The sequence below is a fragment of the Mytilus californianus genome, unplaced genomic scaffold (assembly GCF_021869535.1).
Source record: "Mytilus californianus isolate M0D057914Y unplaced genomic scaffold, xbMytCali1.0.p SCAF_14, whole genome shotgun sequence".
Lineage (NCBI taxonomy): Eukaryota > Metazoa > Mollusca > Bivalvia > Mytilida > Mytilidae > Mytilus > Mytilus californianus.
This window is the reverse complement of record NW_026262626.1, coordinates 3,133,731-3,205,819: the sequence shown is the minus strand read 5'-3', so window position 1 is coordinate 3,205,819 and position 72,089 is coordinate 3,133,731. Positions and strand designations below refer to the sequence as shown.

Genomic DNA, 72,089 nt, shown 5'->3' with positions numbered 1-72,089 from the left:
CAAACAAAGGAACGAGTGAAAAAGTAATAACTATATTTTTTCTTTTCTGTAGAAAATGGTGGCTTAACCCTGGTTTTACAGCTAGCTAAACTAACCCGCTTGTATGACAGTTGTGGATAAGCAACCCAAACAGACTGATAGGTTAATGTTATAATAATTGGGATCAGCAGTCAAAACTGCGTAAACATAATCAAACATACAAATAAATCTAACAAAGACGCCAACAAAAAAGTTTTTGTTGTTGTAAGTAAATTGACAGAGACGCAGATAAAAAAGTTTTTGTAGTTGATAGTACATCGTTGGTTCGTTCTCTAGTGGTCAAGACCGATAACTTCAGTGGTCAAGGTCTCGAGTTCAATTCAGACTCGGAAAACAGGAATTTTCAGTAAATCAGAAGGGTGATTTTCACCCTCCCACACACATCTCTGGTACCCAGACCAGAGTTTAAACTAGAATAGGTACTCTGGGGGTCTCGCTGGTCAAAGTTGTCCTCTGCTTTGACCTGGAGATCAATCTTCTGATATCTCTTGTGATTGTCTTTTCCCGCCGAGCATCAAAGTGGTTCTCTCCGAGCACTTCGACTTCCTCCACCATAATAACAGACTGCCCGGTGTCCTAACACACTATTTATATAGGGATGGGGATTGTCCTTGTAAATACTGTTGTAATTTATCACGATTGGGAGTGTACACGGATTTCACTGTATCCTCGAATCTCTCGAGGAGTGCTCCGAATAACCGTGGGATCTACTTACATACATACATACATACATACATACATACATACATACATACATACCGTATGTAGTATACTATACACTTTCTCGATAAAGTACATAATTAGTAAAATATAAATACAAGGGTTAACAAAATAGAAACAACACTGTAAAAATACTTTTGCAACCGAATCGCACCTCAGGACTTACTTGAACCGCACCAGGAATGGCCGATATCGGGATGCATAAATAAAGAGTCACGTCAAAAGTCATACGACTTAATAAAACATAAAAGCACGAGGACAAATAAAGAGATTCACAACTTCAGCACATAGAATCTATAACTTAAGACCATCTTGTATTATGTTTTAAGTAGATACTGAATAATCATCTTTTAGGTCTTGATACTTTCCAATGAGATTTGCGAAAAAAAGTCGAAAGCTTGTGCATTGACCACAATATATTTTTATAAAACTAAAAGTGTTGTTTGGTTATTGTCCTTTTGACGTTCGCCTTTCCTCTATTTATGAAATAAATGTGCATGCGGTAATCCTATACATCTTAACTAGGGAAACGGGGTAGAACCAAAACCATTTGGTAAATATTGTCATTAAAGGACAATAATTCTTTTATGGAATAACCAGTCATGCTGACCGTTATTGTAGTTTAAAGGTTACACATAATACAACAGTTTTCGCCATAAACGCAAAAAATGAGAGAAAAAATCGTTTTTGAATGGCGACAACTATAAAAAATCAATCGACTAATATTTCGAGTCATGCGACTTATTTGTAGATCTTGTCAAGTTGACCTCTTATGCTGTGGTAAAGTTTCCATCTAGCTGTTTATAAACAGACAAAATGCGCTGAAAACTAATAATACAAAGTGGATTGAATAAAGATTATTATTACTAATGATACAACTAGTATATATACAAAATCATGTATGTGAGGATATCTTTTGCCATTTCCAGGGTCACAAAGAATCCTGTAGGCAATGTATTGAAAGGATCATATCGGGGACATTATTATAACATAAATGTAAAAATATCCCTTCTACGTGCAAGTATGAATAACCCACATATGTTCATTCAAATCTCTGCAAAAACAACACTCTATCTGATTTTGAATTTGCAAACAACCAAAATTAAAAATTACGTGTACTGCGAATAGACACTAGCCTTCAGTACCAGAAGTAAAGGCGATTCATCCCGATGGCAAGGGTAAACCATAGGAAACTATTCATACCCTCCACCAAAGAGCCGATAGGTGCAGAGATTTGTGACAGAGGGGAGAGTTTTGAGTCCATCTATGGTCTCCTTAAAACCGCCACTAAATGGTATAGAACAATTAATTCGGGCCCAGTCAGAAAAAAGTAAAATAACAAAAATACCGAACTCCAAGGAAAATTCAAAACGAAAAGTCCCTTAACAAATGGCAAAATCAAAAGCTCAAACACATCAAACGAATGGAAAACAACTGTCATTATCCTGACTTGGTACAGGCATTTACTTATGTAGAAAATGGTGGATAATGACAGTCGCATAAAATTCTAGAAAGAACATACAAGAAAGTACCTGTAGTACAAATGTCAAACCAAAAATTCCTATGCAAGAGTATCAAATGAAAGCCAAATGACAAGAATCACTGTGAAACCCCCCTGTTGAAAAATTCTTTTGAAAAATAAAAAGTATTTGATATTGAAATAGGAGGAAGCCGGAGTGCCCGGAGGGAACCGACAACCTGCAGTAGCAAAGCTGACAATCCTAGTTAAAGTAGATTGGAGTCGAACGCACCTGCCAAATGCAGAACTCGAACTCACAACCCCAGTGTTGACAAGCTAGTAATACAGTATTTGGAATACTGAGACCACTTACCACCGAGACCGCTTAGTTCCTGTATGAAGTCAGCCTCATAGGTATAAAGGACCAATGCAGCTAATAGGGGAGCACTTTTGATTCCCACGTAAATACCGATTGTTTTTTGAAACATATGTCCTCCAAACGTAACAGATATGTTGTCATTCAAGGAATCAAGTATCCCGATAATGTCTGTTTCTGAGAATTTTTTGCTTGAATCAGAGTGATTTAATACAAAATACGATTATCCCTCCCCAAGACCAGAAACTTGTTTCTACGTTTATCATTCTTTGTGATGAAACAAAGCAGCACCACTTATTTCAATTTTTCTTTTAGTTATGAATAGGGAGTACTAGTGTGAATGGTAGACACTGTATCCAATACATTGATAGAAGATCCAGTTCTCATCTTTGATTAAAGTTCCAAAGGAACATAGAACAGACACCTAGGTGTACAAGTATATAATTAGGGTTGGCCACTTTTATTTCATTTTCGAAGATCGAATCAAGATCTTTCCAATTCATTCCCGATTTGGTTGTCTAATGAACTAGCATTCTTAGTCTATTCAAGTTAAGATTATTCCCATCAGGTCAGGTAACAACTGTTACACCATCCCATACCAGCCAATGGGGAATGGAGGATCTCGATATCCACACAGTTGTCTAAAGGTCAAAACCCGAAAAAAAGAACCGTCTTAAGGGATTTGCTGTAATGTGTGTTGTTAATATCTTCGACATCTTATTTGTTTTTTGAAATGTTCTGATTCGAGCGTAACGAAAGAGTCTTTTAAATTTAAAGACAACACGCGATTGCTCGCCTCTGTGGCTGCCCTAATTCTAAACAAATACGATTTCAAGAGTTTAGAGTTAGGAATGTTAGAAAACTTTACTGATTTTCTCAACAAAACTGACAGCTGATAGCGGGTAAGCGATGACCCGTCAAATTGAATGAATAAATAATAACAACCACACCATAGGACGTGCAGATAAGTACTTATTCAAAGACAATGCTTGGCATTTGCTGTTATCCTTGTATTTGTTTATGACAATGCACGTTAACTGTTCTCTCTGATCAACTTTTTTTATTTTCAGCTAATTGTCTGATAAGACCACGTGCGACAATTGCAGTGCTACGGTACTAGAATCAGATTTATGCTTTGTTGTAAACTTACTCACACGTAACATTACGTTATCATTGATATGGTAATAATCATAAATTAACTGTTTACAAAACATTTAATTTAATTTTCCGAAAAACATAGGATATTCTACCCAAGGAATAGATTACATTAGCTGTATTTGGCAAAACATTTTGGATTTTTGGGTCCTCAATGTAACCTTTTCTGATTAGAGCGTCAGTGATGAGTCTTTTGTAGACAAAACCCGCGTCTGGTGTACAAAGTTTCAATCCTGGTATCTATGATGAGTTTATTCCGATTATATCCACCAGAATGTTTTTAGGATACAATAAGTATTAATTATTGAGCATATAAATATAATTGGTTATATGGCATAATTGAATAAATGATTTTGATAGAATGCATTCTGATTTTATTTTTGCAGTAGTCATTTTTGCTTCTGCAAGTCACTGTTTTTCTCTTAATTATGTGTACAAGTTTGTCATGTTTTTCAGCCTGTGAATTTGGGTTTGCTCAAATTAAATATACCTGATTGACCTTATTTCATTTTTGCTTTTATTATTTTTATTGTTCAAATAGTACAACAAATTAATTGCATATTTGAAATACAAAAGGGAATTGTGAATATTTTTTTCAGTGGGGTGAGATTTAAATGCAAACGAAAATGTCCCTGTAATTTGTGTGCCTGTCCACCTATATACATTCCTGTTTGTGGAGATTATGGTCAAACGTATAGCAATGCGTGTGAAGCTAAGTGCGCGTAAGTATTGAATGAATTTGACTTTTGAACTTTTATTGGGAGAAAGATTAATTCTTTGCTTCCTCAGTTGGAGATGCTGGTGATACGATGGTTGTATTATATTTGTAACTCTCATCAAACATGTTAATCTTAAAAGAAAAGTGTAAACAAAATTCCAGTATTTCAGCCAATTAAAACCAAAAAACCCAAATTCAAAACCAATAAAATCTTCTATATGGGAACTAAACATATTTATTTCCGTGTTTCGTTTCACCAGAACATTAATGGCATAATATAGCAACTGCTATCTTCATAATGACCGATGTCATAGCTAACAAGCATCATCTTGAAAAGATTACGTCATGAATTTGGAATATTTGTACAGCTTGCAGGTCTGTTACATTCACCTATCTTGTCTAACGCGTCTGTATCGTAATAACTGACAAAATGATTCGTTGAATTAAAATGCAGAGCAGCACGTTCTAGTTTCTTTCTATGGATCTGTACAAAATAGTATATGTAGGAGAAAAATAGTGTCGCCGGTCTACGCGAAGAGTAACATGTGCCTAAAAGTTTGCAGAATAATGCGTATATACAAGAATTTAGTTATGGTAATAAAACAAGTATTAGTGACATAGCTTAAAGATATACTGGATTATTTGACATGACCGATTGTATGATTTTAATAGTAAGTATAACATTTTTGTTTTGCTGTCAATTGACACTGTGTTTCTGCAAGTCACTGTTTTTTCTTAATTTTGTTCAAGGTTGGTCATCTTTGTCAGCCAGTGCTTTTGTCCTTTCTAGCATTCAAACAATAATATATCGACCTTTATTTCTTTTTTGCTTTATGTATATATTATTCAAATTGTGCATCGAAAATATCATACTCAATATAACCAAAGGTCACTGTAAATATTTTCTTTAGTGGGGTGACACCAAAGTGCAAAGGTAAATTTTATATGATGTAAATCTTTCAAGTAATCTATAGATAAATATAAGCGTAAACAAAACTAAACATAAATAATTCGGTAATAACACTTTTGTGGCAATACTGTAATTCTTTAACGAAACTTTATTAATGGCAAATTATAACAACTTTCAACTCCCTCGCGTTTTCAAAGTTCAAAATCAAAATCAGATTATTGGCACATCATGTTTTAAATCATTCAATTAAAGTTAAAAGTTAAAATGCGCAATATTATAAAGTTTTACCTGAGTCATAAAAAGTTATATAGGAATTAAATATATGTACATGAAGAGTAACTCATTGTTAGATTGCTTATTTATTGCAAGCAACTAAGATTAATAAAGCACAAAGTATTTTAATTTTAGAGAAACAAAAAAACATTACTATATGGGATTTGCATTTCGAAAAGTTTTTCACTGCAATTGTTTGAGAAGTCGTTAGTTTGTGGAATTTGTAATAAGAAAATTTCAAATGCTAAAAAATCGCCTTTTTGAACCAAGTTTGAATTCATATGTAGGCAAAATTACACAGAAAATGATGGATGATTATAATTAAATAACAACATGCGGAGAAGAGATAATTTAAAACATTTACAACGATAAAAACTGTCTGCCTCATATCTTCAATTACATCTAGAAATTGAGAATGAGGGTCGGTTGAAAACAAAACTTTACGACAAAAGAGATGATTTCAGCTTCCCAATTGTGAACTTTCCTTTTCTATGTAGCAACATTCCAGTAGCGCCTGCATACGGAGTATATATCTCCCAATTGATACGATATTCCCGGGCTTGTATTTCCTATAATGATTTCCTTGATAGTGGATTGCTGCTCACAAGGAAGCTATTAAACCAAGAGTTCCAAATGGTGAAGTTGAAATCATCCCTTCGTAAATTTTACAGACGCCATCACGAGTTGGTTGACCGTTATGGAATAACCGTTTCACAGATGATATCGGATATGTTCCTTATGTCGTAACTACAATACCCTTCCCTTTTCACGAATGTGACCCACCGAATTAGACTATTTACCGGATTTGTAATAACATAAGCAACACGATGGGTGCCACATGTGGAGCAGGATCTGCTTACCCTTCCGGAGCACCTGGGATCACCCCCAGTTTTTGTTGGGGTTCGTGTTGCTTAGTCTGTAGTTTTCTATGTTGTGTCATCTGTACTATTATTTGTCTGTTTGTCTTTTTATTTTTGGCCATGGCGTTGTCAGTTTGTTTTAGATCTATGAGTTTGACTGTCCCTCTGGTATCTTTCGTCCCTCGTTTTTTACACAGTTGTTTCATTGTCAATCAGACCTAATCTTATTATTCTATATAAAGAAACCGTAGTTTTATAAATTGAACAATACTTATACCACTTAAGCTTGACTCATATCATACAAGTTTAAATAAAATCTTCAATTTAGTTTCAAGATTACGTAGAATTGTCTATGAAATAAATATAATTTTCCTGTTATGAATAAATTTTGATGGTGGTCAATTTTAGAAGACATGAAAAACTGCAACTTTTATCTATTAGACAATGTTTAAATCGACGATGCTTGCAATTGAACAACAATAATGACATTGCATTGCACTGTAGTCGAGCCTATTGCACTTGCCTCCTTCCATCAAATAAAAATAGATCGTGTGCCTTGATTACTATTTAACAGAATACGAAACCATAACGGTGATGGTAAATTATTATAGTAATTAATCCAATAATTGTTAATCGTTTCAGGCGCAAAGCTGTAAAATGTAAAAGACCTTGTCCATGTTATCATGTTAGTATTAATAAAATTTACATATTATAAATTTAATGAGATAATTCACATCTTCCTCAATATTTGCAATACGTATACATAAGTATACTTACGGTGTGAGATCGGAACTATAGAGATAGTTTTTTTTATGCATTATTGACCAGATAACAAATTACTTGCCCATTTACAGTAAACAATTTAATGAGATAATTTACATCTTCCTCAATATTTGCGATACGTATACATAGTGGGCCTTTTTAAAAGAAAATGTCCATTTTTGACAATTGGAAAATAAAACAAAAATGTTGAGAAATAAGTGATTTAATTGTACATGTCAATACTTTAACATCAGTATAAACTATATACAAAATATGCAACCTTAAACTGAACGGTAAGCTTGAAAAAAAGTCTGTAAAAGTGAACATGGTTTATCAAGATGCCCCCTTCGCAACGATTTTTTAAGGCTCTACCATGCTAAAAAATAGACCCTAAAGGTATTTTTTCTTCAAAAATCTGACAAATAAATGATTTTATACGGTTTACCTATTTGATTTGCAATTTTAACTACTAGAAAATATTACAAGTCGTTTTTAAAATATTCACATATGTCCATTGCGTGACGAATATGTCCCCTTGAAACGATCTGTGCCCACTTTGCAACGGATTGTGTCCACTTCGCAATGAAATATTGCGTAGTGGACCGTTGAACAGTGGACGTATTTACATGTTAGCAGCTTTTGTTGTTACACGCGATTTCTTAGATACCTGTTTTTATGATTAATGTTTTAGATATACATTTATTTCATAAACTCAACGTTTTTTTATGATTTGAAGTCAACATTTCTTAAAAGAAAAGACGTTACAAAGTGGACAAGTAAAAAAGTACGCTATCAATAGGTGTTGCCAATTGATTCAATGCAGACGAACTATATCATCAGTATCCATAGGTGACCGCCATTGTAATAAATGAAGTTGTATTAGTGGCGAGTAAAAGTAAAGACTGCAATTTAAATAAAAGAATGATTATTATTTTGCCAATTGTTTATTGTCGTTGCGAAGTGGACATTTTTTCATGGACGCCACTTAAAAAGCCTCTAGCAGAAATCTATTTGAACTTATTTCAATATTTGAATACGTTTTGTAATGTTCAGATGTAGCTCTATGACAAAATATTGAAAATGACACAAAAAAGATTGGTAAATTGTATGAAATTGTGAAAATTTGAATAAACTTTCAAATGTGGACAGAGCGTTTTTGCTGTTTTTGAGTCCTTTGATCTGATATTTTCAGAGAGTCCTTGCCCCAAAGCAGATAAAAATTGTTTTCGTCTTTAATTAGTACAATTTATAGACTGAGACAAAAAATAAATAAAAATATATATGATTTTATCACAATTTAAGCTCTGGACTAAGAAAGTGGAAATTTAAAAAAAAAAAAACCGTCCAAGTATACTTATGGCGTGAGATCGGAACTGTAGACGTATCTTTTTTTTATGTATTATTGTTCCGATAAAAAATATAAAGGTACTTAAACAAATGACTTCAGGTGTACACATTTTAAATATATATTTTTAAACTATCCCTAACGACTTGGATCGATAATATATATAAATATAGGTCAAAATATTAAATGTCTGAATAATAGCCAACGATAAATCTTTCGAGGCGATGGATCATATAAATATGATACAGTACACTACAAAATATAATAAGCAAGTCTAAAAGGGTACAACATCACCAAAAAAAATTAGTAAAATCATGAACAATTATTAAATATTTCGGATAACTAATATCCTTTATCAGTCAGATGTCAAATGATTCTTATCTTGACATGTGGTAGTCGAACTGAAATAATAAACTTGAACGTCATACAAATTATCACGAATCAATACGCTGGTAAATTTTGTCAATATTGATGTTTGAGAGGAGGAATAAATTCCTTAAAACTGCGAGAGTCCTGTACTGAAACCTGAGTTACAGGAAACAAGTGATGGTAGAGACTCATTTTATGTTTTTTCATTAATGCTTTCTGGGGAAACTGTCCTTAACTTTCTTATCCCAAAACTTGCTCGGGAACGGTTTTGGATAAGAAAGTTAAGGACAATTACTGACGAAAAATTGTAAGAGACTGTAAATCTGAATCGAAGGAAAGAGAAAAACAATGAAAAGTCTAATTTCCTTGCACATTGTAATGTGATCCACAACGGAAAATAACATCTAAGAAAAAATGGCAATATCGTAACCACACTAGGCTTTGCCGAAAGTCTCAATTATATACAATGTATACTAAGCTTAAAATGGCAATATTGTTACCATTTTTGGCTATGGCAAAATTCTCAATTCCTTACACTGTACACTAGGAATAAATGGCAGCATGTTAACCACACTAGGCCTTCCCGATATTCTCAATTCAATACAATGTAATCCAGAATAAAATGACAATATCGTAACCACACTAGGCTTTGCCAAAATTCTCAATTATATACAATATACACTAGGCAAAAATGGCAATATCGTTTCCACTATAGGCTATGCCAAAATTCTCAATTCCATACACGTGCAATGTTCACTAGAAATAAATGTCAATATCTTAACCACACAGGTTTTGCCGATATTGTCGAGTATAATCTTTTATGAACAATCTGAATGAATTGTCACTCAATACTTTCACTATCAACGTAATATTATTTGTATGAAATATTTGTTTTCTGTTTTCATGCATTTATCATTCATATATACAATGTAGTTTATATTTTCAGATTGGTTAAAGATCTATGTAGATATCATTCTTTCCATGGAAGAATGTGTACATACGTAAAAGGATATTCTGTTATATTTAGAAACAATGCTCAGATGTAAATTTAAAACCAATTATCAAATGTACAAAATACATCTTTTTTTCTTCTTCCTTACGCAAACAATTCTTATCTCATGTGAAGCAGGATATGCCTACCCTTCCAAAGCACCGGCTATCATTACCTGTTTTTGAAGGGGTTCGTATTGCTCAGTCTTTAGTTTTCTATGTTGTTTTTATATACTCTTTGCCTTTTGATCGTTTTTCATTTTTTTGCTATGGCATTGTCAGTTTATTTTCGAATTATGAGTTTGAATATCCCTTTGGTATCTTTTACAGATATATTGATGATGTTCTATCTATTAACTATCCAAACCGAACATTAATATATCCCCCGGAACTAGAAATTAAAGAAACAACAGACACGGCTTCCTCCGCCTAATTTTTAGACCTATACCTCGAATTGTACATAAGCAGTCATCTCAGTACCAGAATCTATGATAATAATTTTTAAATTATAAATTTCCCCCACCTTAACAGCAATATACCAAATTCACCTGCATGTGGGATATACATTTTCCACTCATTCGTTATTCAAGAGCTTGCAGCTGTTACTCAGACTTTATAAAACGTCACCAGTGTCCGAGCAGAAAGTTGATTAATCAAGGTTATTTCATCTCGTCCTTTTCTAAAAAAAGGTCATCGGAAGATACCAAGACCTTGTTGATAAATATTTCATATCATCTTCACAAAAAATACATGATGGTCTCGAAGTATAGATTCTAGGTACTGACGTTGTTTATCGTCTAAATTACGTGTTTTAGTGTTCTTATTATTAGTCATTGTATATTTTTAACCTTTACTGTTTAGTCCTTTTTTGGTAATATCCTTTTGGCGTGGCTCGGTATTTATACATCCCGTCAATGTGTTATTGTGCTATTGTCATTTTTTTGTATTCTTGTCTTTCATTTTTGCTGATGTGCTTTGTCTATAGAGTGTCTACATGCCATTTTGTTTTTCTTTGTTGACATAGTTGTTTGATTTTTTAGTTAAATATTAAATATTCTATTACATATTTTCGGTAAACATGAGTCAAATTAAGCTTATTATAGAGAGGACAACAAGGGACAAATCAAATATTAATTCCAAAAATATATTAGTAAAAATCTAACGGTCAAAACATCAGCACTGATGTGATATACAAGATAAACTAATACCCAACTTAAAATACATCCGTAATAATGACGTATACCTTTTCTGTGATATCTTCTTAATTTCTGTTTCAAAACCTTGTCAAAGAGAGGCCAAAAATACCAAAGGGACATTCAAACTCATAAGTCGAAAATAAACTGACAACGCCATGGCTAAAAAAGAAAAAAACGACAAACAGACAAACAACAGTACACAAAACAAAATATAATAAAAAGTAAAATAACAAAAAATACCGAACTCCGAGGAAAATTCAAAACGGAAAGTCCCTTATCAAATGGCAAAACCAAAAGCTCAAACACATCAAACAACTCTCATATTCTTGACTTGGTACAGACATTTTCTTATGTAGAAAATGGTGGATTAAACCTGGTTTTATAGCTAGCTAAACCTCGCACTTGTGTTGACAACAATGTGTGAACAAAACAAACAGACATAATAGGTAAAAATGTCAAAAACAGGGGTAAAGCAGTCAACATTGTGTTATAATCTTAATTACTCTCAAAACAAACAAATATTGTTTGCACCTGTCCTAAGTTAGGAATCTGATGTTCAGTAGTTGTCGTTTGTTGATGTGGTTCACAAGTGTTTCTCGTTTCTCGTTTTTTATATAGATTAGACCGTTGGTTTTCCCGTTTGCATGGTTTTACACTAGTAATTTTTGGGGCCCTTTATAGCTTGCTGTTCGGTGTGAGCTAAGGCTCCGTGTTGAAGACAGTACTTGTACCTATAATGGTTTACTTTTATAAATTTTGACTTGGATGGAGAGTTGTCTCATTGGCACTAATATCACATCTTCTTATATCTAAATATGTCGACAAAGAAACACAAAAAGGCATATAGACAAAGCACATAAGGAAAAACGAACGACAATAATACAAAAATTTATCGTATCACAATAACATGTTGACGGGATGTATAAGTACCGAGCCACGTCAAATGAATATCTCCAAAAATAGACTAAACAGTAAAAGTAATGATTTACAAAGACAAATAAAAGTGCACTATAACACGTAATTAAGATGATTAACAACGTCAGTACCTAAAATCTATACTTTAAGACCATCGTGTATTATTTGTGAAGTTGATAAGGAATATTTAGGAACAATGTCTTGGTATCTTTAGATGAACCTTTTTAGAAAAAGGACTACAGACAGAGCCATACAAAACCCACCAAAAACTGGAGGTGATCTGGAGGTGATCTCAAGTGCTCCGGAAGAGTAGATCCTGATCCACATGTGGCACCCGTCGTCGACTGCTAATATACATTTAGAAGACATGTATTTTTTTATAAGATTAAAAAAAAAAACAAAAAAAACGGAGGATACAAAGGGAACATTCAAAACTCATTAATCAAAGAAAAACTGACAACGCCATGGGATAAAAAAACAACGAAAGACGTCGAGAAGACACAATAAACTAATAACGGAGCAACACGAACCCTACTTAAAACTGGGGTAGATTTAAGGTGCTCAGGAAGGGTCAGCAGGTCCTGCTCCTTTAGCAGCAACCGTCAAGTTGCTCATGGTAAGTAGAGATTCGATTATAAGTTAGTTTCACAGTTTTACTTAAAAACTATTGAACGAAGCATACGTTCTTTACCCTCTTTTGCCCTTACAAAATTAAAAAAAAAAAGAGATGCGATACGATTGCCAATGCGACAGCCTTCCATCAAAGACAAAACAAACAAAGATGAAAACAACTGTAGATCAACGTTCGGTTTTCAACTATGAGGAAACCTGTTCCGTATAAGAAGCCCCCGGAGTGACAAGACCATAAGAACTGGTTTATTCTCAACAAATGGAAAACGACAATTGCAAACGGGAAACAACGATTGACACATTAAGAATGTGGCGGTATAAAAATATTCGTGAGTGATCCATCTGTTAATTATTTTGTTTGTCGACATTGTCTGATTGTTTAATGTAGTTTTATGTATGAAAAGAAGGTAAAAGAGTGGAGCCAGATACCAAAGGGTATTCAAACCCATATGTCGAAGACAAACTGACAACGCCATGGCAAAAAACGAAAAACAACAAAAGGCCTCATCTCTTTTTTTTTACATGGGATTTATCCGAATAATAAAATAAAGTAAAACTAGTCAAAATAACTATACAGCCTCGTCTTTTGGTCTCTGGTGGATAATTGTCTCATTGTCGTTCAAACCACATCTTCCTAAGGAAATGTATACATGCTTCATATTATAAGCGATTCAGGAGAACATGTTAAATAAATGGAGATTACGGGTATATCAAAACAAAATGCACCCCTTAGAATAGTTATGAATAGAACATAGAACGAACTGATCATGCACTGAATCATTTGACATTGTTTAAGTTATTCAACATGGAGGTACCTGATCAATTTTATTCACGAAAACATGATCGGTACACATCAATCATATATATTCTTGCTACAAGTAGGAAAGTACCGCTGCTGGTTGACGATAAATTCAGATTGCCCACTTTCATATTACTTTTAGCTTTATTGAAAAAATATAATTCCCTTTTTTGTCTTATTTTCCCTAAGGAAACATATGTTATTTATCATTGATTAGTGGTACGATAGATATTATATTTTGACACTTTTTTATCCTTTCGATTTTGGAGATAGCAGGAAAGTATGTTTTCCTACTAGATATACACTCTAGTGACTTCAAAACGGTGTTTATAGCAATCTACAATGCATGATATGGTTTTATCCATTGTTTTAATGAGACCCTAATTGACTCTATTTGAACTGTTTTTAACAGCACTGGGTCGATAACTCTGCTGGTGGACTATGTGTCCCCGATAGTATCATAAGCTTAGTAGTCAGTACTTCGGTAATAACATGATTTATAACAGTCCTTTCAAAAATTGTCCGTTTATAAATTTTGAAATTATAAAGAAACTAAGATTTCAATTCCCTCAGGCAAAGTTGACCGTAGATTGATTTGGCTATATTTTAGGATTTTTGGTCATATAGCTCTTCAAATGTTTCGGTTCTTATACATCAATGGCTTTCAAATATTCGGCTTTGAGCGTTCCTGAAGTAGGTTATCCAGAAAAGCGCTTCGGACGCATAAAATTTATAACGTTTTGTTTTCATCTTTTATGAGATTTTGATTGAAGTTGTTAATTATTCTATGGATTGATTAAATACCATGAACACACAATTTACATGATGTGTTGCATAGATAAATTGCTTGAACCCAATCATACAAAACATAAACATCCAAAAGTCATGAAACGATTAATGCATACGTCTCATAATCAGCTTATTCTCTTTTTTATATATTTTGAAACATATATAGAGATTGATATAAGTTTTAATGACCTTTAAAAGAATGCTGAATTTAAAACAAACACAGTTTTAATAGAAAATGTACAGCAGATCAATTATAATACTCTGAAAAAATCAACAAGGACCTGTGTGCGTAAACATGTAAAGCAGGAGACACTTACCCTGTCTTGCTCCGTTTTGAGTTCATAGTATTTCCTCAGATATTTTTGCTATTGATTAATATATTCTGAATTTGATTTGCAGTTGACCTCTGTTGCGTCTTAATTATACGAGAACATTATCACAATTTTCGTCAATAGAACATTCCACCATTACATATATCAGCCCTTGTCGATCAGTTGAAATTTATTAATCAATGCAGTTTCTTTGATAGAGTTTTGATATTTGTCTATCTTTTGGTTTAACTATTTGCTGCTCCTTTTAGTTAAATATTTTGACGATACACTTTATAACAAGGAAAGCTTGTGCTTCGATCTAATTTGTAAGGTATTTTGTCATAACCTTGATATTGCAGTTTTGATAACATTTTATTTTATTTTAAGGAGTTGTTATGCAATACAGAGGAAACTGTTCTCGTACACCACGTTCAAGTTGGAGATTCAAAACGACAGGCCAAAGATATCAAAGGGATAATCAAACTCATAACTTATAAGTCGAAAACTAACTGACAATGCCATGGCAAATAACGAAAACGAACACACGATAAACAACAGCACACTAAACACATTATAGAAAACTAAAGATTGAGAAACACATCTTTTAATCTGTCAAGAACAGTCTGTAGATCAGTTTCTGACAAAAGCGATTCTACTCGAGAACAGTTATGACGGTTCTAACCTAGAATAGAGTCGAACTGTTCTACCTTAGAACCTTTTTGTACAGTTGTACATTAAAATTTATTCTGACAGTTCTATCCAAAATAATTCGGACAGTTCTATCCATGAACTGATTCTGACAGGTTTTATCTAAAACTGGTTCTGACTGTTCTTCCCTAGAACAGATCATTACTGTTCTATCTCTAGAACAGTTTTGGACAATTCTATCTATCTATATATATATAATATATATAAAACGTCTAAATATTAGTTAACGATCTTTCTTAGGAGGGCGATGGATCGTTACGAGTAACGATACCTGTACACAATAGATAAATTATATAAACGCCTACAAAGTGTGCAAAACAACACAAATATTAAAAAAAAGGAAACATTTAAGTAAGATGTAAGTATCTATAAATATTTCGGATAACAGATTCCTTCCTCAGTATGATTATGATGTAAAATGAATCATATCAATCAATTTTGATTTAACTATAATCTTTAAATTTATACAATTAAAACAGAACAATGCTTGTACAATTCTAAAATTTCAAAAATGACGTATGTTAGGTATTTACAACAGAGACTGCATAGATATGCTTCAAACAAAAATAGTAATGTGCGATATAAACTAGTATATTTTTAAAATTTCACAGGTTACAAAAATTGAGTTATTACAGCAAAGACTGCGTAGATATATATTCCCAATGAATATCACTGACCTATTTGAGTTGGTATAATACTCAAATTTCAAATTTGTCGAAGGGAAAGTAATTACAACAGAGGCTGCGTCATATAACCCGATATCAACATAAATATAGATAAAAACAGATAGTGACCACGTGCAATTGGATTTGTCTAAGTCAGTTTGATTTCATATTGTAGGTTAAAAATAATGTTTATCATCGTTTTTACCTGTATAAGAATGATAGTTTGTGGAATAAATCAACCAAATGGTTCATCCTTGTTTCACTTTCAATTTCGACGTTCTTTTCCTTTTAATAGCTGAATACATGCATAACCGGCTGAGTGATTAAATTGAAGGTCGAATGAATACGGCTGCAATGAGGTCGAATTATTTACTTGCAAGTGAATAATTCATCAACAATGTTTCTTACCTTATTTTGAAAATTTTTTACCTAAATTGGCTGCTAAAAGCGAATTAGTATTTCATTATTTCACTTTCAATAATGATTAAACAAAAAAAAAATCATATTTGAATTTTTTTTATATCTCGTAGCTAATGCCCCTCTAAAGTTTATGGATAACAGACATAAAGAATATAAATTTTATAAAGTTAAAATAATACTTGCTAAAAATAAATAAAAAATAAACAAATTGAAAAAATTGTGCTTTTAAAATAAAACTTCAAAATGAATGCCTGAGAAATGACCGAAAATTGTCATTTTATTTCAAATTGTAAAATATGATTTTTTATTATGTTCAGTTCAAGCTTATGCAGTACATACGTATTGTTGTCTTTGCAAAGGTATACATTTTCTCCTGTCCTTGATTCCTTTTTAGGATCAATAAAAAAGGAGATGTTGTATGGTTGCCAATGAGACAACTACCCACTAACACATGAGAATGTAAACAACTATCGGTATTCGACTGTTTAAACTAAAGACTTTGAAAGTGGTTAGTGCTGCTTCAGTGTGTCAGACACATGGCAGTTGCCATGATCATTCAACATTATGTAGATCGATGATATGTCAGACGCTCTTACTGTTACTTATAAGACTGTTGTTGTCATCCCAGTTGTCAGCACCGCTGTCATGAATTATCATTTATTGAGTCATATTTATAAATTAACTACTATTTACAAAACTTTGATCTGTTCAAAATACTGAAAATCTTCTGACCCATAAATAGATTACCTTATTTTTTGCAAAGCCTTTCGGAAATTTTTGCCCTTACTGCTCTTCAACTTATTGAACTATACAACTTGCTTTATTTGGCTTTATATCTTTTTCAATTCGAACGTCAGAATGAATCTTTTTTAATCGAAACGCGCGTCTGTCGTACGTAATTATAAGCCTGGTATCTGTGATGATGTTCTTGTGCCTAGCGAGCTACAACGTTTAAAATTCTTCTCAGTGTTTTGCAAGGGGTTAGCGTTGATTAGCTATATAGTTTTTAAACATTCGGTATTTTATTTGGATTAGATATTTACCATTGTCGATGGTTTATTGATTTTATAATTCTTGGAGTAGAACATGTAGAAAAAAAAATCGACTAATCTGCCTTTCGAATATGACTTTTAAACGTATTTTTCATGTTTGTGTTGCCTAATCTTTAGGTTTCCGTTGAGTGTTTTATGGAATGTTGTATGATTGTTACTCTTTTCTTCTTTTTCCAATTGGCTGTCTGTCTTTTTTCGACTTATTACCCCTTTGGTGTCTTACATCTATTCATATTTGTATTTATACTTTACAATTTCAAAAGGGAGATTGAGGGATATAATGTATATTTATGAGTTCCATTGTAACTTATGTAAAGATTTAAAAACATGAAACTTAAATCACGATGAAAATACGTGATATTTCATAATTAAGATATGGTTTATGAACGTGTGTCGATAGTATGATTTTACTCTACGATTCAAAGTGTATGTCAAAATATGATATCTTTGTGGTATTTATGCAACATTCTTTCGATATAATTAACACGAATTGCAAAGGTAATATATGTTGCTTGTTTACTTGATTTGGGTAAACAAAGAAAAAAATTGGAGAAGATACAATGGGTCAATCCTAATAAATGAAACAATACAACAATTAATACATTCCGTGCTTCCGAAGCGCTTTTCTGGATTAACCTTCATCAGGAACTCAAAAATGCAAAGCCAGGAATAAATATATTGCATGATATATGTAAAAACACTAAAAGTACCAAAATAGACATAAAAAGAATGGCCTAAATCATCAAAGACCAACTTACCCAAGGGAGTTGAAATCAGTTTCATACTAGTTTTTAAATCTATCAACAGAGAATTCTTAGATACAAATACTCATTTATTTCTTTTCAGAAACACAAGAATATAGTGTAATAAAAAATGCCCCTGTAAACCCTCATGTGCATCAGTATGCTCAAATATTTACCAACCTGTATTTTATAGGGATGAAAAAACATTCTTTAACGTATGTAATGCAAGATGAGCGGAAGTATAAATCTATTTTGTAGGTAAAACGGAAGAACATAACATTACATATTTAATATCTTTTACTATCTAAGCACACTGTCGTCCTGATTATGTTGAAATGTTCGCCACAGAACAAAAACTGAGTCAATCTTTCCTAAATATGTTTTGAACAAATTTTGCATTTTTCTAAACTAGAGCGCATTTAGATCTATTAAGATAGTTACAAAGGGTTTCAGTAGAAATCTCGTTCAAGTTCACAAACCAAGCACTACACATTTATCAAAATGTGAATATACAAATGTCTTTTTTATATAGGCGAATACACGTTTGACTATTTCAGGTTTGCTAAAGTGAAGTGTTAAAGTCGATGTCCTTGCAAGACAACGTGCATATCCTTCTGTCAAAATACTTATAAACCAATTTGTGGAAGCGACGGAACGATCTACAACAACGAATGTTTGGCTAGATGTGCGTAAGTGTATACAAAAACACTGAATATTTAATCAAAACATAATATGTTTACCTTTTTTGGTTGAAGAGTCGGTTGTTACGAAAGCTTCAATCTGTTCACTGTTCTAATCATCTTATAATCAATTTTTGTGACTGCAATTTCAATAAAATAAAAGTTCAAATATCAATGGCATTGTCAGTTTGTTTTCGACTAATGAGTTTGAATATCCCTTTTGGTATCTTTCTCCTCTCTCTTAATTAAAAAAAAACCGAACTATTTATTTTATAACTTCATGCTAGGCCAAAGGACATCGTATGCTTTCCTGTCTGCTGTGGCTATATTCAGGATAAAGGGTACATAAAAAGAGGATTGACGCCTTCTATTGAGAATTTTATAGAAAACACACACTGCTCTATAAAAGACACATATCCATTGCGGTATGTTATTCCAGTTTAAGCATTCATGAGAAAGCTTTATCTTAAATGTGGTTCATTTTTTATTTTTATTTGAACATGTGTTGCTGTTATGATTTTAAATGTTTTCACTTTTTGTTTTGTTGCACTTACATTATAATATATTGTAAAGTGTTACCATCTTATGTGACAAAACCTGCCCATTTGAAGTATGCAAGTGCCCTGAGCTACAATTTCTAGCGTGTGGTGCTGATAACATACTATATAAAAATATGTGCTTTGCTAACTGCGCGTAAGTATGAAAGCGTGATTGTACCACATATACACATAAACTTACTACGCGAAGCTTCGTCTTTGTTGTAAGTCAGCTCTTTGCTCTTTGTTTAACATACACACTTTCTTTTTTCACTCATCGATATTTTGAGTAAAAAAATAAAAAAAAATGATAATGTTCTATCTTTAAAACATGCATTTTCTCACATTTCAAACTTTGCATTTTTCATACAGAAATTGTAAACTCTATATTTTTTTTATTATATTTCTGTTTTGTGTAGCATGCCTGCTTATTGTTGAGGGTTGGAATGTAAACTCTATGTGTCTAATTGTTATAATCATTTGTACAGCCCTTGGATGGTGTAAACTTTCCAAAAAAAAACGTGTATGTTGTAATGGTGTATGGCATATGGTGCAATGGTAGAAGGTGTATGGTGCTATGGTGTATGGTGTAAGAGGAATGGTGTAATGGTGTAACGTGCGTTCGGGAATGGTGTACGACATTTAAAACAATGCAAAATATTGATAAGAACTGATTTTTAATTTTATACATTAATTTACAATATTGTGATCAAAATTCGTTTTTTAAAATCCAATAAATAATTTTGTAGTCGCACGCTTTCTTTGAAATTAAATTGCATTATGGTGTAATGTGTAAGGTGCAAAGGTGTAACGTGTATGGTGTAATGGAACAGGGTGTATGGTGTAATGGTTTAGGTGAATGGTGTAATGATATATGGTGTAAGTGGGAAGTTTACACCATCCAAGGACTAGTTTGACAGTTTGCTGATTGACTAGAACAAAGATCTGTTTTTATCTGATAGCTTTTAATGATAGACATACATTATTTCATTTGTAATTCATATTTTGTATTATAAACATTTTACAGCTTTATCGAATTAATTTGAGAAAGAGGCAGAGAATACCGGTTGGACAATGAGAAGTCAATTAGAAATTGATTTTGTGAAAAAAATATACATACTTTCATATTTTTGCTCCAGAAATGTGGATGTGTCTTGTATTCCGAATTGTCCATGTTGATGATGGTAGATACAGGATGAAAGTATACAATGAGTTGATTGTTTACACTCTATTGGAAGTAAGGTAGCTAAAATAGTGCTGTACACGTAATGAAATCTCTTCATTTTCATCAAAGTCATTAAAGATAGGAAATCAGACATAATTACAATAAGAAAGTTTAACTGATATATTGAAAATAAAAGTCCTTAATCTTATAACCTGTCTGCTTTATTTGCCTCGAAGACACCAATCAACCATCTCGCAAGCGTTTTATCTTACTTTTGAAAATAACTGTCAAGATTTTATGGAAACATGTTCAGAGGTAATCAATATTCACACAATATAACGGGCATATTATTTGGAAGTTGCAGAAATCGATATTAGAAAATAATATGTTACGGTCATTTTCAGTACACAAATGTACGACTATCTTATTCTAATAATCGAGTTAACAATTAACAAACTATCTCTCTATCCAAACCTAGGTAAAGTACTTGCAACACATTAGGAACATCCAATGGTTGTTATTTGTCATAAATTAATATCTAAATAGGAAAGTATTATTCAGAGATTTTATGTTAATTGGGAATGCCAGCTCCCGTCTATGTTACAGCGTGTTCACATTGAGCTAAACATGTTGTAGTGTTAGTGCTTATCACATATGATTAATAAAAAGCAATATCAACATATAGTTTAAATTCAGTTTTGATTACGTCGATGGTCAATGAAATCTTTTGCTGTGTTAAGTGTGAACAAAACTAAATATATTGAACGTAAATTGTATCATGAATAAACAACTGTTGAGTAAAAAGAATTAAACTAATAAAATGAATAAAGAATTATATAGATTTATTTGTCAAAAATTCAAAATCTTGCTCTATGATTAAAATAAACTTTTAAGTAGACCTGTTAAGTAGAATCTAGAATTCAAATATTCTTCATATACTTTATTCATTGACACTCATACATGGATGTCAATAGGATGTCATCAGGACCATGTGCAGAAACAATTCGATAATAAAAATATGGGAGAGCACACACAGCTGAAAATTAGGGGAATAAATATGACTGCAAGGCTGTGTCAAATTTAGTCAACAGTAGTTTACCGGTGTTTGATATCGTAAATTGATAAGGAAGAAACAAATCAAGGTAGCAATACAGACACTGAGGGAATTACATGAACTCTAAAATGAGCAAGACCGGATGTATTGACAGGTTTAACGTGCAAATTAACACTTCACACAAAATGTAACAGTCAGCAATAGGAAACAACAGGCAACATAAAAGATCAGACGACTACACTGGTATCTAAAGATCTAAGAACGAACGCAAAAAATGTCGCTAGTGAGTTGACACATCGACACACCGTATCGGTCAATCGATTCGGAAAGGTGACCGTAATACTTCTTTGTGTCGATTTCAGTCGTTTGTCCTCATGACGTGTTTTACCATGTTTTCGTGTACGTGTAATTTTGGTATAATATAAAAGCTTAAAGACTAGAAATCACTTTAGAACACTTGATGAAAGTTTCTTTTGAATAAAAAAGAATAACAAAAGATTAAAAAAGGCGGGCATATTTACCCTGTAGCTCAGACCAGAGGATTTTGTCCATCCAAACTTTCGGGAACAAGTACGCTGAAATTTAAAATTAAAGGCATTGTTTTATATTTTTCATGTCGGGCCTTTCATAGCCGACTATACGGTATGGGTTTTTCTCATTGTCGAAAGTCGTACGGTTGCCTATAATTGCTTAAATCCACTTTATTTGAACTTTGGTGGATAGTTGTCTAATTGGCAATCATACCTTATCACCTTATTTTCATATATGTTGAATTTGTTAGCACAAGTCAGGATAAGGTATAGTTTTGACATAAAATTACTGTCACTTTATTTGAAATTAAGACAAAATAGCTATTAATGCTTGATATGCAGAATTTAACATAGCAATCAGCTTAGTGGTTATATTTCTTAAAAACGAAAAAGCATCAAAATTGTAAGGAAAATGAATTCTTGTGTCAATTAAAAAGAAGAATAGACAACAAATAAGATTCATAATTTCCGTAAAAAGCAGCGACACCATGGTCAGAAAGACAAACGTCGAATAGACGAACAACTATAGCATTCAGAAAGCTAAAAATTGAGCAACAAGAACCCTTCCAAATACGAGGATTCACTCATGCTATCCAGATATGGCAGCAGTTCCTGCCTCACCAGTATAAAACGCGTCGTGTTGCATTAATTGATGAGTTCAACTGTCATGGGATATCACATTTACATGGATGTATTAATTCCAATTCTAATATGACGACCTATTATCGTCGACCAGTATAATCACAATATATCTACCTTTAGCGCAAACGCAGTAATACACAAAAACGGCTGTTCCGAGTTACAACCAACTTATTTATACTACCAGATATTCTCAATTTTCGACATCAAAACCCCCAGTTTACGTAGGCTAAGATTCAGATACAATATATTTATCTCTATTCTACAGCAAAATAAACAAATCAGTCCATTTCAATTTATTTTTCATGGTAAAATTTCATAAAACGAAAATTCGCGAAATGATGTTATTGTCTTGGTATGGCAACGAAACAAAGTGACGTCACAAGTATGTTTCCGTAAACAAAAAATCAAATGTAAATACCGGGCGTTTTGGAGCTTCTTGTACGCCTCAGAACGAATAAAATTACATTGGAAGAAAAAATATAAGTGAAAAATGCGATTAAAAAAAAATAATCATTGAATTATATAATATTTCTAATATTATCAAAATTGGGTAAAACGGAACAGCCAAAACAGTATCGTATGTATAGGGCTTTCACGGTCAACACAATTACCGAATTTATCCTATTAGAATCGAAATAATTCATGTTTGTAATTGATTATCTTGATGAACTTGGGATGATTCAGAGCTATAGAGATATTGTATAGGCAAGTGGATATTGGTGAAGACTGACTGTTCCCCTTAGATGCCTTTCTGGTTATATTTTTGTTGGGTTGCTCTCTCATTGACGTTTACCATATAACCATCAAGAATATCCAATTCTAGCCAGTGCCTATTCAGTTGCCCTCAGCTTGTTATGAAAGAATATGGAAATATGCAGCATCTGTAATATACATCGTCATGTATCACTTTGTAAAATGAATAAATGAACGAATTAAGCAAGTTAGTATGACCAACTATTACATATGCCAATTCAGAATCAACTTAAAATGATAACATTTGTACAGTATTCTTATTTTCCAATGCTGGATAGATAAAAGATAACATGCATGTAACCTCTGAATGAAAATAAAAAGCATACAATTACATACTCAATAAAGATGTAAACAAATGAATCTATGCACATGCACGACAATTTTTGGAGGAATGTCCATAAACAGCATTATCAAAGTACGTATTGTGTGAGTGTGTGTGTGTGTGTGTGTGTGTGTGTGTGTGTGTGTTTGTTTTGTTTCTGGTTTCAAAAGAATCTTCTTTGAACTTTTTTGATTTTTTGTAACGTAAATGGATCAATATATATCATTTCAATCGGATGAAATATTGTTTATTCACTCGATAAAAGCTGGACGTTACTCGAAAAAAAAAACCGGACTGTTCTCGTACAAAACACGGACATACAAACATTGATTTAATCTAAGAATGACCTTATCTGTTCAATTACAAATACATCTGGAAAGTGTCTATGAATATAAAGAGATATAAATTTCATGACAGCATTTGTGTGACCTACAGCATGTACAGGGGAAAAAAACTTAGTTAATGAGACAGAATAAATTAATACAATATATTTTTCCTAAACCTTTGTAGTTGATCACTTAAACATTTATCTCAGAATTCTATTCAACTCAACTATATCTAACAGTTTAAAGACGACCAACGAAATTGTTATTGATTTCAAAGTATAAAGAAATGTTGTAGTGATGAGGGTTGTGAACTAAGTTTTTAATTATATCAAACATTTTTTGAAAAGTCAGAACTAAAGCCCAAACGTAGATCTGATGTAAAAAGTAAAATAACAAAAATTCCCTACTACAAGGAAAATTCAAAATGGCAAATCCCTTATCAAATGGCAAAATCAACAGCTCAAACACATTAAACAAATGGAAAACAACTGTCATATCCTTAACTTGGAATGCTATCCAAAAAGTCAACACAGATATTTTGGTCAAAGTTATGTTTCCGTTCATTAATTCCATCGTCGGAATCGGTAAAAACACAAACAAAATGTTTTAACGATTTTGAAATTGAATTGAGCCAAATGCCATTGTCATGATAGTTAAATTTTAATAATTTATATCACAACAGTTGAGTGTATTACATGTTTTTAGATGTGTCATCATTTTGAAATTCAGTTGCTTCTTCTAAGTCAAGTTAAGCCGTTCTTTGTCATCAGTAAATATTACCATTTGTACAATTTAATTGATTTTAGTTCTCTTTGTTCATATTTTTGTTACATACATCAAGGCTGACCATCATGGATCTCACTTTAACGTTTTTAGGACACTAGTTTACAGGCATTATTGTTTCAAGTAAATTGAAAGTAAATATATTCTCAACGACAAATTTAACAACATATGTTTAGATCAAGTTAGTTTTTATTAAGATCAGTAAATTGAAATACTTTTCGTTCACTTGTGATTGAAAAACTTGTTTCGCTTATAATGAACGATAGTGTGGGTATATTTATTTTAAGGTAATACCTCTATGAAATTTTAACAAGATTGAGTCAAGCGTGAAAACAGTCTATTAAATATGTAAATGTCCTTTAAGTATAGCAAAATTACATTGCTTCCTCTCAGAAAGTCTTAAGAATAAGAATTTAATGATTCACAAGTACAACTAGTGTATAGTCTCTGTTAAGCTTTTCATGTGATCGCATACTAGTGGTTGGGACGTCAAGCGGCAAATTAAATGCATATTAAGGACTAGAACATGGTTATGTAACATGAATATTAACCCTACTAGACCTACACGCTGAGCCGCATTTTTAAGATTCTAGTTCACGTCCACAAGGAGACATATCACCTACCCTGACACATTATCAATACCCATGCTATATCACTCTTCAAAGACCCAAATGTTGCCAAATCCTTGTCCTATCTTCATGACAAATATGTTGTTGTTCCCGAAGATAAAGCCTCAAACAAGATCGTTTTTGTGTGTAAATCACATTACATAAACTGCTTGATAAATGAATTAGGTATTGATAATTCACTTGGAAACTCAACATATACCCCCACGACGCTTACTAAAAATGAAATCCTGAATAATCATAGGTCCGTTCTATGTTCCTTTGGAATTTCAACCAAAGATGAAGAACTGGATCGTTCATCACTGTATTGGATACCTAAACCACATAAGTGTCCTTACAAACAACGGTATATTGCTGGGTCGTCCAAGTGATCCCCGAAACCTCTGTCTAAATCATTAACATCAATTTTATCAGCAATCAAAGCCAGGCTTCAAAGTTATTGTGAAACTACTTATTCTTGAGTTGGCGTGAATCAGATGTGGATACTAAAAAATTTCAAAGATCCTTTAGAGTACATACAATTTAAGAATCTTTCATCTTGCAATAGTATCAAAACATTTGACTTTCCTACACTTTACACAAGTATTCCCAATTCCAAACTAAAAGACAAATTGAAAAAGTTGGTATTGCTTTGTTTCATAAAAAAGAATGGCCAACGTAGATAAAAGTATCTTGTCTTATGGATAAATAAATCCTACTTTGTAAAAAATCACTTTTGATTCAAACAAAAAATTCTCTTAAACTGATATTATCAAGATGCTTGATTTCTTGTATGACAACATATTTGTTACGTTTGTAGGACATGTTTTTCAACAAACAATCGGCATTCCCATGGAAACCAACTGTGCCCTTTTCTTACCGACTTATTCCTTTGTTCTTCTGAGGCTGACTTCATAAGAAACTTCTTAGAAAGAAAGAAAAGAAGTTAGCAGTATCCTTTAACATTACTTTCTGCTTTATAGATGATGTTCTTTCTTTAAACAATTTAAAATTTGGTGATTATGTTGCACGAATTTATCCCATTGAACTTGAGGTAAGGATACAACAGATACAGTTAAGTCTGTCTCATACCCTGACTTACATCTAGAAATTGACAATGAGGGTCGGTTGAAAACAAAACTTTACAACAACAACAAAAAAAAAAGAATGATTTCAGCTTTCTAATTGTGAACTTTCAATTTCTATGTAGCAACATTCCAGCAGCGCCTGCATACGGAATATATATCTCCCAATTGACAAGATATTCCCGGGCTCGTATTTCTTTGATAGATGGTTGCTGCTCATAAGGAAGCTATTAAACCAATAGTTCAAAATGGTGGAGTTGAAATCATCTTTCTGTAAATTTTACGGACGCCATCACGAATTGGTTGACCGTTATGGAATATCCGTTTCACAGATGATAGCAGATATGTTCCGGATAATGTCGTAACTACAATCCCGGCCCGGGCACGAATGTGACCTACCGAATTAGACTTATTACCGGGTTTGTACTAACATGAGCAACACGACGGGTGCCACATGTAGAGCAGGCTCTGCTTGCCGTTCCGGAGCACCTGAGATCACACCCAGTTTTTGGTGGGGTTCGTGTTGCTTAGTCTTTAGTTTTCTATGGTTTGTTTTGTGTACTATTGTTTGTCTGTTGGTCTTTTTCGTGTTAAGCCATGGCGTTGTCAGTTTATTTTCGACTTATGAGTTTGAATGTCTCTTTGGTATATTTCGCTTCTCTTTTATTCTGAAACACAAAACCCTACCGGTCTTTGTTCTTATCCCTTAATGCAACGTGCTAAGCGGAGAAGCCGCAAATAACAATTTTAAAGTCTTTGGTTTGACGCTGCCGGGGTAATTACTTCCCGAACCCGAGGCTAACATGCTACCACGAGACTAACGAGGCTGTCTTATAAATTTGACCATACAGATATACATATAATATATTTTGATTGATTTATTGAGAGATTCTTTTGGGGGTTAACGCTGCTTTCAGCATTATTAAATATTTTATTGTGGCCAGTTTTTATTGTTGGAGGAAGCCGGATATCCCGGAGAGAATTGCGATGGAACGTATTTTACATTTATTGTTTTTAAATTGAGATTTTGTTTTCGGTGAACTGGAGATAACCTTAGTTGAAACATGTTCCGTTGCCAGTTACAAATGCATGTTAAATATGATGCCTATGCTAAGTACAATTATGCGTGATTTATCGCCCTTTGTTGGACGTCTCTTTTCAGTGCCTTATTAATCAATGTTTACGTTTTAATAAAAGAATCGTGTTATGGGTGTAACGTTGGATGTACTCGAGACAAATGCCAAGTGATACAAGGAAAACATCAAAGTACAATCTTCGCTATTATTTTTTTTTTTTTGGAAACCTTATTCAGAAAAACCAATATTATTGATGCCATATATCTAACATATACACAGTAGGTGAAAACTCAAAAGCAAAAGTAAAATAAACATTGTACTTCAAAATCTTAACACTGTCTGTATTGAATCAAATTGTTCTACTCTGTCGATAGTGATTCTAACTACTTTTGTAAGACATTAAGAAGTAGCATTATTATTAGCTCCCTAATCATTTCAAAAGAACTGAAATTCAAAACAAATTAAAACAATCAACGAATGTGTATATAATACAAAAGAAAATTATTTTTGAAAATATAAGCAAAAAAGGGAATTGTTCAATAATCATCATCAATTGTATTGTTCAACGAAACTCGCTTCAAAATTTATTTTAGTTAAAACATTTTGTATGCAAAATTAATTGCAATGGCCATTCACGTAATGTACAATAGTTGTACAATAGCTAGATAGGAAAAAATCTTTTTGTTTGAAAAATAACGGATCAGTGTACGTTTTATGAAGTCAAAGCAAAACATTTTTTTTTTAACAAATTCAATGATGAATGATCAATTTGCATTGTTCGTTAAGGACAAGGAACAATTTGTGTTTCACTTCAAATTGATAAACTTATCATTTTGAAAGCATGACTTAATATTGGGGTTTTAAAAGAGTTTTTAAAGCACCTTCTTTCCTAAACTAGTAGTGGCACTAACTCCAGAATTCCTTGATTGATTTCCTGCAAACTTTACTTTGTTGTTTTGATTGATGAAAGGAAGCTACCTTTTAATTTATTGAATTATCTGGTTCTTCAATCCAGAGTTATTAGACTTACATTGTCAGATTTTAGTACATTGTTCACATATTGTACCATAACTTGAGTTTGCTTTGATTGATTTTGTGGAAAGTTTACGTCATTATTGAAATTGGTGAACATATGATTGAATGCTTTCGAAATATTGCATTTTATTCTTGCATCATTTTTAATATGAACAAGAAGGGCATATCTGTTTATTATGAATTCAATACACCATAACTATCGGATTTTAAAAAATTTTGAAATTTGAGATTTGAATAACAGTTCAATCTTTAGACAAAAATCATCCCCAATGAAGGATTTTACAGACATAAGTCTTTGAATACAGTTAAATATTTTTAATCCTTAATTCTTGTTCGATTGAAAATAAACATCTAATATATTTATTGTTTTATTATTTGTTAAAATTTATATTCCGTTATTTCTACAGAATAATATTACCCCATATAATTCCATAGTGACTGTTTCGATCGCTAAATCTTTCCAGCTTCTTGATTATATTGATTGATCGATTGAATGATTGTTGTTTGCTTAACGTCCTGTGGAAATATATGATATATGTTCAGAATGAAAACAAAATTAGCAATAAGTACAATAAATAGGTCATGTAAGGGTAATTATCGGGATAGAGGTTGGAAAATTTCGAATGCCACTAGGAATTGAAATTAAGCCTTGCAAAATACCATCTACGGACCCCTCAAAACAGTTGTTGCAAGGGTTCTCTAATATGTAGAGAAGAGTATACACGAGGCATTGGATTAAATGTTCACAATTTGACCGAACTTGACATCGAATTTATACACTATGCTCAACCAAACGAACGTCTCACTGTGTCAAGGGAACAAATTATACAAAGCACTGCAGCAAATATTACAGTTAAAATGGAAGACATTGTTTACATTTTTGTACTATACTCAGCTAAATAAACAGCTTCAAATATAGAAATAAGAACACGACTTTTTGTGGAATAATTGCCAGTTAGACAATTCTTCGCCAGAGACCAAATGACATAGTAATAACTATAGCCGATCTTTTTATCCAAGAGCAAATATCTTATATTTAAAAAGCAAATTTTATAACTATTTGATAACAACAAGTTATCTTTCATGCGTAGTCAAATCTTTGATTTTTTATACGTAATTGTTACTAAATTGTGATCTTTAAAGTGCAGCGACAATATTAAAAATATGCATATGTTTTGATCAATCTATGGATTTTCTTTTAATACACGAAAAAACTAAATAAAACATTTTTAGAACAGCTGTTTACATGATGTTTTGTTTTTTTTTACTCTTAAGAATTTCAATAAAGATTATCAAATACCATACCACAAGTGTAATTAGCTGTCCTCGGATTACAGGAGACGGAAGCAAGAAGATTTTGATAGAATATACAAAGCAAAAAAGTGCAAAAATGTATCCTGTGTTAATATGACTAAACTGAAATGAAGGTTATAAATTAACGAAACAGCAATTTAACACCGATGTAAAAAAACAAGACATCTAAATAAGAGGGAGTGTTGAGATTGATAAACAAATTATTTAGACCCTGCCAAAAGTGCATATGATATCCGATGTCAAGTTTTTAGCAAGTAGATGTCTATTATCACATTTTAATGGTTTTTTAGGAAACATTTGGTAAATCTTTAAAATTCGATTTTCAATTTATTATTTAACCTCTGTAAGTAACTATTAAGAACATGACATACTATACATGCACATATCTTATGTAGAAGATCGTCGATCTAGATGTCTTTGTTATATTTTGTTGGTTTGTTTGTGTAATTGACTTATACTCAACATCATCTTTTATTTTACGGACGCCTTCACGAGTTGGTTGACCATTATGGAATAACCGTTTCACAGATGATATCGGATATGTTCCTTATGTCGTAACTACAATACCCTTCCCTTTTCACGAATGTGACTTACCGAATTAGACTATTTACCGGATTTGTAATAACATAAGCAACACGACGGGTGCCACATGTGGAGCAGGATCTGCTTACCCTTCCGGAGCACCTGAGATCACCCCCAGTTTTTGGTGGGGTTCGTGTTGCTTAGTCTTTAGTTTTCTATGTTGTGTAATCTGTACTATTATTTGTCTGTTTGTCTTTTTATTTTTGGCCATGACGTTTGTTTTCGATCTATGAGTTTGACTGTCCCTCTGGTATCTTTCGTCCCTCTTTTTATTCACATCTACATTACAGTTATATGAAAATAAGGAGATATGGTTTTCTTGCCATTTAGACAACAGTCAATATATATATATATATATATATATATATATATGCACACGTATAAAAATTGCGGTTTTTATCCAACGCAATCATAGGTTTGAACGTTGTTTTCAATTTAGACTTGTTTATATTTTTTCGTTTGGGCTTGTATTATACTTGACCCCGGGTTTACATGATCCTTTCATCCTATTTTGACTCTTTCAAAAGAGTCTATCCTAAATTGAGGTAAATTATATGGCCTTCCAAATACCGTTTCGATTCCTAACATCACTGAAGAGTCATTAATTGTCGAAATCCAGATATGGTGTACTGATTTTTGCACCTTTTGTTTGCGGTATACCATCTTTTCCGCCAGTTTATTGTTTTCTGTTTGATATTGAATTAATAGTTAAGATCTATTTTGTTATATCTGGTGATCATTTTATTTGGCAATCGCCAATGGCAGTCAGCAGGGTTTAAGAACATCCGTTGTTCGACCTGCTAGTCAAATGCGTTTTGTGAAAATATACTTTGTCACTTTTTTGGTCTTTTGGAAAATGTTGTTTGTGCTGTATTTAGACCCCTTTACCAAGAAATTTGTTTTGCATGCACACGTATAAAAATTGCGGTTTTTATCCAACGCAATCATAGTTTTGAACGTTGTTTTCAATTTTGACTTGTTTATATATATGTGACTGTATCTTGCATTAATTTGTAAAATCCTTTGCAATAGATATTTCAGCTGATCTGTAACAATTCCATCTTCATGCCTTATATATCATGTATTGTATTACGACGCTAGATTAAAGCTGACTAGGAAAGGTAACACCCGGCCACCGAAAGCTTTATTATTGTGAAGCCTAGGTGGTCGTGTGGTCTAGCGCGTCGCATACCGTGAAGGCGATTTGGTGTCACGATATCTCAGTAGCATGAGTTCGAATTCCGGCGAGGGAAGAAAAAAAAATTTGCGAAAGCAAATTTACAGATCTAACATTGTTGGGCTGATGTTTAGACGAGTTGTATATACAGAATGTACACAGCCATGTATCACCATCACTGCTGGTTATCCGATGGATAAATCTGTTCTAGAATTGTCACTTGTCACTGGTTCAGACGTACTTATAAATATAATTATTTCTGTGACTGTATCTTGCATTAATTTGTAGATCTAACATTGTTGGGGTGATGTTTAGACGAGTTGTATATACAGAATGTACACAGCCATGTATCACCATCACTGCTGGTGATCCGATGGATAAATCTGTTGTAGAGTTGTCACTGTTTCAGACGTACTTATAAATATAATTATTTCTGTGACTGTATCTTGCATTACTTTGTAGGATCCTTTACAATATATATTTCAGCTGATCTGTAACAATTCCATCTTCATGCCTTATATATCATGTACTGTATTACGACGCTAGATTAAAACTGACGAGGAATGGTAACACACGGCCACCGAAAGCTTTATTATTGTGAAGCCTACGTGGTCGTGTGGTCTAGCACGTCGGATACAGTGCAGCCGATTTGGTGTCACGATATCTCAGTAGCATGAGTTCGAATCCCGGCGAGGGAAGAACAAACAATTTGCGAAAGTAAATTTACAGATCTAACATTGTTGGGCTGATGTTTAGACGAGTTGTATACATATATATATATATATATATATATATATATATATACTTATAATCCAAAGTCCTTTTTATGGAAAATAAACGGTATGACTAAAACAAGTTGTTTTGTTTGCACAAGTTTTGTCCCTATGCTCATGCATTCCAATAATATGTTTATTTTATAAAGAATATGACATTCTTGTAGGATACAAGTAGTACTTAAAGGACACTTTATAATGATAGGTGGAGATATGTTCCAATTGTCGGAACCACAATCCCGTCCTCCTTTTCAGAGAATGTGATCTACTGAATTGGACTCATCATCGGGTTTGTACTAAAATGAGCAACACAACGGCTGCCACATGTGGAGCCTGATCTGCTTATTCTTCCGAAGCACGAGATATCATCCCCAGTTTTTGGTGGGGTGGTGTTGCTCAATTAATAGTTACCTATGTTATGTTTTGTACACTGTTGTTTGTCTTTTGTTTTTTTTCTCTTTTTGCCATGACGTTGTCAGTTTTTTTCTACTTTGAATGTCCCTTTGATATCTTTAGCCTCTCTGTTATCAACTACTCAAGTGACACTGTGAAGGTCATTGAGGAATTACCTAACTCTTTATTTTTCTTAGCAATCTGAATTGCAAGTGGACTACTTCTGAGAGACACATGGAAATATTACCGACAACATGCAAACATAACCGTTATGGAATAAATTTTACAAATTGGCTAAATGTTACTCATAGATGACTCACCTTAAAGTACTTATACTATGATGTCCATCATTACTACAAGATGGCTGATATGACATGGTTAAACAAACTGTGATCTCAGGACCCGACATGAAATAGACGATTGCAAATATAAAACAGATTGACATTATCTACGATTTTACAATTGAAATTCATATTATGCTTATATATATATATGATATGTACCTCTATTGACTTATTAGTTCTTAGGTACTCATTTTAGAGTTGACAAAATGCCGTTTGTATCAAATTTCCCAGATTATAGTTAAAACTCTACAAATAAAATTGACACAAAAAATAAATACTTTTCCCAAATAGACTTCCGTATTTATTCAATTAAAATTGAAGAAAACATACTGACTTGCATTATGAAGTAGAAATACATTAAGTCAATGGAATGTTAATCTGAATATGATTACATGTGCATTTCTTCTGTTTCACAATTTATACTATGTAATTTGTTTTATTTGGATTATATTTTTCAATATTTTGCTGGTAAAAAAGGATTACAAATAATATTCTAGATTGTCAAATTACGAAGCTGTATGACTTGACAGCATATGTTAACGGACAATGTTCAATGCTGCATAATTCTTATCGTACTTAAATAAGAAGCAATAATGTTGAAATCATTTTTGATAAATTCAATATAGAATAACTGGCATATTTGGATAAAATATTTAACTGTTAGAATCCAAGGTAAGATATGACTTGGTAATATAAAAGGAAACATAATTGATTGATTGGTGTCTAACGTAACTTTCAGCACTGTTGTGTAATTTCATGGCGGTCAGTTTTTATTGGTGGAAGAAACATGAGTGCCCTGAAGAGAACCACCGACCTTCGGTAAGAAAACTGACAATCCTAGTCAATTAAGATTGGAGTCGAGCACACCTGTCACATGCGGGATTTGAACTCACAGCTTCAGTGTTGAAAGACTAGTGATACAGTTGTTAGACCATTCGGCCACCGAGGCCCCTTTGATTGAATCATCTGATACTCGGATTAAAATCGTGAAAATATAAAGGAAGAAATAGGAAAAAAACCCCAAAAAAAAAAAACAAAAAAAAAAAACAAAAAACACCCGCACAGTATAATTATTATATTTCATGACTATAAAATTCCCACATAAATGATTTCCTTGAGAATTTTTTTTTAAAACAACATTATCTTTTCAAATTGACCATTTCCGATTTCGAAGAAGATAATAATATATTTTCATGACTTCACAAAAAATTTCAAATTTCAATTTGATCATAAAAGAACATGTTTATTCACTTCTATATTATATAAAATTGAGAGCTACTTACATAAATAAACTATTATTCATAAATACAATAACAATATTGAACAAATTATTATAATAAACCTTCCAACCGACTAACACTTTCCTAGTTTTAAGTCAGGTAAATTCAGCAATGTTTGCGTTTTTTTTTATTTTTCAGATCTTTTCTTCAGTTGTGATTAAGATTATAATGAGACGAATGTTGGTTTTGCTGTTTATATTTATGAACCATGTTTTCGAATCCTGTAAGGATCTAAATTTAAGATATTGAACTTAAACTTTCTTGTTTTTTTTTTAATTACTTCAATGCCATTTAATGTTCATAATATGATACCAAATCACCTTAAAAGTTGTTTTTCATTTCGGAACTTATTCACATGATACAGAAGTTCCGAATACCTGTAATTTGACTTATATAATCTATCGAGCTTGATGGCACTTAGGACATCTGTTAATCCCATACGGCAAATAGAAGCAATTTCTCTGCAACACTGAATGCCATTTGTTTACAATTTATCTAACTAAATTATTTGATTATATTATTTTTTTGCAACATATGTTCAAACAAAATAAAATCAATGTATAGGTTGTTATTTTAAATAACAGGAATATTAGTTTGAATTAGGAATATGACAGTTGTTTTCCATTCGTTTGATGTGTTTGAGCTTTTGATTTTGCCATTTCATAAAGGGCTTTTCCTTTTGAATTTCCCTTGGGGATCGGTATTTTTGTTATTTTACTTTTTTTATAAGGAGAAAATACTGCGTTAGAGGAATAATTTCGTGTAATCAAATGCAAATGAGAACAAACGGGGGTACAGTATTTATGATGGTCGGTGTAAGTTTGATTTCATAATTCATAGATTAGATATTTAGCCAAAATGTAACATTTAAATCACGTCGATACTGAGGTAATAGGGACTGGGCGGATGGTATCATCTGGAATAGAAAGTCATACATCAGCGTCACATGTTCATTAACAGTAGTTAACAGGTACAGTACCGATTTCATTGTGCCGCTACTGATGGACTGTAGGACCTTGTCTAACCATCTGCATAATGGGCATTTGTAGTGTATTGACATTATGTAAATAAACTCATCATAGATACCAGGATTGAAATTTTGTATTTGCGCCAGACGCGTGTTTCGTCTACAAAAGACTCATCAGTGACGCTCGAATAAAAAAAAAAAGTTAAAAGGCTATATAAAGTACGAAGTTGAAGAGCATTGAGGACCAAAAATTCCTAAAAGTTTTGCCAAATACAGCTAAGGTAATCTTTTCTTGAGGTAGAAAAATGATACATCTTAAAATTATTTGTGGATTAATAGTTGAAATTTATTAAAACTAAGTGACAGCTTCCATAAGTTAACCATGAACACAAATAGTTTGAGTGTCACTGTTGAAGCTCATTGAGTCTTGATGGTCACACACATCGTGTTTGGGTTTCAAAGACTTTAAGTGTCGAGCGTACATGAAGAGAAAACCACAACCAAGGACACTGAAACAAGTACAAAACTTTCTAGAATTAAAAAAAAAATGTTGTAATGTGATTTGTTTATTTGTATCCCAAATGAGAACAGCAGACATAAAAACGAATCAAATACATGTACGAGGAAAAGAAGAACTCATTTTCAACCTTTATTTTGTTTAAAGTACATAAAAAAGTGTTTTTCTAATTTCACGACAAAACGCAAGTCTTATTTAGGAGTACACTTTCTGTAAGTTTTTCGTAAAATGTCGTAAAAAAGTAAATAAGTTTGAAAGTTGTCATTGATCCCTGCCTACAGTCGTCTATTCGCATCGGCTCTGGTATTTGTATGATTTATATATTCATTAGTAAAATTTGTCTTGTAATATGCATAGTGAGTTAAAAAAGTATAATAATTTACAGCTTCTACATGTTCTTGTCCAAAAGATGTCAGTCCTGTTTGCGGAGTTGATGGCAATACCTTTGATAATGAGTGCGAAAGTGTATGCTTGTAAGTATTAATGTACTTTAATATTTGACTTGCTCTGAAGGGAAGATTGATTATTTGCTTTCAAAGTAAGAAAGATCTCGAAGTATTAGGGTGTTTGAATATCTTTTATTATCAACAAATTTATCTTAAATAATTCTGTTCGCAAAGTGTCAAACTTTTATCCGTAGAAACACTGACGTCTTTCTAAAAAAATATCATATAGAATTTGTTATTTACCTTTTCATGTCTGCTTAAATTCATCCAATTCTAACAAAGTTAAATTGACTTTCATTGGATATTTGCTTTTCAAAATTGTTGCTTAAATAGTACAACAGAGATATCGCATGCTTAACATTACTGTTGAAAATTGCATTCATTTGAATGGTGTAAAAGTAAGATTCTCGTTTGAATTGCTTTACATTTGTTATTTCGGAGCCTTTTATAGCTGAATATGCGGTGTGGGTTTTACTCATTGTTGAAGGCTGTACGGTGACCTATATTTGTTAATTTCTGTGTGATGTGGTCTCTTGTGGAGAGTTGTCCCATTGCAGTCATACCGCATCTTCTTATTTTAATATTATACTAGAACACACCCGTGAAATCGCGGGCATTTAGAGCTTGGTTGAAAGTATGTAAACTGTTATAAGATGAAGTTTTGTAAAAGATTGTATGATTGGAGAATTTCAGGAAAAGTATCAAACGTATCTTAAGATCTTATCTTATCTTGCTTACGCTCGGGATAAAATTCAAATATAACGACCCATGCCATGTGAAAATTTTCAACAAATCTATGGCTTGCATGAATTATTTCCTAAATTTCTTAAATAAAACATGATTGTATACCGGTTCCAGGGGTCCCAAGAAATCTGATTTTTATCGCTTCCTTTCAGGGACCGAAGGAATGTTTGATACCAGTTCCTGTAGCTCAGGTACCCAAAAACGTTGTATGTAATCAAGTTAGGAATTAAGGGTTGTTTGTAAATTTACCAAAATTCTGTGAAACTTTAAACAGTCCTAAACGGAAGTCTTGTCTATGACTTAAAAGTCCGTACGATGACGGAAACAATATCAGGACGTCTTTATTTTCGTTTTCCTTCCAAAATATCCCAAACGGAATAATCATAAGCGAGGATGACAAATGCGACTATGTATGGTACCTATAGGACACAGAGGCATGATGATTGATTTATTGTGGAAGGAGAGAAGCAACACACAAAATGAGGTCTTCTCATTTAATAGTATAGATACCTCGTTTGTATTCTTTTTTCGAGTCATGGGTCATGCCGATCTCCTTCAGTGGACATTGATTAATGGCTTAGTATAACAACTTTACTCATTAAAATGAATAAACAATTTCATAGTTCACAATCAAGATCTGAATAGAATAACGTGCTGTTTACACTACTGTCCCAGGTAAGGGAAGGGTTGGGCGCCCGCAACCATGTTTAACCCCGCCATTTTCTGTATGTGCCTGTTTCAAGTCAGGAGCCTGTAATTCATTGGTTGTCGTTTGCTGATGTATATCATATTTGTTTTTCGTTCATATATCATTTTGTCTCTATTGGGGATTTGTCTCATTGGCAATCATACCACATCTTATTAATTTTATATCATAAAGTTGGATAGATTTTTTTGAGACTGATACGACAAAAATTTGGTTTTACAAAAGTTCTTAATAATACACGGTATGTATTCGGAAAACACATGTAACAAGTCAGGAATATGGAAATTGTTTTTCACTTGTTTCATTGATTGAAAGCGTTTGATGTTGTCAGTTTTTACGGACTGCCTTTTTTTTGCCTTGGAGTGCGATATTTTTTTTATACTTATTTTTCGCAAATAATTTTTATCACAACTATATCGTAAATGTTGTGATAACTAATGCTCTGATGCGTTGAATGAAAATGCAATTCAACAGGTTCTAGTTCTGTCTATAAATCAGCATAAATTCAGAAGATTTAAGATACAAAGTGTCCCCGTTCTCTTTTACATGGTACGATTAGTAGCAAACATGCGTGCAATAAGTTATCTTTAGAAATAACCAGAAACTAATATTTTTATAAGAAGGTTGTCTAGATAAGAATTGTTTAACAATATAATTACATACTTGGTAATGGATTATATGGCATGACTGAAAAAGTTTATTGTCTTATTGTCACAGTATCTGTCTTTTGTAGTAAATTGGCTATATGTATCACTTAGCAATTGTCTCCCATCAATCATGTTTAATATTACGTCACTTTTCCAGTTTTTACCTTTGAGTTTTGAGTTTTGTTAAACTTTATCAAATCAACACAATGCTTAATCGACTTTGATCCTTTTTTTTTTGTTTTACATAATTATGGTTTAACGAAGTTATTGCAGGTATGCTCAATATGACAAAAGGAAATTGGAAATTCTAATTTCAGTGATGTAAAGGTTAAATGCAAAGGTAAATGTCCCTGTAATGATTTGTGTGACTGTCCAAAAACAACCAGTCCTGTTTGCGGAGTTGATAACAAAACATATGTTAACCAGTGCGAAGCTAAATGCGCGTAAGTATTAATGTACTTTAATATTTTACTTGCTCTGAAGAGAGGATTAATCATTTACGTTCACAGTATCAACAACATATTTTGAAAAAATGGTGTAAACAAAGTACAGCCTTTTATCCTAAGACATGCTTATTTTTTCTCCAAAAGAAATTAACATATACGATTCGTTGTAAACCTTTTCAGTCTTTGCTCAAATTCATTCATTTAACACAATGCTAAATTGACTTTCATTGCATAAATTCTTTTCATAGTTATTGTTCAAAGTGGAAAACAAAGATATGATATGCTTAATATTACTGAAAGGAATTGAATTTTTTTAATAGTGTAAAAGAAAGATTCACTGGTTAGTAGCCCTGTAATTTGTATCTTTGTCCAAAAATATACAGTGCTGCTAGCGGAGAAAATGCCAACACATATAGTAATGAGTTTTACGCTAAATGCGCTGTAACTATTAATTTTCTCTTATATTCGACTTTTTGAGAGTGAGATTTATTCGGTCATTTCGCTATGAGACAGAAGAGTAAGAAGGTTGTTCGAATGAAATCAGCAAATTTATCTAAAAATAGTGTAAACAAAATGTCAGTCTTTCAGTCTGAGATATAGGAATTTTGATCAATACCAATAAAATCTTTTCCAAAGGAAGTAAACTCACATACCTCATTTTTTCCGGGTTATGGGTCTTGACGGTCTCCTTCAGTTGACATTGATTAAAGGCATAGTATAACAACTTTCCTCATTAAAATAAACAAACAATATAAGATTAAGATCTGGGTAAAGTAACGTCAAGGTCATGTTTTTCTATGACTGTTTATAACGTCTTTACACTAAATCCATTGGGTGTTGGATGTGTACGGATTGATAACTTAGTCTTAGATGCATGATTTTTGTTATTAGTTGTTAGTAGCTTTGAACTAGCTGTCAGTAACTGCAAGTACTCTCAGATCTGTACTTAGTGTCTTTTTGTTGTTTGGATGTACAAGTACCCTGCTACGTCCACTTGTATTTGTAGTATTGTATTTTTATCCATCTGATGAGTTAAGCTTCTTTCAACTGATTTTTATAGTTCGTTCTTATGTTGTACTGTTACACCACTGTCCCAGGTTAGGGGGAGGGTTGTAATCCCGCTAACATGTTTAACCCCATTCTGTATGTATGTGCCTGTCCCAAGTCAGGAGCCTGTAATTCAGTGGTTGTCGTTTGTTTATGTGTTACATATTTGTTTTTTGTTCATTTTTTGTACATAAATTAGGCCATTAGTTTTCTCGTTTGAATTGTTTTATATTGTCATTTCGGGGCCTTTTATAGCTGACTGTGCGGTGTGGGCTTTGCTCATTGTTGAAGGCCGTACGGTGACCTAAAGTTGTTAATTTCTGTGTCATTTGGTGTCTTGTGGAGAGTTGTCTCATTGGCAATCATACCACATCTTCTTTTTTATATTATAAAGGTGTAATACCACCATTGATTTTCCCCTATTAGTCTTTGTTAAATTTGCAATTTTTAAAAATTGTGCAGAAGTTATCTTTGTTTTAAATAAAGAAATACTTGGCATGAGTAAAGTTTTATCCAGTCCAGTACTATAGACAAAATTTCACATAACATGTCATTGCATATAAGAAAATAACCATCACTGGAAGTTAACCAATCAAATTTTCACCTCTTTCCTTCCTGTGTACAAGCTTTAGTAACCACGTACCCTCAAGTTTCCAAAATATTCTACAGAAACACCAAAAAACAAAAAAGCAAAAAACAAAATTGTGCTTTGAAACACCCAAGATATATGTTTGTGACCCAGAAATTTTTTCCTGCAATGAAAGGTAGGATTAATTCCTACAACTGTCAAATTCAAGGGAATATTTTTTTCGACCCCTTTTCGTATGCAACCTGATGTGACGTACTTTGATTTGGTGGTGTTACTCATAAAGTTGTATATATTGTATGCGACCTATTTGTCCGTAATTTGGTTTTACAAAACTTCTTATTTGTACACGGTATGTATTCGCAAATATTTTTGAACACAAATATTTTGTAAATGACATAATAACTTACGTTCTGGTCAAATGTATAATAATATGAAATTCAACAGGTTCTAGTTCTGTCTATAGATGAACATAAAATCGGTGCAATTCAAGATAAAAAGTGTCTCCGTTCTCTTCTGAATGAACAGATTAGTAGCAAAAATGCGTACAATAATTTATTTGAGGTCAATCATCAGGTATCAATTAGTGCAGAAGACGGCTTTCTAGATATGAACTGTTTAATAACATAATTGCATACTTGATAATGGAATTGATGGCATGACTGAAAGAGTCGATTGTCATATTGTTACCGAATCTGTCTTTTGCGGTACAATTGCTATGTGTATCTCTTTGCTATTGTTCTCTTTTGATTATTTTGAATAAAACATCACTATTTTTCAACTTTTATCGTTGTGTGTTGTTTAACTTTATCCAATAAACTAAATGCTTAATCGACTTTCATCCTTATTTGTTGTTCATAATTATTGTTCAACGAGGCTATGTGACTTAAGGAAATTAAAAATTCTTATTTTTTCAGTGGATTAAACGTAAAATGCAATAGAAAATGTCCCACAACTATATCGTAAATGTTGTAATAGCTTATGTTTTGATGCGTTCAATGAAAATGCAAATCAACAGGATTTAGTTCTGTCTATAAATCAGCATAAATTCAAAAGATTTAAGATACAAAGTGTTGCCGTTCTCTTCTACATGATACGATTTGTAGCAAATATGCGTGAAATAAATTATTGGTCGTAAATAATCAGGAATTAATGTGTTTATAAGAAGGCTGTCTAGCTGTATAATGGCTATGTGTATCTCTTTGCAATTGTCGCCTATTATCCATGTTTAAGAATTCATTACTTTTCCAGTTTTTACCTTTGCGTTTTCTCAAACTTTATCAAATCAACACAATGCTTAATCGACTTTCATCCTTTATTTGTTCAACGAGGCTACTGCAGATATGCTTAATATGATTAAAGGAAATTGGAAATTCTAATTCGTTTCAGTGGAGTAAAAGTTAAATGCAATAAAAACTGTCCCTGTGATGATGTGTGTCCCTGTCCAAAAAAAAATACAGCCCTGTTTGCGGAGTTGATGACAAAACATATAAAAGCAAGTGCGAGGCTAAATGTGCGAAGTATTAATGTACTTAAATATTTTCGGAAAATCCCGTTAGCCACTTGAAGTTTTAAATGACAACCATTTTTTAGATGGCCGCCATTCTAGGTAGAAATATTATTTTTACTATTCAAATTGACAAGAACAAAAATACCAAACTCAAAGAAAAATTCATAACAACAACTGGCAAAACCAAATACACAATGTACTAGATTTCTAAATAACTAAGACAACAAAGTAAAATAATGTAAGCACACTCCTCTAATAAAGTACATCAGAAAAAAAAAATAAATACACGGAAACATATTCATAACACCACCATAACGCTATAACTAAATGGCGGGATAAGTAAATACCGAACCACTCTCAAACATAATCATCAAAATTGAAAAAAAACAGAGGTAAAAGAAATCGTACGGACAATCAAACATTGAGGAAAAGTTTCTGTCAATAAATATATTCTATCCTTTGCACAAAGCTGTACAAGGGAGACTCAAACAATAGCACTTGCTCCTGCCATGACATTCAGTTTGCAGCCACATTTCGTAAGGTGTTGGCATATCTGAGTAATTGGCGGAAGTGCTGTCGAAAAGATTTGCCACATATCATCTTTTTTTTTCCAACCCTAGTCAGAAAGCCTTTCGCTTTCCATTCGACATATAGTTGATTGGCCCCATAGGCACCTGCTTGGTATGCATCACGCTTAACATGTTGAATAAGAGCTGCTTCTGTTGGGGGAATGGAGTCATATGATCTCTGTTTTCGAATATATAATTCCAGTCTTGCTTTTTCAATTCTATTAGTGTCACTAAATCTGTCATACTTATCGACTACGAACCTCTCAAGAATATAATAATCTTCTCAGTCAATAGTAAGTGGGTACTGACTGAGTTTTATAAAAACATAGACGCCTGAGAACATGTATGGGAATCCACATAAAGTTTTGTCATTGACCAACTACGACCAATAGCTCTTCTAAACCAAAACGCTGCAAAATTGGCAGAACACTGACCGCAATGACAAGGAAATATGTGTCGCTGGCTTCAATGAAAATGAGTTTGTCACAATAGGCTGCAGCGTGATTTGCATGCAAGAAGATTCGTGTGTTTGCTTTTTTCGTGATTGCAGTGTTTCAGTGCTTCAAGATTTATAGACTGATTGCAGACAACGCTTTCTTCTTATTTTGACACATCTTCACAATTTTATCCGTCAGAAAGGTAAAAAGCTCAATCTTGTTGCTATTGTCTCTCATGAAGATTCGCCAATTTTCTGGGATTTTCCCTTTATCAGTCACTCTGCGTCTTGTGCCTATGCATCGCTTTGATAGTGTTTCAGATTTTAAACAATAGAACTAGTATACCTCAGACACAATATATGTTATTGTGTAAGTACAGCTATATGTTTGTTCGTTTGGGACTATCTCTAGTGCTGCATATTCGTCCAACGTCTTCGATTTCCTTGGAAGCAATGTATTGATGAAAGCCGATCCGTCAAAAATGATGACACCAGCTTCTGGCTCAGTATCAGGAGGAGTAAAGCAAGTTTCCAGGATTGTCGCAAGCTGCGATTTCTGACAGTTGTGGTGAAAAGCATTATCAGTCATTGCAGCGGGAAAAGATTGATTCTCATACTGAAAATTCCATGAGGTCACATTCTCTAGACTGGCAAGAAATGAAAAGTGTAGAGAACAGACGACAGTCATCCTTTTAAGTTTTTTTCCCTTTGAATCCCTTGCTTTCAATTTTGACATATGCCGAAAGAAATCGATCTTGTTCTTCATAATTGGCTGATAAAATGATCACTCTTCTGTGTCCAACTCTTTCATAAACTCATTGAAGCGAGTTTTACCACTATCAAAATGAGAAGCAACCATGTGAGCGGCACTTCGATGGGCAACACTTTTTGTATCTAGTGTAAAAAGTTCGTCGGTCTCTTCCATAATGGGATTGCCAATATCTTTTAGTATACAGCTTCTGAACTTTATCGAGGAAAGTTTTTTGTGTTTTTTTTCTGTCTGTTCATAATGTCTTGTACTTTCTTTGGCATTCTTGGCTTCAGATGCCGATTCATACATAGCAACCAAGTGACTGACTTTAGGTCCGGCTACCTTTCAACGTCGTAATGCAGATGGGTCTTCTGTTACACAAATGGCACCACCATCACCTTTGATAACACCATTTGCTTGCTCATGTGCTTGGTCAATAGCCTACGCTGACAATTTACGAATAAATTTGTGAACAACAAATTTTCCGTTATGAAATTCTTCAGCTGGCTGAGGATATGTATGTGCTTAAGTAACATCATTTTTATGAGATGAATGGGGAGCCATCATGCATAGTTCACATTGTTATTGATAAAAAAAAAATGGTAACAACTCGCATAATGATTGACGGTATAAAGAAAAGTCTGCTTCTCGAAATGATCGGACCCGGGACAAATTGTTAATTCCATTGTCCACACCGAAATCCAATTTTGAAATTGTGTACTTTCAGTTTTGCGTCTTTCGCCCTAGTCTACGATACTTAGCATCTTCTGTGTTTGTTCACTGGCCTCTGAGTCTCAACAGTAACACCTGTAGTCTTCTTTGTGTACCTTGTGTAAGTGTACTAACCGTAACCTGGTGCATTTGCCGTATCCTAGTGAAATTGTAAGCAGAAAAAAAAAGATTCTGTTGCTTCCGAGAAAGCAATCCCTGCCTCAACAATGGCTCCTGTTCATCCACTATTTTCGAGGAGGTTTCAAATGGACTTAAATGCTGCCATTTCAATATGCACACCCCAAACATAACGACAAACTTGTCTTTGCCATACCTTTCGGGCCAATGCCACTGAATTTGTTTTGATAATGCATAGATTGTGATCAGCAGCAATAACTCAGATATGCAACCGTGTCTTTGATATTATCCATGACATGTCGTTTTGTGGCCACTGAATGGAGTTTTTCACGGATGAGAGGTAACAGCGATGTTCTACTCACATCAAATACTGGACCCATGCAATGCGCCGACTATGCAATGTTGTCGTCTTCATCAGTTGTCTCTTTTCGGCTTACTCTCTCAAGCCATTCATGCTCAACTGTTAAATCAATTTGCATTCATACGTCCAATGGTAAATTGGCTTTAGATGGAATTGGATTCTTTTTCGTGAGGAAAGCAGGGTAGATATTTGTACAAGAATCAGGAAATTCAGGAACCCTCTTTACCTTGTTGTCTTTAATGTGAACTGACTCACATTTTTCATCTGCATTGCCAGCTGATGGATGCTGGAAGAGTTAAATTGAAAAAAGTTGTTGCTGTCGTTGCAGTAGGATTATGGTATATGTTGTCCGTAGTAGCTGTGGTAAAAACCTTTTCCTTATTACTGTCGGACACACTACTCCTTCTTAAATGTATTTACTTACTGCTGTATCTCCCAGCACCCGATCATATTAAATGCTAAGGCCATGTCCATGCAAGGAGGCTTCTTTTTCTGGTTTTGGCATAGACAGACATCCCCAATCAGACATAGCAAACGGGGATTTGCGGTCTTTTGAATGCCTGTGAGTTGCTGTTCCTTCTCTGTACTTAGCATAGCAACTGTATTGTAAAAGTTGAGCCATTGTTAGATCGGTCTTGGATGCACCAAAGCGTAATTGTGACTTTATATCAGCACCATGCTCAATCATCCACAGAAACTTAAGAAGTGTGGAGGGAATTGCACTTTCAACACATCCTTTATGAATGTTTCAGAAAATCCTGGCATCATGGCAACTTTGGCAAGGATAATAGCTTCTGAATAGTTGGCTGCTTGTGACAAAGCCGCACCAATATCCTTTTTGAAAGCTAGAAGAATATCCCTTTCATTCTTATGAGCTTCAAGTTCAGGAATTTCTACGATCATTTTTTCCTATAATCTAGTAGAGTTGACATCAGGTGTTTGCATTCCTTATAAAAAAGTCGATGCTTGTAGAGACTGGCTAGATCTGCAAGATGGAATATAACAGGATTAACACTAACTGTTGTGTCTCCCCTACGTAGATGAGGAGCTCTGAAAACCAAGTGGATATAATTCCCGTTCTTCAAAGAGTTCACTGTCATTCTGATTTTTAAATTTTTAATAGGTGAGCCTTCTCCTTGTTGTCAGAGCTGTCAGAATAGTGATACTTCAGCTCTTGTGCAACAACATCTCCTCCACTAAGTACTGTCGGAAGTTTTCCATCATTAAGGTTTAGGGCACATTCATCTAACCATTCACCAAGCTGCATTATCATGGCTTGTCGCAGTTCAGATGTTGGATTTTCCTTATCTCATAAAAAACACACTCGACATTCAATGCTGGTTCTTTTAACCTTGCTTTTGTCCATCGTCTGCGGAGATCCTATTTAAAGCAGACCTCTTCTTGCCATGGCTAGCTTGGTATAATTGAAGAATAACCTACAGTTCTGGGGATATTTGGCATTGTTCCGTCTCAGTGTGTCTTCAATACCATCATCATTATCTAATCTGATAGGACTTAAAATAATCGGTAGTTGGTTGATGGCTTGGAAGATGGAATATTTGTTGCGATCATGTAGTAGCCACCATTTTCTTTACAACATGAATAGGGAGTTGGTGGAGATGTAAAATCTTCACCTTTTTATCTGTCTGACAAAAGCAACATTTATTTTAATCAGTTTGATTGTCACACTTCAAATCCTTATAATATCTATCTTCACAATTTCAATAGACTGCTATAATTATTCTATCCTCAGGCCAACTTAAATTAAACGCTAACTATTTTAATGACGTTTTCCTGCAAAATTTATGGATATAAATCTTGAACTTTATATAATTTAAAATGGTAATACCATATGAATTGTGAACAGTAATTTTGTGACAAATAAGTTATATAGAATTTAATATATGATAATATGAAATGTCTTAAATATTATATAGTATTTGGCTTATTTATAAAAGCGAATCTACTATTTGACCTAAACACCATTAAAATGGAGCTACTAAGACTACTTTTATATTAAGATTATTTTTTTTTAAATCAGGATTAGCGGTCATCTGGAAATTGGCCACCATTTAAAAAAAAAAAAAAAAAAAAAAAAGCAAAAAAGATAGCTAACGGTTTTTTTCAAACAAGTATCTTAATGGGGAGTACCCATGCAAATGTTGATGCTTGTACAACAAACAGAACATATTTTCTAAATATTGACGTAACCTGCCGGGCTAGAATGGAAGATAAATTATTTGCTTTCACAGTTAGAAAAATCTCGAGGTAATATTATGTTTAAATATTTTTAACTATCAGCAGCTTTTTTTTTAAAAATGGTGTAAGCAAAGTGCCTGTCTTTCATCCTAAGAAATACTGACTTTTTTTCTCCAAAAGAATTTAACATACAAGATTAGTTGTTAACCTTTTCAGTCTTTGCTAAAATTCATCCATTTAACACACTTTCATTGCAAACATGCTTTTCATAATTATTGTTCAACTAATGAAAAAAAAATTATAGTAAGCTCAATATTACTGAAAGGAATTGCATTTTTTTTAATAGCGTAAAAGTAAGATTCACTTGTAAGTGGTTTTGTAATTTGTGTCTTTGTCCAAAAATATACGGTATTGCTCACGGAGATAATGACAACACATATAGTAGAGGTTTACGCTTAATGCGGGGTTAGTATTAATTTTTATTTTGAGGATGATATTTATTTTGTCATTTCGCTATGAGACAGAAATCGAGGTATAAGTTGTTGTTTGAATGATTTATCTAAAAAAATCAACAAATTTATTTGAAAAATGGTGTAAACAAAATGTCTGTCTCTCATTCTGAGATAAATTACTTTTAATTAATCCCAATACGATCTTCTCCAAAAGAAGTAAACTTATATACCTTGTTGTTATTTTTATTTTTGTCGGGTCATGGGTCATGCCGGTTTTTTTCAGTGGACATTGAGTAATGGCATAGTATAACAACTTTCCTCATTATAATTTGAACAATATAAGATTTCACAACCAAGATCTTGGTAAAATAACGTCATAAAAGTTTTAGATTGTATACGACTGATACGTCCGTAATTTGGTTTTACAAAATTTCTTTATTGTACACGGTATGTATTCGCAAATATTTTCGAACACAACTATTTTGTAAATGTCGTATTAACTTTCGTTCTGATCCGTTGAATGATAATGCAATTCAATAGGTTCTAGTTCTGTCTGTAAATAAGCATAACATCAATAGAATTTAAGATAAAATGTGTTGCCGTTCTCTTCTGAAGGAATAAATTAGTAGTAAAAACGCGTACAATAAGTTTTTTGAAGTAAATCATCAGGTATCAATGTGTGTAGAAGACGCCTTTCTACTTATGAACTTTTTAATAACAAAATAACATACTTGATAATTGATTTTATGGCATGATGTAATAAAGTTGATTGTCATATTGTCACAGTATCTGTCTTTCGCGGTATAATGTCTATGTGTATTTCTTTTCAATTGTCTTCTTTAAATCATGTTTAATAATACGTCACTTTTTTCAGATTTTACCTTTGTGTTTTGTTAAATTTTATCCAATCAACACATTGTTAATTGACTTTCTTCCCTTATTTTTTTTATATAAATATTGGTCAACTAATTCATTGCAGTTATGTTCAATATGACTAAAGGTAATTGGAAGTTCATTTTTTTTAGTGGAGTGAAGGTAAAATGCAATAGTAAATGTCCGTGTGTTAATTTGTGTTCCTGTTCAAAAAAGTACAGTCCTGTTTGCGGAGTTGATGACAAAACATATGATAATAAGTGTATAGCTAAATGCGCGTAAGTATAACAGAACTTTAACATTCGACTTGTTATGAAGTAGATATTTATATTTTGCTTCCACAGTAATAAAAGGTACTACGATGTTTTCATAATTTTCAAATGTCAGCAAATTCATTTAAAAAAATAGTGTGAACAAAACGCTAGGCAATCAGTCTCAGATACAAAGATTCTGATCAATTTCAATCATATCTTCTCCAAAAGAAGTAAACTTACATACCTTGTTGTTATTTTTATTTTTGTCGGGTCATGGGTCATGCCGGTTTTTTTCAGTGGACATTGAGTAATGGCATAGTATAACAACTTTCCACATTATAATTTGAACAATATAAGATTTCACTATCAAGATCTTGGTAAAATAACGTCATAAAGTTGTAGATTTTATACGACTGATACGTCCGTAATTTGGTTTTACAAAATTTCTTTATTGTACACGGTATGTATTCGCAAATATTTTCGAACACAACTATTTTGTAAATGTCGTATTAACTTTCGTTCTGATCCGTTGAATGATAATGCAATTCAACAGGTTCTAGTTCTGTCTATAAATAAGCATAACATCAATAGAATTTAAGATAAAATGTGTTGCCGTTCTCTTCTGAAGGAATAAATTAGTAGTAAAAATGCGTACAATCAGTTTTTTGAAGTAAATCATCAGGTATCAATGTGTGTAGAAGACGCCTTTCTACTTATGAACTTTTTAATAACAAAATAACATACTTGATAATTGATTTTATGGCATGATGTAATAAAGTTGATTGTCATATTTTCACAGTATCTGTCTTTCGCGGTATAATGTCTATGTGTATTTCTTTTCAATTGTCTTCTTTAAATCATGTTTAATAATACGTCACTTTTTTCAGATTTTACCTTTGTGTTTTGTTAAATTTTATCCAATCAACACAATGTTAATTGACTTTCTTCCCTTATTTTTTTTATGTAAATATTGGTCAACTAATTCATTGCAGTTATGTTCAATATGACTAAAGGTAATTGGAAATTCATTTTTTTCAGTGGAGTGAAGGTAAAATGCAATAGCAAATGTCCGTGTGTTAATTTGTGTTCCTGTTCAAAAAAGTACAGTCCTGTTTGCGGAGTTGATGACAAAACATATGATAATAAGTGTATAGCTAAATGCGCGTAAGTATAACAGAACTTTAACATTCGACTTGTTCTGAAGTAGATATTTATATTTTGCTTCCACAGTAATAAAAGGTACTACGATGTTTCATAATTTTCAAATGTCAGCAAATTCATTTAAAAAAATAGTGTAAACAAAACGCTAGGCAATCAGTCTCAGATACAAAGATTCTGATCAATTTCAATCATATCTTCTCCAACAGAAGTAATCTTATACATATATAACGTGTTGGTATCCTTTTACGGGCCATCTTGGTGTCATTCAGTTGACACTGAGTAATGGCTTTGTATAACAACTTTAATCCTTGTAAAGAACAAGGTTATATTTGATAATCAAGATCTGGAAAAAATAACGCCAAAATATTTTATTAATTGTTTGCGGCTGGTACGTCTGCAATTTGTCTATCCAAATTTTTCAATTGTATGACGGTATGTAATAGTATATGTTTTCTAAGGCAAGTATTTCGTAATAACTTACGGAGTTACCATCTAGTTAAAATGCAGACAACAGGTTATACATGTAATTTTTATCGATAAATCAGCATAGAATCAGTAGATTTAATGTAAAAAGGGTCACCGGACGTGTCCGAAGGATCAAAAGTAAAAGCATTTGAAGAAGTACGTAGACTTAGTTATCTGTTGCTAATAATCAGGTATCGACGTTTGTATGGGAAGGCTTTCTAGAAATCCTTTTACAAAATGATTTAATACCTGATAATATGGCATGACTGAACAAAAAATGATTATCATAGTAACTGTATGCATTAACATTTTTTTTTAACACAAAGTTTTCAAATTTATTACACCTTTACTGTTAAAAATTTACTTAATCTACAGCTGTTACTGAGTATTCCTATATAATAGTTATTGAATATCCCAAACATTTACCAAATTCTTCCATAGATACAAAAATTTGGTTAGCAAGATTGGCTGTACCTGTAAAAAACTTTTTTTCAGACGGAATAGCACATCCTAAAATTACGATGATGTTGTTTACCGAGCCCCAAAATTGATATACGATCCGAGTAAACTTAGCAATCCTTTAAATAAACTTATTCTAAAAGGTTACCAATTCAACACTGTAATTAGATCTTTGAATATTGTCTTTATTGGTAAAAAATTTGATTTTGTTGTCAGTAAATTAAAACCATACTATAGTATTGTTATATACATTTGTACTTTCACGGTACTACGATTTTTTGATACCTATATTTTGGCATTGCACAAGGTCATGTTTTTCTCTGACTGTTAATGACGTCTTTACACCTAATTCATTGGATGTTCAATGTGTTCTGGTTGATATATTAGTGTTATATACATAATTTTTTTTTATTAGTTGATATTGGCTTTGAACTAGCTGTCAGTAACTGCGAATACTCTCAGATCTGTACTTTGTGTCTTTTGTTGTTAGGGATGTACAAATACCCTGCCACGTCCGGTCTGTGTTTTTGATAGATGTGTTTCTGCATTGTATCGATTTGATGAATTATAAAGATATGGAGATGTCAGAGGTACGATTGCCGATGAGACAGCCATCCACCAAAGTTCAAATAAAGTGGATGTAAGCAATTATAGGCAACCGTATGGCCTTCAACAATGAGCAAATTCCATACCATATAGTCAGCTATAAAAGGCCCTGACCTGAAAAATATGAAACAAATCGACTGAGAAAACTGACGGCCTAATTTGTAACAAAACAATTAACAACTAATTTGACTGACATAATTTAAGACATTTTCAACTGATTTTTATAGTTTGTTCTTATGTTGTGCTGTAACACCACTGTCCCAGGTTAGAGGGAGGGTTGAGCGCTCACAAACACGTTTAGTCTGCAATATTCTTTGTGTGCCTGTCTAAAGTCAGGAGACTGTAGTTCGGTGGTTGTCGTTGATTCATGCCTGTCAATTTTTTTTTTCGTAAATTATTTTGTTATAAATTAGGCCGCTAGTTTTCCTAATTGAAATGTGTAATATTTTTCATGTCGGAGACTTTAAAAGCCAACTATGCGGTATGGATTTTTATCATTGTTGAAGGCCGTACGGTTGCCTATAATTGCTTACATCTACTTCATTTGAACTTGGGTGGATAGTTGTCTCATTGGCAATCATACCACATCTCCTTATTTTTATATAAGCTGGATTATATGTTTCTCTCTGTAACTGTCATGTCTAAATTAGGATAATAACTTGTAAAAAATTTTCTCAATCTAAGTATTGGTGTTTTGCTAAATTTGTCCAATTCACAGAATGCATAATTGTCTTTTATTCCGTATTTGCTTTTATTAGTTTTTGTTGAAATGTTACAACTGAGCTATTAGATGCTTTTTATAACAAACGGCAATAGTTTTTTTAATGGTGTAAAAGAAGGATGCAATCGTAAATTTCCCCATAATTTGTGTCCCTTTATGTACATGCACTCCTGTTTTCTGAGATGATGATAAAACATATAGTAATAAGTGTTACTTTAAGTATTATTGCACTTTATTATTCGGCTTCGGGGGAGGCTTTATGTGAAAAATAATTCATGGAAGCCATTCTAAAAGGAAAAAAACGGTAATTTGAAAAACTGAAGCGAAGGTAAATTTGCCGTGTGTATGGCTGTTATATTTTACCCTTTGTAAGATAAAAAAACTACAAATTTTGAATAAATCTAAGGCTTGCATGAATTATTTCTTAAATAACCATTAGATAAAATGTCATCAATCCTTATAATTCTTAACACAAACGTTTTTTTATTGGATAATATTTCTGTCAAATCCACAGCTGACATGTCGTAACTAAGGAGTGAGTCGTCATGTTGACTTTCTGAAATCCATGAATGTGCAAATGATGCAATAGAATAGAAAATGAAACAACACCTACCTCAAAACGCCATTTTAATGTGATATTTTATCCGAATTTAGAGCGTGTACGTAACTGAATAATTTTCAGCTTGAGAGTTTTCATTCGTTTGACGTCATGTTTTGACATGACGTTAATGCGCCAAATTCATTCATAAAATTTCGCGGAATTTTATTTTATTTTGATTTATACAATTTAGTTTCTCTTTCGATTTTGATTTTAACACAACGAAATTCACATAGTGTTTGCACATAGGTTACGATACATGTGGATTTATGTCGGAGGTAAAAAGTAACAGCCAATAATATGTACATCTCTGAGTCTGCGCCAAGTTTAGATATATCGAGAATTTTATCACGTTGTTGTTTACAAAACGAAAGAAGCATATGAGAATCTTTGCTTCCACATTTAGAAGAAATCGAGGTATTAGAATGTTTGCATGATGTTTAACTCTCAGCAAATTTATCTAAAATATGGTGTGAACAAAATGCTAGTCTCTTATCCTTATATGCCATCGTGTTGACCAATAGCATTTATAGATTTCCTTGAAAGAAAGTTGCTGCTCACAAGGAAGCTTTTTAACCAAGAGTTTCAAGTAATGAAGTTGAAATCATCCCTTCGTAAATGTTACGAACGCCATCACGAGTTAGTTGACCGTTCTGAAATATCCGTTTCACAGAAGATAGCAGATATGTTCCAAATGTCGTTACTACAATCCCGTCCCCTTTTCCGCGAATTTGACCTACCGTATTAGACTTATTACCGGGTTTGTACTAATATGAGCAACACATGCGGAGCAGGATCTGCTTACCCTTCCGGAGCATCTGAGATCACCCACAATTTTTTGTGGGGTTCGTGTTGCTTAGTCTTTAGTTTTCTATGTTGTGTTATGTGTACTTGTTTTTGTCTTTTTTTTTTAGCCATGGTGTTGTCAGTTTATTTTCGACTTATGAGTTTGAATGTCTCTTTGGTATCTTTCGCCTCTCTTTTAAGGAGCAATTAGTCAATCTGATTTATTTTAGTTTTAGTCTTAGATGGATAAATATCTCAGTGCTATTAAACATTTAAATATTAGATGTTTAAGCGAGTTTAATTAGTTTGAAAAGTTTAGATTTTTTTTCTGGAGCTGTTCAAAAATCTTTTATGATAGGACATCCTACATTTGGGCAAATACTAATAAAACAATACTTTTTTAGGTTTTCATCAAAACGAAAGTAGAAGTTTCTTATGGTAATTAAAAATTTAGCTGAATATCACAAACAACTCAATAAACGCTTTGTTTCTTTTGCGACTGAAATTTTGGTAGCTGTACAAGTTCTAAAATAATAATGAGGAATCATTGAATAAACTCACAACAAATAATAGGATTAGAATTTGTACGCGAAGTTGATAAGCAGAAAGAACATCGACTGATTTGTTATTAGGTATTTGAAGCCCATTCTTCGTTTTTACAACTGGTATTGTGCGATCTCACGTACAAATACGATGGATAGATGACTTAACAATCAAAAAAGTATTTTGTATAACAGTACCTGTTAAATTCATTTGCATGTAATTTACTCGAGAACAGTTAAAACTTGAACTATGTATTAGTTCTTGTTTAGTATAAAAAAAAGTATAACACAAATACCTCCAAGGCAAATTCACAAAAAGGAAGTCCATAAAAACTGACAAAAACACGTGATCAATCAACGGAACGAGTGAAAAATAACCGTCAATTTCCTGACTTTTATTTTAAGAAAGTGGTGATTTAACCCGGGTTTTATAGCTCGCTAAAATTTCTCTTGTATGACAGTTGATAATAGTTCCGTTATATTGACAAAACAAGACGAGCAACATAAACAGACGTTATATGTTAATGTCATAATAATTAGGACCCAGCAGCCAAAACTTTGTAATATACATCACAAATGATTAAAAAATTCATACAATTATATACAAATAATGTGACTTGGATGGAGAGTTGTCTCATTGGCACTCATACCACATCTTTGTATTTATACAAATAAATCTAACAAAGACACTCACAAAATGTTTCGTGTTGTTGATAGTAAATTGACAAAGACGCAGATAAAAAGCTTTTGTGGTTGATATTACATACCGTATGTAGTATAAACCTTTTCGATAAAGTACATGATTAGTAAAATATAAATACAAGGGTTAACAAAATGGAAACAACAATGTAAACCTATTTTGCGTACGAATCACACATCAGGACCGACTTGCACCATGAACGCCCGATAGCGGGATGCATCAGTACCGAGTCATATGAAAAGTCATACGACCAAATTAAACATAATACCACGAAGACAAATAAAGGGAAAACTTTATTTTCAGACACAAATTTCCATTCTTTTAACCAAATACCAAAAGTTCAAAACTAATCGGATCTTTTAAAAGGAAGCAAACATCGATTTTTCCATGTTTACGTTTTATTTGGTGATTCCGATCATATCCATCATAATTTTTTATAGGATGATATTTTTTATCTCTATAATGAATGTTTTTTTATAGTTGACAATGATGATCTTAGTAAGAACATATTTTCATTTTGGACCATATGTATGCAGTTTGTAAGGCTCAAATTTGTTGTTCAAATTTTTTTATTCGGTCTAAGGATCAGAACGCACAAAAAACCAGTAGATTTCTGTTATAAAACGTGTCGCCCTCGAATGATTATATTTCTCATCGCTTTTGCAGAATAATGAGTACACCAAGACTAATTTAGTTGCCGTCATACAATTAGTATTAGTGATTTAGCATATACATGTAATCGATTATATGGCATGACTGAATATATGATATTGATATAATGCATTCTGATTTTATTTTTGCAGTAGTAATTTGTTGTTTCTGTAAGTTTCTGTTTTTACCTTATTTATGTGTCGAAGTTAGTCATGTTTTTTTTTCAGCCTGTGCATTCTTTGAATTTATTGTTCAAATATAACAACGAATTAATTGCACATTTGAAATACTAAAGGGTAATTGTGAATATTTTTTTTAGTGGGGTGAGATTTAAATGCAAACGAAAATGTCCCTGTAATTTGTGTGCCTGTCCAGCTGTATACAGTCCTGTTTGTGGGGATTATGGTCAAACGTATAACAATGCGTGTAAAGCTAAGTGCGCGTAAGTATCGAGTGCATTTGACGTTCAAATTTTTATTGGGAGGAGGATTTATTCTTTGCTTCCTTAGTCGGTGATACGATGCTTGTAGTATTTTGTTTAACTCCCGTCAAACATGTTTATCTGGAAGAAAAAAAAACAAAAACAAAATTCCAATATTTCAGCATAAGAAATAAATCGAAACCAATAATATCTTCTACAAAAGAAGAACACATATTTATTTCCGTGTTTACTTTTTTTTGTTTTGATTCCAATCATGTTTACAAGCATACCAATGTCATAATATGGCAAATAATATCCTCTTAATGGCCGATGTCATAGCTAACAATCACGATCTTGGAAAGATTACGTCAAGAATTTGGAACATTTGCATACGGTGTGCAGGACTGTAACATTCGTCAATCATTTCTAACGCGCCTATATCGTAATTACTGACGGAATGATCCGTTAAATTAAAATGCAGAGCAGCATTTTCTAGTTTTTGTCTTCAAATCTGTACAAAAAGGTAGATTTATGAGATAATTAAAATAGTGTCACAGGTCTCCCACGAGGAGTTACATGCGCCTAAACGTTTGCAGAATAATGCGTTTATACAGCAAGTTAGTTGTGGTAATAAAACAAGTATTAGTGATTTAGCTTAAAGATATAATGATTTATATGACATGACGTAATATATGATTTCATAGTACGTATTCTATATGTTTCTGCAGTCAATTGGCTCTGTGATTCTGCGAGTCACTGTTTTCTCTTACTAATGTTCAAAAACAAAAAAAAAATCTTCTCTCTCAGCCTGAGCCTTTTTAATTATTCAATTTATTACAATGCACACAAAAATATATCGACCTTTAATTTTTTTTTATATATATGTTAATATATCATTCAAATTGTACATCGATGATATCGCATACTCAGTTTTACTAAAGGACAATGTTTTATATTTCCTTAGTGGGGTGACACCAAAGTGCAAAGGTAAATGTCCCTGTAACAAGTGTGTCTGTAAAAAAATATACCGTCCTGTTTGTGGAGATGATGGTAGAACATATAGTAATAGCTGTACCGCTAAATGCGCGTAAGTTCTGAATACACTTTACTATTTGACCATATGTTATTTTGGAAGGGATTTTATTCTTTCTTACCTAAATAAAAAGGGATTTAGTAGAAGGATTTTTGTATTAGTTTAGACTTTCAGGTAATCTAGGTATAAATAAAAGTGTTGACAACAGTTAACCTATACAACTTGGTAATACAGGATATGTTCATGTTATGTTTTGAATTATTCAAATGAGAATTGTATGTTATGTCCGTAATTTGATTATCTAAGATCATTCAGTGTAACCTTTCGTAAAAATGTTTAAATATTCAAATTTTCCTGTCGTTTTGTTTGATTTTTCCAAATTTAGAATAATTCACATAACGCTTGTTCGACTTTCTTTCAGTTTTTCCATTGATATATACTATTCAAATGATAAAACGATAATCGTGCATACTTAATATAAATATACGAAATTTGAATAATGTTTTTTAACTGGGGTTAAAGCACAGGGTAATAATAAATATCTTTGTAATTTATGTGACTGTCAGAATTACAGTCCTGTTTGTTGAGTCGATGACAACTCATATATATATACATTAAATGCTCGTAAACTTTAAATGCATCTTACTATTTCTCTAAATGAGTATTTTTGGGATGGATTTTATTCTTCGCTACTTTATAAGGTTATGTATCGGATGAAAGAATATAAAGAAAAGTGTAAAACAGTAGATATTTAGAATTCAGTAATCACTCTTCTCTGGCCTTGACGCACTTTGTGAACGAAACTTTATCAATGGAATAATATTACAACTTAAAACATCATACTGCGTTGTCAAAGTTTACAATCAAGATCAAACCATATGCATACGGCTTGTACAATGGTTATTTGTTTATCAAAAAACTTTCATAATATATTGGGGAATGTATTCGCAAGTCTTTTTTTTAACTCGCCTCTATCGTAATAACTAACAAAATGATCCGATAAATTAAAATGCAGAACATCAAGTGCTGAAAAAAACCAGTAGATGTCTATGGTCTATTATAAAATGTGTCGCCGGTTCCTCTTATAGAGTAGCATTTGTCAAAGAATTTTGTAGAAAAATGCAAACACGAAGTTAGCTTCGATAAAACAACAACAATTAAGCATATGAATATGATTAATCTACTAGTCAAATATATAGCATAGATAAATATAGGAAGATGTGGTATGAGTTCCAATGAGACAACTCTCCATCCAAGTAACAATTTATAAAAGTAAACAATTATAGGTCAAGGTACGGCCTTCAACGCGGAGCCTTGGCTCACACCGAACGGCAAGCTATAAAGGGCTAGCTTATCTTCATAGTATTTGCATCAATCATCTAATGTCTGTAATTAATTAGACTGTATGATTCTGTTTTCTCTTAAATGTCAAATCATTTGTCTTATTTATTAGCCTTTGTGTTTTGCTCAATATAATTCATTTCAAACAATATATGATCCATCTTTATTCCACTTTTGCTTGTTATTTTTTTGTTTGTTCAAATACTACAAAGAAGCTATTGCATACTCAATACTACTAAACGACATTGTATACATTTTAAAGTTGAGTAACTATTAAGTGCGATTGTAAATGTCTTTGTAATTATTTACCTGTCAAGCTATCTACATATTACATGTAACAGTCCTGTTTGCAGAGATGCTGGCTAAACATTTAGTTATGAGCGTAACGCTAAATGTGTATTAGTATTGAATGCATTTGACTATTTAAATTTGTATTTTGAATGAGATTATATTAAGTCTATGTTTTTTTTTTAGATATAAAGAGATCCCGACTACAGGATGTTTGTATACTTTTTGTTTTACTTTCAGCATTTTTCCCAGTATTTTAGCTTTCAGCCTAAGAACCATTAACCACAAAACATCAATAAATCAAATCTTCTGCAATGTTTAAGAGCGCAAATATCTTTTACTGAGTTTTATCAATTTGTACAGTGATTCCAATCATCTTTCGCGAATTTTCTTCATAATGTAATGGTTCATAATCATGTACGTGGTAAGATTATGTCAGAATTTTGGATCATTCGCATGCGCCTTCTATGTTTGTTATTTGTTTTATCAACACTTTTTCAATCTATTGAGGAATGTATTTGCAAATCGTTCTTTCTATCGTGGCGTTATCATTAATACTTGCGTAGTGATCCATTGCATTAAAATGCAGAGCTGCAGGTTCTAGTTTCTTTCTGGTTATCAGCACAGAAACCCAGTGACATCAGTGATAAAACGTGTCGCCGGTCTGCCCGAAGACTTTCATTTGTCAAAGCTTTCGCATAATAATGCGTACACTAAATTGGCTATCGTAAATTATAACAAAGGGCCTTAGTAATTTAGCATATAAATATAATTGATAATATGACATATCTTGATACCTAATTTTCATGGTATGTATTCTAAAAAATTTTGCAGCGTTAAACTGGCTTTTTGATTCTGTTAGTCATTGTTTTCTCTTAAGCAAGTTAAAAAGTTTGTCATCTCTTTCACTGTGTACATGTGTTTTACTCAATTGTTAAACACTACCACAAAATCTTATCGACCTTCATTCCATTTCATATGCTTTTCATATCTATTGTTCAAATAGTACAACGAAGCTTTTGCATATTCATAACAACTAAATTAGTTTTCTTCTTCTGTAGTGGAGTCGACGTAAAGTGTAGAGGTAAATGTCCCTGTAAGTTGTGTACCTGTAACAAAAAATACCGTCCTGTTTGCGGAAGAGATGGTAAAACTTATAGTAATAGGTGTAACGCTAAATGTGCGTAAGTATTGAATACATTCGACTATCTAAATGGGTAGTAGATTAATCCTATTTTCTCAATTAGAAAGGAACTCCTGAGACAGGTTGTTTTAATTATTTTTTAATACTCAACATCTGTATCCAGAAAAGTGTTAAAAAAATCCATATTTCGACACTAGAACCAGAAACAAGAAATTCAAGAACAATAAGAATTTTTTAGAAAGTATACATCTTTAAATCTGTGTTCAACTTTTTTTGATGATCATCTTAGTCAGAATTTCTAATTGCATAGCACGCAGTTTTTATCTTACGCCATCTTCACATACATGGATTTTTCTTTCGAGTCCTTACTGATCGCCAACCACAAAAACACTTAAACACTCGCCGTAAATAACTCGTCGAAACTCGCAACAACTCGAAGACACTTTTAAAGATCGTTAAAAGGAGAGGCATTTTGTTTTTTTTTACATTTCAAAAGTATTCTTACGATTGTTCATGGATTGGGTTTTTGTAAAATATTGGAAACAAACCGTAAATATCGTAAACCGATCAGAAACCGCTCGCAACAACACGTAACCATCCATAAACTGCTCACAAGAATCCATAAATGACTCAGTTGAGTTCTTAGGTCTTGCTTATAATTTTATTATGGTCGTTTTACGATGGATGTATCGAATTATAACGAACACTATACGTGTACTTTACGAATAGATACGTATAATTTACGTACCATAATGTATTGTTTACGATTTGAGAAAAGGTATAAAAGCTGCAAAATTGCAAGGACTCTAACATACTCGTAACTAGCTCATACTTATTCGTAATAAATCGTTACAAGTCTAAAATCGGTCGTAAAAGTGACCAAATCGTTAGGTTCCATGAATGTGTCCTATGCGTAAAGATTCGTAAAACAATCCGTGTTTGTGAAGGTAGTCTTTATATAAGCAATGTCGTATGCACCCTTCACGTACACGGATTTTTCTTACGAGTCCTAAATAATCGCTACCTGGTAGTCAATCGCAGGAATCCATTAATAATTCCCTGGTATCTGTAAATAACTCGTCACAACTCTCAACAACTCTCAGACACACTTAAGGATCCCTGCAAAAAAGGCAAGCTTTTTGACATCAAAAATCTTTTAACGATTGTTCACGAATTAATTTTTTTTGACGATTTGTTACGGTTAGTTTACGATTTGTTTACAGATTTTGTCACGAACTATAACGAGTGCTTACATAATGTTTGTTATTTTTTACGAGTCGTGTTACGATGGCTTAACGAATTGTTACGAGGTATAACAAACACTTTACGTTTAGCTACGAGTACTTTGCTAATAAATACGTGTACTCTGTGTATTCTTACGTACTGTTTTAGATTTGGGAAAAAGTATAAAAAAGCTGCAAAATTGAAATGACTCGTAAATAATCGTCACTCACTCAAAACTATTCGCAACAACACATAACAAGTCTTAACTAATACGCTTCGATGAATTGTAGTATTCCGTATCATACTCGTAAAAAGCCATAAAAAGGTCGTTAAATGGCCGTAAGTTGCAAGTAGTTATCCGTGACAATCAGTAACAAATCGTTGAATTTAGCAAAAATGCATCGTAATAACTCGTAATAATGCGTAAATAATCGTAAACAGCTCGTAATAACTTCTAATATCTTTAAGATTTGTCGTAAAAGTAGCCAAATCGAAATGGATCCGTGAATTTGTGCGATCCGTAAGGACTCGTAAGAAAAATCCGTGTTTGTGAAGGGTGCATAAAGTAGTCATGATTGTTCTCGATATTATTACGCCATGATTTTGGATCATTTGCATGCGACAAATACGTCTGTTATTTGTTTATCAATACTTTTATATCTATTGCGGGAAGTATTCATGAATATTTTCTAACTCGCCAAAATCGTCATAACTCACAGAGTGATTTATCTGTTGAATTCAAATTTGGCGTAGCAGGTTCTAGTTTCTGTCTACGTATCAGCACAAAAACCTAGTAGATGACGGAATATCTGATTTTCATAGTCTGTACTAGAATTCTGATTTTTTCTGCAGTAATATGGCTGTCTATTTCTGTAGGTCACTGTACTACTCTTCAGTGTGTTTTTGAAAATATGTGTGTGTCTGTTACTTTGTGTTTTGCTCATTTCAAGACAGTTCAAACACTGCCTTATCGACCTTGATTTTATTTTTTTGTTTCATAGCTATTGATCAAATAGCACAACAAAGCTTTTTCATACTCAATACTAGTTTAAGAAATTGTGAATGTTTTTTTTTCAGTGGGGTGCAAGTAAGGTGGATGGTAAATGTCCCTTGAATTTGTGTACCTATCAAGCTATATATAGTCCTGTTTACGGAGATGATGGCAAAACATAAAGTAATTGCTGTAACGCTAAATGCGCATTACTATTTAAAGGACTTGTCATACAATTTTTTATTGGGAAGGAGATCTATTCTGTGGTTGCATAGTCAGAGAGATATTCCGGTCATAGGATGTATATAGTCATTGTTAACTCTAAGCAAGTTTATCCTTGTAAATGGTTTCTTTAGACATACTGGTAATTTAGATAGACGTTTTAGTGTGTTATAAATCAGGTATAAGATTTTGAGTTGAATCGTTGAACACGAGTTTGATAGCTAATGGCCCTTTAAAACCTTCCGTGTAGTATTTACGTCGTACCACTACTACATTGTTGGCTGCAGTATAGAGGTTTATAGCAATCTATTTTTAAAGGAGTAGTGTTCAAAAATTGTAAAGTACGAAAGGACTGACAGACAAGTGAAAGGATGAAAATGTTCATCACAACGTGACCCTCCAGGTCTTGCAGGGGCCAATAAATGGTATGATAAGTTTACCCATATGATATAGATTTGCAGTTTATTCGAATTTGGCGGACACACATTACTTTGTGAGATTTGCATTTCAAAAATTTCAAATGCTAGACATTTTCCTTGTTGAACCCAGTTTGAATTCATATGTAGATAAAATTACACAGAAAATGATGGAAGAATTATAATTGAATTACAAAATGTGGAAAAGAGATACTTTAAGATATTTACAACGATAAAAACCAGAAAACAGTTTCATTACATCTAAATGGCAACGTTAATAAAAATGAAATTGTCTATACGTCAAAGATAGTTCAACATTGACCAAAACATCAACATATAAGAAATTCTTTAATTTTCCGTATAGAAAATAGTTTAACATGTTAAACAGTAACAGTATTACGTTGGGGGTAAACCCACTGGTGTCAAAATCGATTGCTTAAAAAAAAGCTTGTTGTGACATCTTGCAAGCCCATTTTCAAAGATTGCAGTATTGACAGATTTGGCTTTTTCATTTTCTGCGTTGGAAAAAGTTCATATCTGCAGGTTTCAGGTTATCAAAAGAAACAGTTTAATTAAGGTATCTATCTTTGCAGTCGAGTGAAAGTAAAGTGTTATGGTAAATGTCCTTGTGGTTGTAAATGCTCGTTTGTGTATCGTCCAGTGTGTGGTAATGATGGTAAAACATATACCAATGCATGTTACGCTAGATGCTCGTAAGTATTCTGTTTGCCTATATCGTTCTTTTACTGAAAAAGCTTTCGTTTGAAATCAAACTGTAGCTCAGCAAGATATTTGCCTGGTTCAAAGTTTGTTATATTATTAATAATATTTTTTTTTACATGCGAGCATCCTTATGTATATCAATTTGAAGCCGCTGGACAGAAAAATCCAGATTTGACCTTGAAACCCAGGATTGAAAATTGTCGGACTGGGAGAATTGACGGGAAAACGCAAGCACGAGATAGTGCTGTGCAGAATAAGGACTTCCTTTCAAGAAAAATCTATGATCAATTGTAATTGTTTGATACATTTATGTATTTATAGAAACTATATTAGAAAACGATAATCTAATGTGAAAAAAGCCAGAAATTAAAGCCTGAATCCTATACCATAGCCTCGGTTTATATTACTGAGGACACAAATGTGAATGGTTTATCTAAAAAAAAATTAGACACGAAAAATAAACATGCAATTGTCAAATGTCGTTACCAGCTGTGTACATTAAAGATACAACTAGCAACTTTACATTATAGGAAACTGTCTCGCGAAACAAAACTCGTTACTTAAGCAAGACATGCATCTTGTCATTGTTATAACTGATTTAATCATTGCGTTCAAAGAGGTTTGAAGGGAGATAACCCACGCTGATTCATTAGACATAACATTGTATATTAAAAAAGAAATTCTGGTGAACTTGAATACCATTGACATACTTATTTATTTCATTTACAGATACAGTATAATGATTTTTTAGACGTAAAAATAGTTAACGCCAGTTCATTTTCTTTCATTCTTCTGTTACATAACTGAATATACGTATAAAAATACAAATTTCGAAGGATAACAATCAAGAAGATTATTCGAAGAAATCTTAATGGGCGAATCCGTCACACTTTTGACAATCTAAGAATAAACTAAGATATAGATATATAAATTCACATGAACTTCTGTTATCCGAAATTTCGCTTGAATTTTACTTGCATTTGCGAGATTTAGAAATACGGAGGCGTTAAATACGATGTCTTGTGTAAATAGAATTCAATGTTCTCTTCACGGAAATACATGGCCTCAATATGAAGCAAAGCGCCTGTCTCTTCTTAATACAGAGAGAATTAGAAATCTCACAAGTCATTCCCGTCTTTACAGTAAAACCATCCTGTAAATTTTATGTTTTATGTCTTTTTGTCTTGCATGATATATTTGCAACTGAGGAAAACAAAATATGAATTAACAATACATATTTGATTTGTCTCGTAAGATAACTTGATTGATTGATTAATTGATTGATGTTTAATGCCTTTTTCAACACTATTGTCCTATTTCGTGGCTGTCAGTTTTTATTAAGTTTTAATAGTCGAGAAAGCCAGAGTGCCCGGAGAGAACAATCGACCGTCGGTGGAAAACTAATTAGCCTAGTCAACTACTATTGAAGTCGAGCGCAAATATAAAGCAGTTAATTTTCCCCATATAAACTCCGGAGTCAAAAGTCGGTAATATGAAAAAGGTCTATTGCATATCATGAATTTACAGTTGCAAAATGTTTTGTATTGTTTAACGCTCAGAAACATGTTTGATCCCGTCACACATTATGTATGTGGCTATCCCTTTGTAATTCAGTGATTTTCGTTGGTTTCTGTCTGTTATATAAGTTGAACCCGTATTGCTTAAAGGTAATTTACGCAGTTGTCTCATTTGCAATCAGACCTCATCTCCTTATTTTATATTAAGAAACCATAGTTTTATAAATTGAACAATACTGATACCACTTGAGCTTGACTCATATCATACAAGTTTAAATACAATCTTTAATTAAGTTTCAAGATTACGTAGAATTGTTAATGAAATAAATAAAATTTTTCCTAGTATGAATAAATATCGATAGTGGGCAATTTTATACGACATTACAAACTGAAACTTTTATCCATTAAACAATGGTTAAATCGACGATGTTTGCAATTGAACAACAATTATGACATTGCAATGCACTGTAGTCGAGTCTATTTTAATTGCCATCTTCCATCAAATAAAAATAAAAATAGATCATGAACCTTTATTACTATTTAACAGAATACGAAACTATAACAGTGATGGTAAATAATTATAGTAATTAATCCAACAAGTTTTAATCGTTTCAGGGGCAAAGCTGTAAAATGTAAAAAACCTTGTCCATGTTATCATGTTAGTATTAATCAAATCAAAATTACATATTATGAATTTAATGCGATAATTCACATCTTCCTTAATGTTTGCAATACGTATACATAAATATACTTACGGTGTGAGATCGGAACTGAAGATGTAGTTTTTTATGTATTGTTGTTCCGCTAAAAAATATATAAAGGTACTTACCCATTTACAGTCAACAATATATTAATATAGGTCTTTATTCTTGTTTTGTACAACATATACCACTCAGTTGTTACCCACACCTCCATTACACACAGTACTAAGACCTATATTTCCAAATATATGAAGGATAATCTACAACATCAATGCTTTCCTTGAAATCACTATAATCTTGAAACCAGATCGAAACATCAAACTTCATGATAGCTACTCAGTTGTGTCTCTCGTATTGCTAATGTATACATCACCACCTTAAATGATAAAATTCATTCAAAAACAATAAAAAATAGACATCAGGTAACTTTGTTCTCACAATTGATACTTATATTTCTGACGATTTATCACAGACTTTGAAAAATTGTAAGAGACTGTAAATCTGAAACGAAGGAATAAGAAAAAAAAATGAAAACTCTACTTTAGTTGCACATTGTAATGTAATCCACAACAGAAAATAACATCTAAGAAAAATGGCAATATCTTAACCACACTAGGCTTTGCCGAAATTCTCAATTCCATACAATGTAAACTAGGGAAATATGACAATATCGTAACTACACTAGGCTTTGCAGAAATTCTCAATTAATATACAATGTACACTAGGCAAAAATGGCAATATCGTTACCACTCTCGGTTATGCCGAAATTCTCAATTCCGTACACTGTACAGTAGGAATTAATGGCAACTTATTAACCACACTAGTCTTTCCCAATAATATCAATTCCATACAATGTAAACCAGCAAAAAATGACAATATCGTAACCACACTAGGCATTGCCGAAATTCTTAATTGTATACAATGTACACTAGACAAAAATGGCAATATCGTTTTCATTCTAGTCTATTCCAACATTGAATGAATTGTCACGATCAAAGTAATATTATTTGTATGAAATATTTGTTTCCTGTTATCATACATGTATCATTAATATATACAATGTAGTTTATATTTTTCAGATTGGTTAAAGATCTATGTAGCCATCATTCTTTCCGTGGAAGAATGTGTATTTATGTAAAAGAATATTCTGTTATATTTAGAAACACTGCTTATATGTTAATTTAAAACCAATTATCAAAAATACAAAACACATGTTTTTCTTTTTCATTACGCTAACAATTTTCTCTCATGTGAAGCAGGAAATGCCTATACTTCCAAATGACCAGGTATCATCACTAGTTTTTGAAAATGTTCGTGTTGCTCAGTCTTTGGTTTTCTGTGTTGTTTTTATATATTGTTTGCCTTTTGATTGTTTTTCAGTTTTTGCCATGGCATTTTCAGTTTGTTTTCGACTTGTGAGTTTGCATATTCCTTTGGTATCTTTCGAATCTCTTATATCGTTTTAGTGCTACTTTGTCTAGTATTTTAGTGTAGTCTTTCCCTTCTACTAATGAACAACTGTATCTTAAACAATTGGAGGTAATAAGGTTGATTTTGTTTACAAAACAAGTGAACGCTGCAACCTCTCATCTTTTTATGTCCTATCAGTTCAAGGAGGTAGAAGATACCAATTGGACGATATAACCCCACAGGTCAATGGAAAACAAACGATACTACGTGCAAACCAAACAAAAACGACAAAAATACCAACAAGTCGTCAATTGCAAAATACTAAACAATTGATTCAGCAACACAAATACCATCAAACATGAGGAGAGCTCAGGCGCTCCATATGGAAATTATGTTCATGCTTTGGCAGTTGCGCCCGTCGTGTTGCTCATGGTGAATGAGGCTAGAAGGAATCTCTTCGGTACTTAAGATTGTATGTGTACATATTTTTTTATTTCTTGAAAAAAAATTCAAACCTGTGGTTAAATTAGCGTTCAGTCACGTGACAAGACGAACTTGACACACAGTGCTGAAACGGGTCAATAATAGCAGCACCTGTATTCATCCAGGTGTTTTAATTGGTTGAATGTTACTCAATTTCGAGATGTTAGTGTGATATATTGTAAAGAATTATTTTTTTATCAACACATGTCTTTTCGCCAAACTCTATAAAAAGAAATTAAAAAATACAACAATGTTTTAACTGTTTTGACATCATGTCTATGTCCCTCTGCAAATGCGAATAACTGCACGCTACTACAACCTTTCATTGTACACACCTGTCTTGGAATATCATTAATTCAGTTACTGTATCACAAAGTGATATTCATTACCAGGTTTTTTTACTCTAAAATGCATTTTCATTTTCAAATCTTTAACAAAAGTAACCAAAAAGCAGACTTTGTCATTATGTTGGTTCCTAGTGACAACTAGTTTTCATGTGGCATGATCTTCGTATTTTTGCTATTGGACATCTCTTATATTTAGTTTCTAATTTTTCGTTTTACATGTTTTATGTTGTCAACGCATACAATCGATTTTGGCTTCTTATCCGTAAATTGATCAAATTTAGTTTTGGTTTGTAGCATTGTTAAGTTTAATTATTTTGAATTTGATTCAGTCTTTAAACTGGTGTCATTTGAATATAGTATTCGCGATAGGACATGCATATACAATATACATAACTCGACGCATGAGGTTTCGCATCATCTGAATTTCATCTGATGTCCTCAGTTTTTGTGTGTTACCTTGATTTTTCTTAATCGATTTATGAGATATGAATATCAGCAAACTACTGTTGTCTTAATAAACTTTAATCAAAACTCTCACTAAATTGGTAATGGAAAGAAAAAGGTCACCACCACTTCAATTTTCTTTATGATAGACATTTTCTATGTTTTTGAAATGACAGTGTTATTTTATAGAAACTGATGTTTTTCAAATCGTCTGGTTATTGTGCATTTTTTTATTTTGGCTTAAGCATGAACAACGAAAACCAATAAATGTAATACCAAAGTTTGCTCCTTTAGAAATAGAAAGGCGAAAGATACCAAAGGGACATTGAAACTCATACGTCGAAAATAAACTAACAACGCCATGGCAAAAAAAAAAGAAAAAAGGCCAAAAGACAAACAAGAGTATACAAAACACAACATAGAAACTAAAAACTGAGATACCCGAACCCAAGAAGTAAATTTCTGGATTTATATCCATTACAAGAGTTCCGAAACTCAACATTTGGACAGTCATAGATGAATGAATACATTAATACGTGACCTATAGTTGCTAACGTCTACGTGGTTGGATCGCAAGTAGAAAGTTCTCATTGGAAATTTAATCGATTATTTTTATATTGGTAACCATAGAACCAAACATGAGCAAAAACCTTCCGATGACAATCTCATCCTCGAATTTTTAATTAAGTTTTGGTAAAAAAACTAAACAAAACAATTGCCTTATCAAACTTACCATTTATCAAAATGTACATAATTTTTTGTATTTAAATGGCAATTGGAACAACGGACACATTCTACTGTACACGATAATAAAAATAATAGTTTTGAATGGCTATCGGAACGACAGAACCAATTCTGCTGTACACGATAGTAAAAACAATTGTTATGAATGGCAATCGAAACAACGGAATCAATTCTGCTGTACACAATAGTAAAACCAATTGTTTTAATGGCAATCGGAACGACAGAAACAATTTTACTGTACACGATAGTAAAAACAATTATTTTGAATAGCAATCGGAACGGCGGACACAATTGTGCTGCACACAATAGTAAAAACAATTGTTTTGAATGGAATTCTAAACGACAGACACAGTTGTGCTATAAACGATAGTAAAAACAATTGTTTTGAATGGAAATCTTAACGACCGACACAATTGTGCTGGAATGGAAATCTAAACGACAGACACAGTTGTGCTATAAACGATAGTAAAAACCATTGTTTTGAATGGAAATCTTAACGACCGACACAATTGTGCTGTAAACGATAGTAAAAACTTTGTTTTGAATGACAATCGGAACGACAGATACAATTCTGCTGTACACGATAGTAAAAGCAATTGTTTTAATGGCAATCGGAACAGCAGACACAATTTTGCTGTACACGATAGTAAACTCATTTGTTTTGAATGGCAATTAGAACAACAGACACAATTATACTATACACGATAATAAAAACACTTGTTTTGATTGGAAATCGGAACGACGGAAACAGTTCTGCTGTACACGATAGTAAAAACAACTGTTTCAGTAGCAATCGGAACGACAGAAACAATTCTGATGTACACGATATTAAAAATAATTCTTTTGAATGGCAATTGGAACAGCAGACACAATGCTGTACACGATAGTCTAAACAATTGTTTTGAATGGCAATCGAAACATCTGACAATATTATACTGTATACGATAGTAAAACAATTGTTTTAAATGGAAATCTAAACGACAGACACAATTCTGCTGTACACGATAGTAAAAATAATTGTTTTGAAATGCAATTGGGATGACGGAATCAATTCTGATGTACAAGATAGTAAAAACAATAGTTTTCAATGGAAATCGGAACAACAGAAACAACTGTGCAGTACAAAATAGTACACACAATGTTTTAAATGGCAATCAGTACGACAGACACAATTCTGCTGTACACTATAGTAAAAACAATTGTTTTGAATGGAAACCGGAACGACGGACACAATTGTGCAGTACGAGATAGTACAAACAATGTTTTGAATGGCAATCAGAACGACGGAATCAATTCTGCTGTACACGATAGTAAAAACAATTGTTTTGACTGGCAATCGGAACGGCGGACACAATTATACTGCACACGATAGTAAAACTAATTGTTTTCAATGGAAATCTAAACAGCAATTCTGCTGTACACGATTGTAAAAAACAGCATTTAAAGCGCAGTTCCTTCTCTTTATCTTATTTTGCTGTGTGTTTACTGATTTTTGTGTCGTAACTGGATACCTCATATCCTTTGTTTTTCTATTATGGCTTATGTTTGACAAAATGTACAATGGTACAGATTATCAAGGTACAATGTATAAAGTTGAAAGCGAAATTTGCTCTCAAAAACCAGCTGAAAAAATAGCTTCTGCGTAGTGACGTTGTAGCAGAGTCATTTAATTATGTGTCTCTGATTGTAGGAAGCCATCAAGCAAAAAAAGAAAAAAAGCCATTATGACCAGGCATGGGTAATCGTAACCAGATATCGTAGTCCGCTGTAATCGACTTCATTTTGCAATTAAATCACATGTAATCAGTAATGATGCTATTTCTGATTATAATTAATCTTAATTTAATCAATTGCAGTGCAAAAACAGGTGGAATCATGATTACTTGTAGATTACTTTTAGATTACATGCATATAAAAGTCTTTTAAACTGTGTTTTACTGTGCGTATTACTGTGTGTTTGTCTATTCAACATTGGCTGGAGGTATAGGAGAGGGTTGAGATCTCACAAAACATGTTTAACACCGCCGCATTTTGCGCCTGTCCCAAGTCAGGGGCCTCTGGCCTTTGTTAGTCTTGTATTTATTTTTATTTTTAAAATTGAGAATGGAAATGAGGAATGTGTCAAAGAGACAACAACCCGACCATAGAGCAGACAACAGCCGAAGGCTACCAATGGGTCTTCAATGCAGTGAGAAATTTATATGTTTTGGACTTTAGTGTAACGTCGATTTTCACTGAACTTGTACACATTTTTGTTTAGGGGCCAGCCTCCGGGTGCGAAATTTTCTCGCTGTGTTGAAGACCCATTGGTGGCCTTCGGCTGATTTCTGCTCTTTGGTCGGGTTGTTTTCTCTTTCGCACATTCCCAATTTCCATTCTCATTTTTAATTTATATGATTACTTGCTGAATACAAATTTTGTCTATGAAGATTATTTATGATAAAAAAGCTTGAATAAAAACTTCATCAATCAAGTGTTCATTATGATTGCCCATGATTTAATATCACTGATCCTATTTACTTTTTGACAATTTTGGTTTTTCAGTTCACTTAATGAATTTAACCTTCTTAAGATATAATTTTAAGACTGAATCCCTGTGAAATAAGATAGATATAAGAAGATGTGGTATGAGTGCCAATGAGACAACTCTCCATCCAAGTCAAAATTTATAAAAGTAAACCATTATAGGTCACAGTACGGTCTTCAACACGGAGCCTTGTCTCACACCGAACAGTAAGCTATAAGCTGTGAAATAAGATGTCTGTTTTGAAAACATTATGTGATCCCTAATGAATAGCATCTCCAATTTAAGAATTAGACTAAAAATGAAATTTACACAATAGGTTTTATAAACTATAAGACATTGAACAACATATAAAGTTAATTTTGGTTATTTTATTTAAACTTAAAATTTGATGAAGGACATAGACGA

The 72,089-nt window shown here is 32.7% G+C and overlaps 1 protein-coding gene across 2 annotated transcripts; it reads left to right on the top strand.

Moving 5' to 3' along the window:
* The first annotated feature begins 33,929 nt into the window (after positions 1–33,929).
* Positions 33,930–66,953, top strand: LOC127724030 (serine protease inhibitor dipetalogastin-like). Of its 2 annotated transcripts, XM_052230783.1 has the most exons (12): positions 33,930–34,051; positions 34,798–34,882; positions 36,529–36,616; positions 39,004–39,129; positions 48,918–49,043; positions 50,058–50,183; positions 56,028–56,150; positions 57,094–57,216; positions 59,853–59,975; positions 63,382–63,501; positions 65,644–65,686; positions 66,809–66,953. In XM_052230783.1, exons 2-12 carry the CDS (start codon positions 34,828–34,830, stop codon positions 66,815–66,817), a joined length of 1,062 nt encoding a protein of 353 aa, XP_052086743.1. In that variant the 5' UTR covers positions 33,930–34,051; positions 34,798–34,827; the 3' UTR covers positions 66,818–66,953. The 2 variants fall into 2 exon arrangements, with proteins under 2 accessions (XP_052086743.1, XP_052086744.1); XM_052230784.1 differs by lacking the exon at positions 48,918–49,043.
* Positions 66,954–72,089: the final 5,136 nt, after the last annotated feature.

Bases quoted from the DNA above. Each gene is read 5' to 3' on its own strand.
- LOC127724030 (XM_052230783.1), top strand. From the start codon at position 34,828: ATGAGACGAATGTTGGTTTTGCTGTTTATATTTATGAACCATGTTTTC. The intron at 36,617-39,003 runs GTAAGTATTAAT...TTCTAATTTCAG, and splicing joins GAGTGCGAAAGTGTATGCTT to TGATGTAAAGGTTAAATGCA. The intron at 56,151-57,093 runs GTAAGTATCGAG...ATATTTCCTTAG, and splicing joins GCGTGTAAAGCTAAGTGCGC to TGGGGTGACACCAAAGTGCA.